We start from the raw sequence: 72,089 nt of genomic DNA, 5'->3' as shown, positions 1-72,089 counted from the left end.
GCCTGTTGCTCACGTTTGAAACATTCTTCGACCTCGTTGACCTCGCACTGTGCGATTTTCACAATATTCAGGCCGTGCTTTTGGGTCTCTTTAATCAGTTCTGCACAATAGGGTAGGGTCGCAGTCGCACCTGTTACTTTTCTCAATTGTGCTCCTATACATGTACGTCGTCAAGAAATAGAGATTGCTTCGGCGAAAAGAAAAAAAAGATAAAAGAAAATTGTGAAAGTAGCTGAAGACACGTTCGAGTAATTGCCTGCTGGAAGGTCCATGCCCGCAGATCAAAAAAATAAATAAAAAGTGAACACACTATCGCAGCTCACCGTTCAAGTAGTTTTTGCGGAAAGGTCGAAAGTGCAAGGGTCCATGGAGAAGAAGGAAGAGGAGGAAGTTCCCCGCACTTTTTATTAGAGCCCTTTCAGAAGGCCTTACATGTCGCTATACGTGAGTTCCCGAAGGAAGATTACTGTCCTTTGATAAGAGTTTTGATTTAAAAAGGAAAAGAATTGGAAGATTGGACAAAATGCAGTATACAAAATGGACGTCGCGCTCTATTCCTCGAAGCTGGGAACTTGGAGATTTATCTATGTCACCAACAAACAAGAACGTTTGCAGAAGTTTCTCATCACTCGAATTTTTATTATCGTCGACGTAAAAAGAGATCAGCGCCCTCTTTTCTTCATTCGAATAGAACCACGTGTCTCGCATGCGGATGTCCACGAGGACTTTACGTCCCATTACGACACCCCTCGAGATAATTTTCTTTACTTTAGTTCAGTTAGCATACCAAGGATACTTCACATACTTTCCAGTGTCCAATTATGTCCGGAGGTGAGTCTGTCTTCTGTAGCCCGGCCGTGTCTGCAAATGGCATGTTCACGCTGCTGAGAGCATACGCAGCCCGCGCACCGTGGTAATCTCCCACGGACGCAAAGGCTGCTTGAACCGAAATGGCTGGTTCGTGGCTTCATGCGCACAGTCTTTCCATGCGCTTAGTGCCGGAGGTCGCCTAATCTGAAGACGCGTTGTAGCCTGAACAACATGCCAGTCATAGACATCGTGGGTTTGCGGTCGCCGATCAGGGGCATAGCCAAACATTTCTTGTCCGGGGTGGAGGAGAAAGGGGGGGAGGGGCTCCGATTTTCCTTTATGCACGCGTATGTTCGTGCGTGTGCGTGTGTTTGTCTGTGTGCGTGTGTATATGTACATTAGATCACTGCACGGGCCCGGGCCGACCCGAAAGCCCGGGCCCGGCCCGGCCCGCGGACTGGGCCGGTTCGTCCGAAGCGTTTTCCGGCAGGCCTGGGCTGGGCTCGGGCTTGAAAGTGCGGGCCTGGGCCGGGCCCGGGCCGGGCCGGGCCGTACTCGGGCCCGCTCATTAAAAGGCCTAAGTCGGGCCTTCGAGCACACGCGAACGTTATGCATTGCATGGTCTAAGACATTTTGTGCCAAGCTGAAGTGACTCGAGCAAAGAAAGTAGAAAAACAGTTGAAGTTCTATTAATTTCCGCCAGTGTAGATATATCTGTACTCGTGCGTTTCATTGTTTATTTTATGCTGTATGCATAGAATTCACCTATATATATATATATATATATATATATATATCCGTATGCAAGATGACCTGATAGGACAAAATCGTACGATCAAGGCAGCTACATGTGCACCAGCGTAAAAATAACAGCACGAACAATGGGCAACATCACGGTTGTTCCCATGGGAGGAATACAGATTTCGGTCTTTTATTTGAGGTTGACACATACGGTACAATCTGTAAAGTAAACAAAGATATTTGATGCTCGCGTCCTTCGTTGCGCCTATAGAGGTGTAGACCGAATTATATGTGGCTATCCTTCTGGTCGAATTGCTAATGTTAAGGCGTGTGTAAGCTTTAAATCATCTTCAAAGCGCTATATTAATTTTTGTTTGGGCAGTGAGGGAAATAAAGGGACATAACTTGTCCCTTTAGCAAAACCCAAGGCATCATTAATAATCGTCATCAACAACTAATATCATCTAGCGGGCCCGGGCCGGGCCTGGTAATGAACACGTGCGCTCTGGATAAGTTTAGTAATAAACGCCCGGTCCCGCCCCGGGCTCGGCCTGGGTTTAGTCATGTACGCCGGGGCCCGGGCCCGGGCTGGGCCCAGGCCGAAATATCAGGCCCGTGCAGTGCTCTAATGTACATACTAGAGCACTGCACGGGCCCTGGCCGGCCCGCGGGCCGGGCCGGGCCGTCCGAAGCGTTTTCCGGCGGGCCCGGGCTGGGCTCGGGCTTGAAAGTGCGGGCCCGGGCCGGGCCCGGGCTTGAAGCCGCGGGCCTGGGCCGGGCACGGGCTTGAGGCTGCGGGCCGGGCCGGACTCGGACCAGCTCATTAAAAGGCGTAAGTCGGGCCTTCGAGCACACGCGAACGTTATGCATTGCATGGTCTAAGGTATACTGTGCCAAGCTGAAGTGACACGTACAAAGAGCTGGCTCTTAGTAAAGCTTAGCAATAAAAATAGAAAAACAGTTGAAGTGCTATTTTTTTTCTCACCAGTATAGATATAGATTGGCACTGTATATTTTCACCAACGTTTCGTCTGCTGGACCAGACTATGTCAAAGTAACAAGTACATCATTGTGGGTTTCCTTATAAACGCGCCGGATCACGTATATATATATATATATATATATATATATATATATATATATATATATATATATATATATATATATATATATATATATATATATATATATATATATATACAGCACTAACAATGCGCCAGATCACGGTTGTTCCCGTGGGAGGAATAAAGATTTCGGTCTTTTATTCTAGGTTGACACATACGGTACATTTAATTTATATTCCTTGGTATTACGTGCCAAAACCACGATATGATTACGAGGCACGCCGTAGTGCCACCGGATCAATTTCGACCACCTCGAGTTCTCTAACGTGCACTTAAAGAATCTACACGGGTGTTCTTGCATTTCGCCCCCATCAAATTGCGGCCGCCGTGGCGGCGGGAATCGCACCCGTGTCCTAGGACTTAACAGCGAAACAGCTTAACCGCTGGGCAACCACCGCGGGCAAAGCAACATTTCGATGCATGTACACACCGGATTTTCCATCCGATCGCCCGCTACAAAGCGCACGGCATCATTAATAATCATCAACAACTAATATCCTCTAGCGGGCCCGGGTCGGGCCTGGTCATGAACAAGCGCGCCCTGGATAAGTTTAGTAATGAACGCACGGGCCCGGGCCGGGCCCGGGCTTGGAACGACGGGCCCGGGCTGGGCTCGGGCTGGGTACGGTCAAGTACGCCCGGGCCCGGGCCGGGCCCGGGCTTGGAACCACGGGCCGGGGCCGGGCTCGGGCTGCATAAAGCGGGCCCGGGCCGGGCCCGGGCCGTAAAATCCGGCCCGTGCAGTGCTCTAGTACATACAGCCGATGACACTCAACATAATGCCGCATAAATCAGAGAGTTAAAGCTTCTCCCAGTGACATTGTCGCCAATTATATATACACAGGCTACGGCGAATCAGATGTTGAACAATGTAGAGGAGCGCGATAGATCAGTCTCTGCAGGAAGGACTGATCCCTTCCTGTATCTATCGTGTACGTCATTTAAACTTCCTCTGACGCGTGGGCCGAACAAGAGCGCAATGTTGCCACAGCGGCTGCGGCGCTTATTATAAAATGTTGAAAATCAAAGCACGCTTCCCGACTAGAAACTGGGTCAGAACAAGCGTGGACGGAACCGGATCGTGTCGAAAGAGAAGAAACGTGGGATAAGCATCGAGCTTAGCATTAATAACAAATACACTGTAGTGATGCGCGATAAATGTAACCCTAGCGTTCTGACAATTCCAGGCGAGTCTCGGTCATCCGAGAAGCATTGGGGGTTACTAGGTCACAGGGTATCTATCTGTTTGCTGTCATGGGATACTGCGTTGGTTACAAAGAAGACCGGCCATCGTAATTGACGGGAATCCCGGCTGTCACGGTACTGAGCACGCGCGTTCCGCGTAGTGCTGCGAGCGTATTCGCTAATAGTTTGTGGACAGCGTGCCGAGGTGCAAAGCGTATATACGTGCTAATGCCCTAACACGTCGGATTAACCGCACCCAGGAATTTAGGGCATGGAGTTATTATGTTCATCTTTTTCCGCCACCACGTATCCCTGGAGTGTTTTCCCCGTCTTCTTAGCAGTCCGCCCGCATCTCTTCAACGTCTTCCTGTGTGGAGATCACTTTATACATCTCATTCTTTCCCTAAAAACCCATTCGTTAACTTCCGGTTGACCCCTTTGCGTTGTTTTCATAGCATGACGACACTTTATTGCCTTTCAGTGGCGGTCTTGTGTTTGGTAGGAGCACAAGCTCAGTATTCCTAAATGATAGCTTCAAAAAGTCGCCTGTATTTGCATTTTCGTGTTTAGAGCGAAAACCCTCTGAGAGGAGTACACTGAATGCTTTATTGTATAAATCTCATTTTACATGTCTATCGGTGCATCGCAAAAGCGAGGCACACTTTGTCCGAAAAGCAGTTTTTCCGGTAGAGCTTTTAATAGCGACATGGCAGATACAACATATCAACTTTCACGATTTGCCTGCTGACACGAATTTTTATACGATATATACCAGATATACCTTGAGCGAGCGAGCGAGGAACTTTATTGAAAAAGACCAAAGGGATCGGGATCAGGGGTGGAAGCGAAGAGGCTCCATCTCTTCACCCGGTCGGTGGCTCCACCAAGGTCTTAATTTTTAATGCCTTTCGCAATCGTCTTATTCCCGAATTATGTACGCAGCGCACGCGAATCTTAAACATGCTGTATGCAGATGCAACACGCGATGAAACTTCCTCGATGATGAAAATGAACTGAAGTTGGCAGTTTTTCCAGCAGTAACTCTGCGCGCTAATGATTACGTTTCAGGAACTTTGCGCGTAAGTCTGGAGTGGACGAGAAAAGCGTGCTGGGAGTAGTGCGGTTTTTAATTTATGTGACTGAACTGACGGATAGCAAACCGACAATGAAGTCAAACACAAATGGGAGAAGGCAACTCTCATTTCATAAAAACAGTGAAAGAAAAGACAAGTCGACAATGGCACTCAAACCTCCGCAAGACGGTTGCGTTGGTCAGCATCCACTTTTTTTTTCTTTGCTCCCATAAATTCTTCTATGACTCACATTATAATTATATGACTCAGTTAAGGCGGCGGTCATCTCCCGTGCGATTTCTTGGATATTTTTGTATGCGAAGCAAACCTACCGTTGCAGTGACATAGGAAGTGCTTCCCATGAGCACGTATGTGGATGCAAATGTATACATTCGTCGAATCATAGGCATAACATAATATCCGATTTTTGGGGCAGACAACTGGCCTGCACATCTCACTTGTCAACCCATAGGCATCAATGTTGTCAGAGCCAGGACCTTTGAGACAAACGGGGAACTGAGGGGCATAACTTTTGTGCGTAATAATTAAAAACATTGAACAAATAATGAAATGAAAGAAAGCGTTAAGGAAATTACCTGCGTTTCTTTCTTTCTTTTTTTCTGGCAACGAACTAACGAAAAAAAGGAAAACTAATGTAGAAGGAAAGCCAAGTCGTATACGTGGCCCCGCCACGGTAATCTAGTGGTTATGGCGCTCGACTGCTGATCCGAAGGTCGCGGGATCGAATCCCAGCCGCGGCGGCTGCATTTTCAATGGAGGTGAAAATGTTTGAGGCCCGTGTACTTAGATTTAGGTGCACGTTAAAGAACCCCAGGTGGTCGAAATTTCCGGAGCCCTCCACTACGGCGTCTCTCATAATCATATCGTGGTTTTGGGACGTTAAACCCCAGATATTTTTAGGTCGTATACGTGCGGGTCCCACCGGCGGCAAATTGTGTGCAAGGCAACATAAATCATCTTGGCAAGTCAACAAGAAAAGATGATTGCGAATACTGTAAACGCTGCAATAAAAAGTTCTTCCTTTTAAGAACACCAGAGCACACATTGCATAATGCGTCCCAGAACCACCATTCTGGTAAGATACAAGCAGCCCTGCAGAAGCGCACACAACCAATCTGCCTTCCAAAGACGCGATAGCAGCGATAACACTTACGATTATAGGCACGTGTATTAACCACGTGACTTCAAGCGCAAACCCATGAATAATAAGCATAAACTTGATGTCTATTAGAGTGCCAAGGTGGCTGCTAATGGGAGAATCAATTGATGTGACGAAACTAAGAATTACACAAGCATTGTATGGAATCAGCTCGGGTAAAACAAAAATAATTCGAGATGGATGGCCGACGTCCTAATGCAGTAGTGGACCTAAATAGGCTAATAATGATAATACTGCTGCTGATTTCCAAACCATAGTCTCAGTTTCAAAACTCTTATTGAATCAGCGTTCTAAACACTGCATCGCTTGAACTGCATAATGTCGACACGCCATTGGCGCAACTTCATTAATCACAGCACGCTGTCAATGCCATTTGTCATGCAAGTAATGTATCTTGTTTTCTCTAACGAATACAGATGAACTCGTGAAATCGAACTCATGGAGCGCGGGAACAGTGCTCTCAGAAGTTCCGCCGAACAAAGTAGTCTGCTTGTTCGAAAAAAAAAAACTTGCTTTGAGCATGCATTCTCAGATGGTCTGGTCGCCGGTTTACAGGGTTCGCAGCTTGTCCCAAGGTGTAATAACATTTTTTTTTTATTTCGCTTCCGATGCTCTACTATTAGAACTACAACGGAGGCTGCTCAGTGTCCCATGGTGCAAAAGTACAAACTAAGGACTAGGAGGAAGTGACGAAATGCATGTCGCTTGCTATTATACACGGAACAATTTACAGCGTTTTTAATATTCTGCTTAAGGGCATAATCACTCAAGCTTCAGTAGTCAACGAAGCATAAGGACAGCAAGTATCAGCAAGCACCACCGCGGGGGGTGGGGAAAGTGACCGCAGACCCCAACCACGAGACCGAAGTAACTGGAAGATTGGGGTGGAGCACAATTCACAGGTCATGAATGGTACTCTACCAGTATCCCCCAATACAAAGGTATATGAAAGATGCATCTTACCGGTACGTACCCACGGGACATAAAGCTGGAGGGCTTACGAAAAGGGGTCAACTTAAACTGAGGATGACGCAGCAAGCCACGGAAAGAAAGATGGTAGGTATAGCGACAAGAAGAGAGCAGAGTGGGTCGGGGAACAAACGCGTCTTAAGGACATCTTCAGTCGAAATCAAGAAGAAATGGGCGTGGGCAGGGCATGTAGCGAGAAGGCAAGATAACCGCTGGTCATTAAGAGCAACAGACTGGATTGCCAAGAGGAGGCAAGCGTGCGATGGGGAGGCAGTAAGTTACGTGGGCAGATGGTATTGGGCGCGAGGACATACCGTGCCGCCGCCATGCGGAGGCATCCCTGTGACGTGCACGGTTGGATTGCTTCGCCGGCCCTCTCCCGCTCAGCCCGCAGCCGCTTTCGCGTCTGCATTTTTATTATTATTGTTGTACTTCACTTCAACGAAATCAGTGAAATACTGCTGTAGCTTCATCACTGACTGTACGAAATGCTAAATAACTGCTCATAAAAAAATGTTACGTCCCCATAATGCCTTAGACAGCGTCCTGACTGCCGGCGTCGTCTGCTATGGCCACCGATATGGAAACCGCGGGGGCCGCGCACGCTGCTTTTGTAAAAAGTAACGAATCATTTTGCGTCGAATGGGCTTTAGCGCGTGCGTGTGGCAAATAAACATATTTTTTGTTGCAAGAAATTTGGGCAACTGTGCAACGTCATTCATTGTAAGTTTGCATATAATAACGAGCCGCGGTTGACACGACAAGCATGGGTAAATTTACGTTCCTGTTTAGTACACATAGCCCTATGACGCACGATAACAGCGGCTTCTCCGCTTTGTGGGAAGCAATCCAGTATGCCTAGAGATTCATGCAGCCACAACCTGTCTCATATGATTGGAGACACATGCACGAGAGCCATATGTACGCGCGCGCCTCATTCAGTGTTGTAGCTAGATAACGTGCCACATGAGTTTGTCTGTGGCACGATTTTAATGTCTATCTGTTGCTTCTCATTACGCGAATTTTCGAAGGTTGTCACACGTACGGTGCATCTTCGATCGCTACCAAGCCACATCGGGATGAAAATTTTCGACGATTGACTCCGTTATCCAGCTTGCACAAAAGGGCCAATCGCGATCGAAAAATACGGTCCCGATCGGGCTCGATTGCTATAGCAAATGCACCGTGAGCCGGCCAGCTGTATTACTTTCGCACTTAAATGGCCATGCTGCAAGGTGTAGCTTACCGTGGTCTAAATGGCAATTTTATGTTGCAGTGAAAATACCAGCGTCCAGCATTTATAAAGCTTCATTGAAAAGCAGTATGACACTTCGCGGCTACTGTTAGAAGGTGAATCAGTGTTTGAAGCTGGCCATGTTTCCGCCTGTAGCGTAAAACAACATAGAGACACTGGCTGGTTTCGCCTGTAGCGTAAAACAACAAGTGACACTGGCTATGGGCTCATTTTACAGAAATAATCTATAAGCAAAGAAACCCATGGGCTGAAGTCGAGAGTCTGAAGGAAACCCATGTGGTCGGGAAAAGACACGAGGACAATTAAAATGGACAAGAGGACGAGGGGAAGGGGGGGGGGGGCGAAAACTGTGGTGGAAGTTACATCGGCGAGACAGGTAACTATCAGCAAAAACTCAGGCAGCACATGTATGACGTAAGAAATGTTTCATCTAACTCGCTGGCCGAACACGTAGAAACAACTGGCCACGAAATAGACCGGGAGAAGGCAAAGCTAACGGAAAGAGAAATGAACTGGACTTCTCGGCTTTATCTTGAATCTCTGACAATCCAGACAACGGCGCACACGCTTAATCGTCATGACGGCAACTTTCCACACATGTCCGCACGTTGCCTACGTCATATTTTAAACATACACAACCGAACTGTTTGCGCATTCATTTTTAACTGTGAACAAGGCTCCCGTGCGGGAGCCGGAACGTCTTGTTTTTATAAACCTTCTTGGTCGGTGTCCATTTTAACACCATAAACTTGAAATAAGGAAAAAGAAAGACAGGTGACTGCGGCATCATGCTCGTGAAAAACAGGGTAGCGGTAAAAGTGAAAGCTCACGCCTGGCCACTCGCGTACGTAGTGTACTGTGGCACGGAGCAGAAAAGTACCAGGCCGCCGATATATTCACTGCACTTTACCGGATTGTGTAGTCTCTGGGGGTTCACACACAAGTAGTGAAAGCAGAACAACGCTGTTCAAAAGGAAAAACGCCGCGAAATTGCGGTTAAAAACAATGAATTCAACCGTCCGCTTCCCTTCGCCAGAGCGAGGCGAGGTCACGTGATCCAACCCTGCACGTCACAGCGATTGCAGCGCCCGCGTCTCCAGTGGTGGGCCTCGCGCCCAATTAAGAAGTATGCAGGCATACTTCTTAATTAGCAAGCGCAGGACCGGGTTTATTGAAGAAACATGGGAGAGGGCTTTGCCCTGCAGTGGGCGTAGTCAGGCTGATGGTGATGACAATGACCGGAGTACGCCCGAATAGAACGTTCGCCGGAAGAAAATGCTGTAGCTTCCAGTAAGAACTATCGGTTCTGCGTCGAGCGAGTTCTTGGTCAGAATCCAATTCATGAAATTTGGCGATGATGCACAGTCGCTGCCTATGCCGATGTTGCGCAGCCGCTGCAAAAAAAGGCTAATCACCTCTGAATTTTCGGTTATACGTCTTCAAAGTCCATGTTGGCTTCCGAATTAACAAGGGCCATTGCACCACGCCTCGCAAGTATTTGCTTAAGTCCCACAAACATATAGGCCTCGATCCCACAAACAAAGAGACAAAAGACACAACACGACGTGAATGGATTGTCCTGGCTCTTCTACTGGCCGCGCGTCCACCAGCGTTGAAAGATTCAGAGTAAAAACCGCCGAGTTCCTCAATGTTAACACGTTATCGAAGCTAAGGCATGAAAACAGTTAACATATACTCCATAAAACGTCTGTATTTGAAAAATTATTTTATCAATATTGACCTCAAAATTTCTGCGCGAAATAATGCTCACATGATCACCACGTGACTTCATTGGCTTGCTCAGCTGAGATGACTGAGCCTGTGTAGCACTGCGAAACGCGTTCGCGTTAACTGCGGTTAACCCTGCAAACAATGGTTAAGCGTACCCGCACTTAAATCTACCCGTGTGACAGGGGTATTACCCTCCCACCTCATTTCTGGTGGCAGTGCCGTCGCCCTCCTCCCCCTCCCCCCGTGATGGTTGAGTACAAAGGACAACATGCTTCACAATGGATGACAAAAAAATTAAAATGAAATGATGACGTGCTTCTCACAATGGCTTGCCATTGCTCACTGGCTTTCCTGAAGTAAAGATGGGAAGTAATCAGTTCTCGGAATGTAACACCAGGGCCCTTCGGCCGCTATTACCTTCAGAAACCTACGTGGCCATAACTGAGTAAACGTATGGGGAAGACATTGCCCCGCCCTTGCCTTAGGTGATTAGGGGCGCGGGGGAGGCGCCCGCTTGGCCCCTCTCGTGCGCCTATGCTGGTACTCTGCATTGCTTCATACGTCTTGAAAGCGTTTCGAAATCGGCAGCGGCTTGGAAGCTTAACCTGAAACTGCCGCACCGCGTTGGGCCAAGCCCAAAGCGGCGTGGCAGGAGGGGTTGTGGGTGGGGCATTGTACAGCCTACCTGCCGAACACACTAATGAGAGAAAAAGTGCGTAGCTCTCTTTCGCTCTTCTCGTGCTATCCTTGCTTTCTGGCATACACTTACAAGAAACTACTGTATGCGAATTCGGGATGTCTCAAATAATTTTTTCGCCTGCGCACATTAATTCCTTGTTCTCGAGGAAGCATGGCCATTGAAGCTCACCAGCGATATATTACTGCTAATATTTATCAGCCCGCAGAGCTGATACGATGAGCATTTTGATAGGTCACCCACAGGTGTGAGTTGGGGAAGACGGGAGCGCTCCCTTCCACGCTAACCACACGAGCGGAGGGGCGGTGGCGGCACGGTCGCGGGCGGGCGCGGGAACTCCCGCGCGCGTCCTCCCTCCTTTTTCTCCACGTGGGTTCAAACTCCGAAGGAGCGCGGAGCGGTGGACGCGCGAATCACGTGGTAGAGGGCTCTCCCGATTTCTCTCTCCCGCGGCCAGACTCTCTACGGACGCGGGCGCGCTTATGGAACAGTCGTCGCAGATTCCCCCCGATGCGCCGGCGGCAGGGACACGGCGCGCGAGCCAACGGCCCGGACGGGAAAAGAGCCCACGGAGCGATGCGTAGCGCGCACGTTTTGCACTGCGCATCGCCTAGGCGAGCGGTGGTACTAGGTTGACAGCAAAGTGAAAACGACCTGGTGGACGTTTCCGCAATGGAAGTCCTTCAGTTCTACGAGCTGTCGAATCTCAATGACAGCGTGACAGACGGCGCCGACAACACGAGCGTGCTACAGGTGAGCATCGCCGTCGCGACCAACATGAGCGTCGACGTGGACCCTGTTGCTGCCAACGGCTCAGGCGCTCTCAGCAGCGTCAGCAGCAGCGGCAGCACTAGCAGCAGCCTGTACGAGGTTCCGGTGGACATCGTCGTGCTGCTGTCATTCTGCTACGGACTGGTCTCTTTCGTCTCCATACTGGGAAACGTGCTCGTCCTGTGGATCGTGGCGTCGTCGCGGCGCATGCAGACCATCACTAACCTGTTCATTGCAAACCTGGCCGTTGCCGACGTCATCATCGGCGTCTTCTCGATCCCGTTCCAGTTTCAGGCCGCATTGCTGCAGCGCTGGGCGCTTCCTTACTTCATGTGCGCCTTCTGCCCCTACGTCCAGGTGGTCTCGGTGAACGTGTCCGTGTTCACCCTCACGGCCATCGCGGTCGAGCGCTACCGGGCCATCACGTCGCCGCTGAAGGCGCGCTTCTGCTCCAAGGCGACGGCCAAGCTGCTCGTGCTCATCATCTGGCTCTCGTCGCTGGTCGTGGCGAGCCCCAACGCACTCGCCCTGCGCGTCGTGCTCGTCGTCGACAAGCTGAGCGGCCTGCGCGAGCGGCCCTTTTGCGTCAACGCAGGCATGCGGCCACTCACCTGGAAGGCCTACAACCACGCCCTGGTCTGCGTTCAGTACTTCCTGCCCCTGGGCGTCATCTGCTACACGTACGGAAAGATCTGGAAGAAGCTCCGCCAGTCCAAGGCGCCCGGTAACATGGAGACCGTGCGCGACGCCAACATCGTGCGCAATAAAAACAAGGTAGGCTCTCCCGCTTTGCCAGCTTAAAAAGAAAGCATATGAAAAATCATTTAGTAATCGCAAAATCTTTTGCCATTATGAAATAATAATGTACAGTTCAGCCGCGCGGGGCGTCGGAAGCCTGGCGTATGTGTCGTGGGGCGGGGAGAGCCATCTGGGTCAGAGGGGCGGCTTCACCCTTGACTTTTGAATAACATTCTCCGTGGATGCCTTGTCAGGCACCGAAGTGCTAGACTTCTCTCACTCTCACAACCTAGCCGGCAAGCACTTCCGGCACCCCCTAATTTTTGTGACGGCTGCTCTCACGAAATTCGCTTATATATGTGTGTACACACACACACACACACACACACACACACACACACACACACACACACACACACACACACACACACACACACACACACACACACACACACACACACACACACACACACGCAGTGAGTTTGCTCTGCAGGCGCATCGTTTGTTTGCCAAACGGTTCGCACGCACAGCGACTCAATTGCTTTAAAGAGCATCGTTCTTAGTAAAGTGTCATAATTATGCATTATGTGCGATCTGTTGCGATGAGAAAAAGGCACAAACGAGAGTACTGACCGAAACAGATGCGTGAGATCTTATTGTATGTCACTTCCCTTGTTCGGCGGCCAAAAACAAATAACTATTTCATGCGTGCGGCTACGTTTCGAAGAGTCCTTTCAGTATACGTGAAACAGTTTGCGCGGTCGCTTTGACTCGCGCAGGCCTTTAGAAGATTTTCCTTTAAAACATATCTCTGTATTCCCCTGCTTGCTTTCCCGCCCGCTCATTAGGCCTTCAGAAGGATTAAACTAGAACGTATAATTTTATGCGGTAATTAATGCGAGGGCATGTAATATCTAACTATATTCGTACTGGTTGCCTACATGATGAACCGGCTAATAATTCGCTTCGCAGGCGCTCATATCAGTAATAGAAACATCGAGCGTTTAGGTCGCAAAGGTGCTTAAAATATTACGGCCGATTTTATTTAGTATTTTTCTTAGCACTTGACATTCTGTCTATGTCTTTTCTTTCCTTTTGTATATTTCTATGTTCGCCCGTACTAAATGTTTTAATTCTCATTTTTATTTACTTACGGGGAAAGAAATATTGTTGCATGCATGGTTTTCATAGTGCTGAAACTAGATTTGGCGGATTCTTACTTCTCTTAACCTTTCCAGTTAAACAACATTTAATGGTGGCGTAGTTCATCCTTTTAAAGCGTGTAATAGATTTCGGGGCAAATACGATGGAGCATAAGATTGACTGCGGAAAAAAGTAAAAGAGACGTGTTCCAATTTATAGTTATCAGTACGCTTGTCGCAAATGTGGGGCGTTTTGTTAGCTATCTTCTATTTCGCAAAAAAAAAAAAAAGATAGAGACACGATTGCTTTCTTTACCACGAAGATTTTGCTTTCAAGGTAACAGTGCTAATAAAAATTTTCGCCTCGTTTTCGCCTCGTTTTCGCCAAATTGAATTGAACTTGATTTTAACTTTCTGAAGGCCGATTTTATGTAGAGCTCGCGAGTGAAACTCAGTTTTAAAGAAACATTTTCTGGAAACACATTTCCCGTGTTTACATTTCCAAGTAGTTTCCCTATGAGGCGGAAGCATCGCTTTTTGGTCTTTCGTGCAGTTGAGTAAAACTTCGCAGTAACAGTTCCTCGCAGGCACATCAGCTACCACGGTAGTATTTCTTTCTTTATCTTTTTTTTATGTGCAGCAACTCAACCGTTTGTGAATTCTGCGCAAAATATGCGGCGTTACACCAACCGTAAGGGGTGCTTAGGTGTGTCACCATGAGGCCTTTGTACTTAAGTGGCCTTTCGAGAGTGAATATAGGATTCAAGATTTCGGCACATCGCTTGATTTCGGCTCTTCCGACGACTTTTTATTGTGTGGTGAACAATGATACGTGTAAGTACGCATAACTTTGTTACTCCATTTCTTTTCCCTTTTAAATGCGAAGCATTTCTTAGCGAACCAAAGGCGATTTGATCATTTCTATCTATCTATCTATCTATCTATCTATCTATCTATCTATCTATCTATCAAGCCGCCTTCGTCTACGCGCATCTTTACCTTCGTATATACCAAAATTGGCATAGGAGGACAAGAGTGCATGGCGAACACGGCATGACACAAATAACGTAGCTTGCCTGTCGCGCACGCCATTAAGCCCATTCTGCCAGTCACGTGTGGCACATACCCGCAACACAGCCCGTGGTATACAGGTATGCGCCACAGGTGATTTACAGTCTATATCAAGCCTGGGACAGCAAGAACAGATTTTGCACGTCTTTACGCGAAATGGTTAAGCAGATCGTGTCGCAGAAAATACGGTGCCGCCGTTGTTGGTGAACAAAAAGTCCCGATGGAAGCAAGGAATAAAAATCACGGCTCAAGCCGGAATCGAACTCGGGCATTCTGCATGGCAGTCAAGTATTCTACCACGCAGCCCCGCTCGTGCTTCACACTTCTTACGTTAAAGATCCTCTACAAGCGTCATGTCGGGGCAACACCAGTTGCATTTGCAGTGCTGGCTGTCCACTTTTATAGCAATGTAACAAACATTGACCGCACAGGCCGTAGTCGAATAGGCCGGCGACAGTCACGTATGATACGGTATTCACATTATCGCACCGTAGCGTGCACTTCGATGCGATAAAACTGACATCTGTGCTCGAATGTGAGTGCCGACGTTACGTCGAACGTTTTACATGCCAGTGCCGTCGACATGCTTCGCGAGCCCACGACATGCGCACGATTAATAAATTTACGAAAAGACGTCGATCCACCTCGTAACGCTTGGTTCAAAGCGAAAAATTCCGCATACGCAACTACTCGCTGTGTGCGTCGCATGAAATCGACTCCCACAATGCGTGGGATCTGCCGGAATTTTAGGGGCAAAGCACCTTAGGGTCTCGGCTTGTCGACGGCGCATCGTCGTCTGCTGTCGCCGCGTGCACCGTCGTGACCATTTGCTTGCCTGCATCGTCGTGTCCTATCCATTTGCTTGAGCGCAAGAAAGGACGCCACCGCCTAAGCGCTTGCCGTGGGGCGAACGGCGCGCGTTGACTATGGAAACGCTCTTTCTGCGATGAACGCTGAACTACCAGCTCACGAGGAACGAGAACGCGCCCTCACCCGCGAGAGGCAACGCCAACGCAGGCAGCGTCTGCTAGCGATGTTTCTTGAAAAACCGACTGCTCGCGCTGCACAACCGTTCACCGGCCACCCCTTATATATAGGCACTGGATCTTTATATAAGGGGTGGCCGGTGAACGGTTGTGCAGCGCGCGCAGTCGGTTTTTTCAAGAAAGCACTGGATCTTGACCGCCCCGCCACGGTGGTCTAGTGGTTATGGCGCTCGACTGCTGACCCGAAGGTCGCGGGATCGAATCCCGGCCGCGGCGGCTGCATTTTCGGTGGAGGCGAAAATGTTTGAGGCCCGTGTACCTATATTTAGGTGCACGTTAAAGAACCCCGGGTGGTCGAAATTTCCGGAGCCCTCCACTACGGCGTCTCTCATAATCATATCGTGGTTTTGGGACGTTAAACCCTAGATATTATTATTATTGGATCTTGACCTGCAATGTAGTGCCGCTGGGAGATTTCTCTTGTGCGTAGTTGAACACTAAAGATTCGCAGCGTGCACGTTAACTAAAAGCGGACTGCGGGTCTCTGTGTCTAATCTTTCTTCTGCCTCTCATTGCCAATTAGCAGTGATTTTGCTGTGGGAAACACTGCCGCACACTGCATGCTTCGCCCTTACACAGGTTTCACGTTAGTGGAGCTGAAACACCCTTCCCTACATGCTTCGCGCCTCCCCAAATTTTTCTCTCTCTTTTTCCCCCCTTTTTTTCTCCACCAGCGTGATGAAGCAAACCAGGTACACCGTTCTGAACTTACCTGCATTTATTTGTCTTTTACCTCTCTCAATATAAGACAGTTCTAGCAAGCTTTACCTGTTATCAGGTTAGGTAATCCGTCTTTCTAAACATTGTACACACTACAACTAAAACACAGCACTCATTACTGTGTTGTCGTTTCGCCCTACGAAATTACGTCCAAAGTCGTATCTCGTTAATTCTGCAAAATATTTCTTTTCACCATGCTGCGTAATTACGGCGATGAATGACGTCGAACACTGTAGTTGTGATGAACTGCCGCGCTAATTGTGGGTCTTTTTCTTTTCGTATTTAAACTGTAGTAGAGTTTTGCAACTAATTATCGACGCACCTTACTTCAGAAACACCAGTTATCTGTTATAAAACTAACCTCTCGTATAAGCTTGGGCGAGTTCGTGATTCACTCTTGGGCAGAGCACAAAAAAAAAAAAAAAAAGACGGAGGACGCACTGTCTCGTTTACTGCTCAACTCAATTTAATTGTCTTTATTTACCAAAAATAGTAAAGAGAAATATTCTCGATGGGGTCCTAGGCTAAAAGTCGCAAAAACAAACAGCGTGACGGGGCCAAGGAGACCATTTACATGGCAACATGTGACAGCATAGAAAGGTTTACAATATAGTCATACATAATCACGCTTTTGAATAATACATAATCACGCAAAATCATACAGAAGCATGCACAATCATACTTACTAAGGCTTTCGCCTTACAAAGGCCAAAGCTGGTTATGTTGGAGGTCCTCTGGGACTGCCGGTGACCTTGATGCTAAACGCTCCGTGACAAAAAAAAAAAAAAAAATCCTCCGCGGATTCGTGCGGAAACCACTGGGAGCGTGCCAAAAAAAAAAAAAAAAAAGAATGCTCGCGCAGTGGATGCCTCACCACGGCGTTACACAGTAACAGGTGTTACTGCGCATGGCCTCCGAGATAGCGCGCCGGCGGGTTTCTCTCCGGCCGTCCCAATCGACGCGCTCCCCAGCAAAAAAGTCTACGGCGCCTCGCGCGCCAGGCTACAGCGAGAGGGCGCGTTTAGTGGGTATTCCGGCGGCAGAGGAGACCGCGGCAGAAAGCAGAGCGCACGGCATACCAGCGTGCACGTTGGCACGTTTTCGCGTGCAAGGAAGGATCAGCGGCCGGATATTCTGAATGCACCGAAGGCAAGTATTTTTTTTCTGTTAGTGCATTTATTTTGGCCCGATTTACGGAGGAAAGCATTGCAGCTGCTCGATTTTCCTGATATCGAATACTATAAGGACGCATCAATTCGTATCTGGTAGTATTAAGGCGAAAGCCTTTAATGTCTCATACTCGGGGTGACCGTCCGTCCGTGCTCTGGCACGGTGCCAGCTCCGGCCTCTCCCCCTCACACTCTCTCAGCAATCACGTGATGGCACAGCGGCGCGTAGCAACAGTTGCGCGTTGCTCCTTCCGACGCCCGTTGCGCAACTGTTGCGCGTTTCTTCTTCCAACGCGCGTTGCGCAACGCGGCGGCGTCCAGCGGCGGCGTCCGTCGGCACCGTAAGAATGCGGATTCCCCCGATACCTAGGCATATTCAGTCGAATGGCCACAGGGAAATTTGAGCGCAACTGTACATGCGTTTGCATTTCGCTATATCTTGAGACAAAGAATGTTACACCGAAGGGGAAATCCGCAAACGAAGCAAACGCCGATGCCCGCTTTTTGCGATACTGCTTCGAAAGGGGCTGCTTTTGTCGCCGGCCTTAAATTTAGCTTGCAAAATGATTAACATATCTACTGTGGGCTCAGGGCCAGTAGTTGGCCAGAGCCCTCAGAGAGAACCCGGGGGCGACAAGAAAACAGCTTTCCTTTACGAAGGGCCCGCTGCGACTGATCTGTCTTCAGCGGCAGGGCAAGCGCGAGCCCCGAGCGTCATCCCGCGCAGCCCAATAATCGTTCAATTTTTTTTATCTCCTTCGCCAGCACCCCCATACAACGCAGCGCGCAAACTTCGTAGTGCGTTTCTAGCTCATGCGGATCTCTTGCAGAGCAATCGCACTTCTAATATAGGAGGCACATACCTACAACAAAAAAAGCGCATTTGAGAAAAAATAGGCCCCAGCATGCACTTTGCCTCTCGTACGCATTGACCTGACATTTACAAATCAGTGGGAGGTTATATAAAAGCGCAAAACCATTTTTTTTTTTTCGTCACCTCACGCAAGCCGCGCCAAAAGCGCGGCATCCTTTCTGACCCACAGTGGAGAGCGCCGCCATGCGGAGTAGCGGGCCACGCCCACCTTTGAATTTACACCCTCTCCGTGCGATTGGGACGGCCGGTAAGAAACCCGCCGGCGCGCAATCTCGGAGGCCATGTATACAGCGCATGCAGGTGGCCGAGCACGCGCTGCGCATTTACGTCAAACTAGGTTTAGTTGCTGCGGCGCCGGTGGTGTCGGCGGCGCTGGTCGGCGGCGAGGAGGCAAGCGATGGAGTGTGCACGCCTTTGCGGCTCACGGGCACGTCCGCCAGGTATGCCGGCGGAAGAAGCGCGTGTCGCTGCTAGCGCTTCTGCGTTTGTACGAGCAGGATATCGAAGGCAAGGGGATCCCGGACCGCCGAAGCTAGAAGAGGAACAACGACGGCCACGACAGGCGGGAGACGTAAATACATGCACAGCACGAAGAGAGGCTCGCATAAAGCGTCCACTTCAATGCTGCACATATGTAGTGCTCATTGCGGCTCATCTCGTCTTACATGAGTGCACCAAGGCTATCGCCTTCTTGGGTTGCAAGAATGTAGCGCCTGCCCAAGTTTTGGGTACATCGTAAAAATACACTGGACGCGCTGTCCCGTTTATCGATCGGGTACAAATGGCGCGAAAACACGCAGGACGTACTGTCTCGTTTATTGGGTACAGCACGAAAAAACACAGGACGCACTGTCCCGTTTATTGGTATACTGCGAGACAAAAACACAGGACGCACTGCCCTGTTCACTCCTCTCCGTCCTGTGTTTTTTCGCTCTGTAGCCGAGAATAACCAAATATATGATAGTTAATGTATGCGCCACTCAATCGATGAAAGTGCAATACGTTTTCACTTACACAAACTTTTTTTCTTCTCATATGCTCATGGTGTTAGTGTAAAAACACGTCGCGGCTGACTTCATCTCTTGACCCTCTGGCGACACCATCGAGGATTGAGGGTTCCCACCTTTCAGCTATCCTCGATATACGCAATAAAAATTTGTGAACTCGACATTGTTTGTTTGTTTGATTTATAGGTGATCACGTGAAGTTCATCGCCCCTTTCCACTAGCCATGTCACCCCCTAAAACACTGTGCTATGAGAATTGCGATAGCGAAGGCGTTCGGGATAACTTTGGCTATACTTGTATGCGCATCAACGCGCCCACAAAGCAAGGCGGAAGAACATTCACGCATTTTGACCCCACGGAAATGCGTGCCCCGCCAACAGGAACCGAACCTAAATACTCAGACGCAGAACGCTGCTTCCACTGTGGTTCCGTGGTTTTTAGAAAAGGAAATACAGTAAAAGCTCGTTAATTCGACATTCGTTAATTCGTAAAATCGGATTATTCGAACGCGTTATCTGGTCCCGGCAAGACTATACGTATTGTTATTCGAACATATCTGGCTGCAAACCGGTTAATTCGAACGATTCCCGGAGCGCGCTGAGCGCGAATCGCAGCATGTGTGCGACGCAAAGGCGCGGAAACGGCGTTCGCCGACAACCGAACCATAGCTGGCGCGGTCTGCATCGCCATCGTCATCAGCGCAAAACGTATGACAACGACGGCAACGACATTTCGGGTTAGCACGTTTCGGGTTAGTTAAAGGGACTCTCTACCGTCCTTCATCGCTTTTCTGTTTTGTACCGCAAACGAAAGCATACAGTCTGAAGTGTCCAACCTTGCAGCGGTTTCTCTGGAAAGTGGAGTTTTTAAAACATAAGTTTTCGATCGGCGTTCAGTCATCTTCCATTGGTGTGAAAAATGCCCATAACACTGGTTGGTGGACGCGATGACGATTGTAGTGCCGGTAGAAATTAAAAAACCGAAAGCACATGTGATTTCTGTAGGAGTACTTCATTTTCGCTGAACACTAATGTAATGAATGTAACAGTCGTTTTCAGCGCGTTAGCGGCTGAATGAAGCCTTATTATACGATTACAGAACACTTGTTTTGATGTTATCGCAGTCTATGCGTTAACTTTAGCACTGCTGCCGCAGTCCAAGCCGATTAAACAAAAAGAGACGGTAAATGTACGCCTTCACAGCGCAGCACATGTGAGACATCCTAACAACCATATATCGGCACAGTAAGGCAAGCGTGGAGAGCCGCATGGCATATCGCATTAGTTCAAGCAGGCGCAATCGAAGGCGACGCCGCAAGCAGCGTCACCGGGCACCTTTTTGGATGCGTGAGAAAAAAAGAGCAAAAAATTACTCTCTGACGCAACCGCAAGCTGCCTCAAGTGCGTAAAATACAATTTCAAGCTGTACATGTTGGTTTTTAAGAAAAATGAGTCTACCTGCTAGGATTTCTTGTCCTACCAGTAGATTGACCACATCGCTGTTGGGGGGCGCTAGCGGTCATCTTTTTACGATTTTCAACGTCAAATTAAAAATATAATTCCTTTTTTAATGCGACAAAAGCATGCTCGTTGCCGCCGATGGGATGAACGATCTTTTCATTTTCACCACAATCAGAAAGAAATTTCCGAGCGGTAGACAGTCCCTTTAAGACAGTGATGTCTTGCGCCGAGGTCACATTGTGAACAAAGTCACGAGTGGCGAAAATTGCGACTTGTACATCGCTCTTATGCAAAGTAAGTCGGATTGACGTATTCACAAGAAAATGAAAGTGTATTGACCTAATAGACATCTGTTTACTGTTTTCTTCATACTTTCGATAATTCGGAATTCGGTTAATTCGGACATTTTTTCCGGTCCCGTGGAACCCGAATTAACGAGATTTTGCTGTTACTACATTTTCATGACGGCATGCTCGAAGGTTACTTCAGACGACAACGAAGAACAAGACGCAGAAGATCGAAGTGATGAACTGAAAGATGGATGAGAACTCGCTATATTGCTCTAGTCGTTACGTTTACGGACAGTTCTCACGTGGAGTGACATAGTCCCACGGTTTCGATCGTCCTACATGCTGCGAAACGGGGAAAATCGTTACCAGGAGGTAATGGATCGCTTCGCCATTGTAGTGCGCAACTATCAGGCCCCCGTGAGACGGCATAGAGAAAGCTCAGCGACAGGAATTTTGCCTTCATAGTTATATGGCATTTGACGTTTCGTGCGATGGCCCGAGGTGGTATATCAGGGGCGTTGCGCTAAATATAGGGGGTCGCGGGTGTCACTCCGGCAGTGGCGGCCACATTCCGATGAGGGCTCAGTGGTGAAGCGCTCGAGTACTATGATTTGGGCGCGCGTTAAAGAACTAAAGGTGGTCGAAATTAATACGCACCCTCCACTCATAATCATATCGTGGTTTTGGAACGTAAAAGCCCAACATTTATTATTATTACTTGTTGGCTATTACAGCGCAGCTGTTACGAAGAGTACCGAAATAGTTTTCGGGCGGCGGCGTGGGAGCCAACAGATAACGAAGCCAAGGAAAGCGTAGGTAGCATTATTTGTAGCTTCTAATTGAAGTGTAGTAATTACGAGCCAATGGGAAATTAAATAAAATGAACGAAAAAACAACTTGCTGCCAGTGGGAACAGAACACTAAAAGGAAATGACCGTCTGTAGATGATCATGATTGGTCGCGTTCGTGGCTTTTAGCTCATGATTCAGAGCGTGTTAATATGAATTCTGCCGCTAGCGTAGCTGCGACTAGACATGTGCGCCGGACCCAAAATCACCGGCGGCGGCGCGCCGGTGTTTCCACCTCCGGCGGCGGCGCGTGAACGGGGCGGGGTTCATCGGACCGGCGGCGGCGCGGCGCGGGGGTGGGAGGGGAGGGGGGGAGGGGGGAGAAGGGGGAGGCCGAACCAGTGAATGCGATAAGTACACGCCGTAATGGTACATGAACGAGGGCTAGAAGTTTACTCTTTTTGCTCCGATCTCACTTAACTCTAGAAAACGCTGGTGTATGGCAATACGGCCGCTCCCGCGAGAGAAGCGGTTTTCTGTCAGTTCGTCGTATCAGTGGTCCGAGCGCGAAGCAGTGAGATCACAGCTCTCACAGCGGCCACAGCGCATAGAAGGTATACGAGCCGTTCGCTGGGGGACGTCTGCCGAAATAGCGCGCGTGCCAGCGCTCTCGACCGCGCCCTTATAGTCAAAGTTCACAATTGCTGCTCGAGTTACGCAGTCCCTCTCCCCAGACATCCCTACCTGCTCCTTCGCCCAGCAAATGACGGGCGGGGCGTTTCCTTCTGCTTGAGGAGCGATCGACGGCAGGCATCGCACGCGAGTTGATGTTATTCCGTGTGACGGAGATGTCCAGCTTGTTTCACCTCTGCTTTAGCCATATTCCTTGCCAACGCTCGCGAGCTTTTACTCGCGGGTAGAACATACAATCCGCGGAGCGATGTTATCCATTTAGAGTTTATACGGAACATGACGGCGACGGTAAAAACCTGCCCCGAGTGTCCATACAATTGCTAACGCAATAAAGAATATAAAGAAACCGGCGAAGCGGGCTCGCCTTTTTCCTGGAAAGCTGCATCGTCTCCGCTGTAAAGAGTGCGTCCGTTGCAAGAATCATATAATCCGGCGCCTTTTCGATTGGTTTCGTTCTCGCCTTCAGTATCCTTCTTACAGGGGTCATCTCCTCGCCACTTATTTCTGCGGCGGCAGCGGCGGCGGCGGCGGCGGCGGCGGCGTGATCTCTCTTGGGACTTCAGCGGCGGCGCGAGCAGCGTGACCAAAAACAGGCGGCGCACACCTCTAGCTGCAGCACGCCTGTTGAGAGTCGGACTTCAGTCTAGCTTGGGAGAGAGCCATACGACTTCTTCCTCTGCTTGGAGGAGTTTGTTTCGGGGGATTGAAATGCCACTTCGATGCTCTTCGTTCACGATTACGGTATAGCTGTCGCGGCTGATGGTCCGGTGAAAGGCGGACAAGCAGAATCTGGAGGGCAAATCTCTGGAGCAAATCTCTGGAGGCTTGACTTCCGTATGCTAACCGCACGGGCCTAGGCCTCTGTTCGATGCGAGTGGTCCATAGGGTGCTTGTTGCGAGGTAGCGGAAGTACGATGTTGCCCCAGATGACACGGGGTACGCTTGCAGTCTTAGGTGGCGGGGGTGGAGCGGGACAGAGGGTTCCAGGCGTGAGAGGATGAGTCTCCCAGTTACCGACACCGCCAATCGTGTTCTCCGGCTGAATAGAACGATGTGCCTCGGTTAGCTTCTTTGCCGTATTGTGCACTACAAGCCGGAGTAGGCATTCTGCGGACGTACTTATCACAAAACCCACCGTCTGTTTATGCGCCTTTCTGATCGCTGTGTTGTTTTTATATACCACCGCGTTGATTAGTGCGGATGGGATGACGTAAGTTATTCGAGACACGACGGAGACTTGGATAAGCCGAAGCGCCTCCGCCTCCTCCATACTTCTTGTCTTGGTTATTCGCCGGATCATGCGGTGAACTTGGGATACTCTAATCGTAAGCCTGTTCACTAGCATGGCATTGGTGCGATACGACTGGAAAATCATTCTCAGCATCTCAACTTTCTGAGGCGGCAAGGTGCCATGTCCCTCCAGCGGTATTTCGGGGCGAGCAGGGTGTGGACTGCTTTCCCAAAGGGACTGGCAGTAACTCCGACACCTCGGGAGCACATCTGAGGTCGCATGACTCAGCGTAGTCGCTCACCACGTCTCTCGCTATTTACAAACGGTTTTCCATTCCGTTGCCCTGAGTGATCCTCTGTGACGACCAGATGATAATGTCCTCCGCGTAAAGACGATGCAGGACATCTGAAGTGTTATCGAGCTGCAGCGGAAGGCATATTAGGGCAATATTAAATTGAAGGGATTACACTGCCCTCTCTAATGCGCCGCGCCCACCTAATAGGAATTAATGTCTGTATGTCTCACAGATCTGTGACTGTATACAACTCCCAGCGTCGGGCACCATAATGTAACAAGAATGGCTTCGCCATATCTTCTTCGAGCAGACATAAGAAGGCATTCGTTTAAGTATATTGTGTATATCCAGCCATAACCGCGAGATCGTATCTTTCCTGCGCATACAAATAGCTACTCGGTTGCTTATAACACATAGCTGTCAAATACACTGTCTGTGTGGTGCATGTAGAGGGCATGGCAAATAAGGGGCGCGAACTAATGGGACACAAGCGAAGACACAGACAGACAACGATGCGTTTCGCCTTGTCTGCCTGTGTTTTCAATTGTGTCCCATTAGTTCGCGTCCCTTATTTGCCATGCTTCGATACCAGCTCGCCCACATTTCTCTTCCGAGCACGTAGAGGGCACTTGCGCGATGTAAAGAATACCGTTAGGAACCGGCGTCATCGATCATCAATAACAGGCCGTATATCCAAAAAGTCCTGACTGTGACGTTCGTGATAACAACAATTAAGTGTTTACAACGCCTATAGTAATAGTTTGCAGGCATATGGAACCTATATATGGATATAGAATACGAAATCGCAACCGCGCTTGAAATGGAAATGAATGATATTTTAAGCGAACTACAGGGGAGAGAAACATTGTGTAATGTCTCGCTGGTAGCGTGATATTAGCATTACTTGCTAGTATGTTCCTTCAATTATGGGTAATAAGCTGAGACCTACTTCAGACGTCTTATTGTGCATAGCAACATCTCATTAATTACCAAATGCCTTTAACTACCAATTGCCCCGCAGAACTCTATGTTACTATGAATTATGCAATCAACATCAACCATCTCTATGTAAGAAATTTCCTGAAATTTTTAACACTCCATAAAGCTATCCACATTTCAAGTACTCACAGTGGGGTTGCCGTTGATGGCTGCATTGCTCCAAATTGGCTACTTTGTGACCCCGTCTGGAGACAGAAAATTCAGTTTTGCTCTGTGCCTACTTTCTGACGACTTTAGACTTCTATTTTGGCGCATTTACCAGATCATTATTAACAGATACAATAGCCAGCAAGCTTAACAACAGCCCATCGTTTGTAAGCTTTTTTTCGTGTTGCCCGATGCGCGGGCACGTTCGCACTGCGGTGGGAGGCTGGTGCGCGTCGAGGCGCCCAAACGTGTGGCGCGGAAGTATTTTATAGGGAATTTAGCGCGGTTGCAAAGACGGATAGTCTAAGTTGCACTCATGCATGCGAACGCGTAGCTAATAATGTATAATTGTTCGGGTTTAACGTCCCAAAACCACGATATGATTATGAGGGACGCCGTAGTGGAGGGCTCCGAAAAGTTCGACTACCTGGGATCCTTTAACGTGCCCCTAAATCTAAGTAGAGCTGTGCACGGGCCGTACTTCCGAGCCCGAGCCCGGCCCGGGCCCGCTGACTTTGTCGAAGGCCCGCCCGAGCCCGACGGCAAAGGGCTGCGAGCCCGCCCGGCCCGACCCGACGTACGAAAACACAATCCCGGGCCCGACCCGGCCCGGCCCGGCTTTTTGAAGGTTCGCTGCGAAAACAAAACATCGTTTTCCGGTAATTTGGCATTTTATTGAGCATATCGAATATGATCAAACGACACACGACGAACAGTCTCTAATAGAGACTGTTCGCGGCACTTTTGCTATACAAGTAGACGGCCTCATGCCAGCAACAATGGAGTTCGCTCGCCAAAGCCGTCACGTGTATGGGGTATGCAATGCAAGCGTCAGCTTGCACGAAGGCGATCTACGTCGGGTCGCTCGTCACTGTCGCGTGCATTTTCACTCATATGGGATTTGGCCTTAAATCTAACGCGAACAGTCGCGTGGCGCCATCACTAGCTCATGTGATGTTACTTCTCTGTTTGTCGGAGTGCAACAGAGGCAGTGCTTTACCTGCTCCCCTTTTGTTTAAAGTGGCGAATGGAAAGGAAAAGCGGTAAAGGGTGGTCGCGGAAAAGGCGCTGTATGCGTGCTGGAAGACAATTCCCGCTCATTCTCTATATTTCGGGCTTGAGTCGGGCTTTGCGCCGGGCCCGAGCCCGGCCCGATAAAGATCCAAGTAGCCCGAGTCCGGCCCGGGCCCGAGGTGAAAGTACGTCGGCCCGCCCGAGCCCGGCCCGCGGGCCGGGTCGGGCTCGGGCTTTCGGGCTACCCGGAGCCCGTGCACACCTCTAAATCTAAGTACGCGGGCTTCAAGCATTTTCGCCTCCACCGAAAATTCGGCAGCCACGGCCGGGATTCGATCCCGCGACCTTCGGGTCAGCAGTCGAGCACCGTAACCACTAGAGCACCGCGGTGGGTAATGTTAATGCTGAGCGAATGTTCCCTTGTGTGAGCTTTACAAAAACAGAGGTACGCAGCAAAATGAAGCGGGACTGTTCGTTCATCTTTCATCATATTTCACTATTTGAAGCTGGTCTAGTCTTGAAGTGACGCTACCAATCACTTTCGGTCCATGGCTTTAAGGAAAAACTCCTTCAACGTTTAATGTTCCTACTGCGTTCTTTGCTTGAATGTGCCAACGCTACTCTGGTAAGAGCTCTATACTTGAGATTGTCTATGTGCAAGCGCACTGAACTTTAATGATTTAGCCATTTATTCACAACTCACTGCTCGAAGACTAAGCAAGAGTAAACAAAAAAAAAAAGATTGTGCTCTTTACTCTACATTAGTTATTATTCAAAATGATATTGCTCATTGCTCAAATAATGAAAAATGTATTCATGAGATCGCTTCTGTCGTATTTGGCTACAAGTTTGACAATAAGATTACGTGACATGGTTACTTTTGGCTACTTTTCGCTCCAGGTCTGGTTATATTTAAAATGTCCCCTACGGTAACCCTGGCGAGACAGCTGTGTTCAACGCATGCCTACCATTTTATTCTTTTTTTCTTTCTTTCTTGAATAGTGCGACAAGATATAAGGCAGAAACGCAAGACGCAGTCAACTTAAATAATAATAATAATAATAATAATAATAATAATAATAATAATAATAATAATAATAATAATAATAATAATAATAATAATAAAATTGGGGGACACTTAAGCTTCGCCTTTAAGAGTTGAACGCGATAGCGACATCCTGCCCCTAGTGCAATGCCCTTCGACCAGTACGAGTGTTTAAGAGAATGCGCGCACTAAGATGTGTGCCTTATGCAATGGGTAGCATGCTTTAAACCAGGAGCAATTATGCGCGAGAAACATTTCCGAATGTGCGATGCACCCACTACGTGGTCTTAAGGGAATACGCGCAGTAATGTGTGGTGCCTTTTGTAATGGGTGGCTGTCTTTAAACCACCAAGTTGTTATGATATTGACACGGTGTGACGGCCTATGGCAATGTACGCTTGTACCACGCAATATTACTGCGATATTACATCTCGTACTGTGACACCTGTATACAGGACGCGTATTTTTGGCAAGTATGAAAGTTACTTTCAGTGCAGCTCCAAGCAGAGGCGTGGCTGTGTGGTAGAACACCTCCTTGCCACGCAGACGGCCTGGGTTCGATTCTCACTCGGACCCAACATTTTTATTATGTATTTTGCAGCTTTTTCGATTTTTCGGTCACGGACAAGATGATGATTTTTCGCTCACAACCAACGGCGCCGACACCGACGCCGACGGCGGAATTTCTGCGATACGAGCTCTTTAACGCTATTGCGTTAATAATAATAATGGCTGCACATACAGTAAAGAAAGCTCGTTAATTCGGAAAATCGGATAATTCGAACGATCCTCGGAGCACGCCGATCGGGAAGCACATCAAATGTGCGACGCAAAGGAACGAAAACGGCATTCACGGCCAGCCGAAACGGCCGCCGACTTTCAGAAAAGCCTGGTCACCATCCACAATCGCGTTGTTGGTACATAATAAGGTATGAGTTCATAGCACGTTTGGGATTAAGACCCGGGGTCTTGAGCCATGTGCACATTGTGAACGAAGTCGCAAATAACGAAAATTGCGGTTTTTGCACTGCTCATATACAAAATAATTACTGGATTTACGTATTTCTCAAGAAAATGAAAGCGCATTGACGTAATAGACATTTTATTATTTTTTTCTTGATACTTTCGATAACTCAGCATTCGGTTAATTCGGACAGTATTTTCCGGTCCCGTTAAATCTGAATTAACGAGTTTTTACTGTTTTCCAATATGCGATGGCCAAAAGGGGATATTCTGGGAACTGTCTCAGAGTTCCCGTTAGTACAGCGTCAATAGACCCTTAGAAATACTGGCCGCTATCGATTTCTCTCATCGCGTTGTGTAAACGGGGTTTATTTGAACGCGTGCGCTGCGGGTTGTAGTGCACATACTGTCAAAGTCTGGCCGTCTTCCACCCCAGGTCTCTAAGTAAATGCTCTCTGGTCGTGTTCAACGATACGGGTAGCAACAGCGACTGCGTGCGCTAATGGCTTATATTTGTTTGCACAAATCAAGCGCCAGTGACGCCCGGAAGATAGTGCTGAGACAGCTGTATTTGAAATGCAGAAATAGAAATTACGAAGGCTGTAGCATGCCGAAAAGTTTTAGCATGATGTTCTCGGATGCAATGCAGGATTGGAAGTCCTAATTTTTGCAAGTATACAAGTAATGAAAGATTTAGGCAATGAAATTTCAGTAAATAAGTAAGCATTTACAACAAAAAAAATTGCCATTATGCGGGAGGCTACCACTAACAAAGCGCTGTTGATGATTGCCCCTTCGTATGTCGTTGCACTTGCTCTTTCATTAGCTTGGCCTGAGTTAGCTGAGACACACATATATGCCAGAACCCATCAGAATTGGCGCGGAGGTGTTATGTTTACACAGCTATCCCCTGTGTACAGCTGCCCATCTCATGCTAGCTATAGCGTGCGAAGACGGGAGGCCCACCTTTCCCTCTAGCACTAATAATACTGAATGATGAAACTCTGTTGTCCCCGCAGTTTCGTATGCGCACTGCGGCTTTGAGCGATGGCGCGTACCAAAGCGCGGCAGGCTCCAGCTCAATAGTGTGACTCGCGACCGGCCTCAATAGCGCGAAATAGTGTTCCCCTAGATGCACGATAGAAGGAGGAAAAGAAGAAAAAGTAAAGGAGAAAAGGTCAGCACGCGTGGTCGGAGAGGATGGCGACTAAAGGCTTTGCTTGGCTTACACTGCGAGAGGTGTGCTTTCTGTTTACCCCTGAGCAGTGACGAATGAGGCAGAAAAACACACTGACGCAGCCCTAGTTAGAAATATAGTTTTCTCGAGATGACGATCATGACAACCTCTCTTAAAGTTTCACCCCTCACTCAAGCGCTTCGTAAGTGGAATGGGAAAGGAGGAATATTTTTTTTAGAGCAGCCCAATGCATATAGCCCATAGAGCCGTCCCAGGCGGACTGCGTTGAAGTCCACCGGTCCGGTCACTAGTCAACGGCCTGATGGCGCTATATTTGCAGCTCCTAGACACGGTGTTTCGATCGCACCCTAGTCCGATAGTCTGAGGGTGTACATCGTACTCCTGGAAAACCTTTTATACTCCCTGGTGTACCTCCAAGACGATTGCCCAGAGCACGACGCTTTATAAAAGACGGGCTGTGGATAAAATGAAATGGTTAGGCTTTAAGGCGAAAGCCTCGTGCGTAAGGCGAAAGCCTTAGATGCCTCATCAAACGCGAAAATGGACCGTCGTCGGCGGCGTCAACTCGAGTGATGCAAAAAATGATCATCACGTGTTGACCACACCGTATGGCGTCATCATGACGTCACAAATCGCCAATATTTGTGAGGTCATCGTGACGTCACTTCACGTGATGACGTCATCATATGACATCGGTGGGCAAGGTGCATAGAGTTTTCTAAAGTTAACTAGAGGGGACTCTGGCGCTGCGATCATTCAGCCCCCATGGGAATGATGGGTAGTACACGGATTTGCCTAGTCTTCGTATTTGCGGGCTTCGAACGCACTTGTGGCTTTGTTTATTGCTGCGTTTTGGTTTTCTTTCAGATAAAAGAATGGATCGTTGAGAACTTCCTGACCAGATTTGAATTGGTGAGCCTAACAAAGCTAAAGTGGTGAAGTGGAACTGCTGACTTTTTGATGGACTTCGTTTTGCGACAAAGCGGATGCAGGCAATGCGGAGCCAAACGGAGCCGAAAGAACGAAGTTTAGACAAATCCGTGTACTACCCATCATTCCCATGCTGGCTGAAGCGCCATGTGTTGCAGCTCCCTTAGACACTAGCGCCAGAGTTCCCTCTAGTAAGTATTGTAGGAAACTCTATGGGCCGGTGGGTCAAAGGAGGGCCGATCACGGAGGCAGTGCAAAACCAGGTGAGGTGCACAAAGCTTTCGGAGGGGGGCGGGGGAGGATCAATGCATCGACAGAGAAGAAAAAGAAGGTGGCCTTCGCCTTCGAGTCGTCTTAGACGAATGCATAAGGGGACCTGTGAGTTTTTTATACGGAGACTCAATATTCGTTTCAGCATACGCCATAAATAGCGCAGTTATTTGTATTACCTCTCTAATAAACTGTAATTTACTTATTTTTCTAATTATTTAATTTAGGGTACGTGTTGTAGCTGTGCAATCGAAGACGAGGCGTCTGTCCCCCTACCCTTTAGTGGAATCCTGAACAACATACAAACTGGGTGTCTTTTCTTATTCAACTCAGAATGCATAAAAAAAAAATCACCTGTGAAATAAGAGAGCGGAGGTGAAATAAGAGGCATATTACGCGGATACTAAGGTGGCGCACTCTTTTACCGCCCTCATTTCTGTGACGATGACAATGAGATCGGTAAAGTGCCTGTGGGGCCCGGCATAAAACACTTTTGTGTTTAAAAAAATATTATCTTTCGCCTTCTGAGCGTTTTCTGAAATTCTGCTCCGGATCGCTGCGCTGAGCTGCTGAGCATGATGCAAGTAGTGGTAGGTTCTCATTTCGAAACGAATTTTCTATGCATACAGAATGAGCTAGGTATAAGTTTCTTTTTTTTTTTTTGTTCATCCTGTTTTCCGACGCCGAGTAAACGCCTTTACCTGCGCCATGTTTTTTTTTTCTTTTTTTTGTGGCTTGGCTTGAGCAGGTCGCGGCTCAAAACGTGGGCGTCGTCGAAGATGAAGAGTTACCTTCAAAACCGCCTCTGTATATAGATATTACAACGGTATATTTCACAAGCTGCATCGAGAAGAAAAAACGATGAAAAAACAAAACCAAACCAGGCTCGGCATCTTTGAACCTTTTCTGCTTCCTATGTACTATTCTGCTTAGTGCCAGGGGCACCCACAAAAGCAACCCATCGAAGAATGGAATAGTGATTGCTTCGCATATTAAAGGTTTTTCTTTTTGCAGCATTCCTAATGACCTCCCTGCGTGGCTCAGAAGAGTGCAAAAATATTGCACGTTTCAGGTCCTGGAACGAAGAGGCAATTAAGAAAATGAACGTGCGAAAAATTTTTTTGACAGAGTAAGAATTGACTGTGGCCTCAGGACAACTGATACTCCCGTTGTTTAGCTGCATTGGTACAGGCGTAAGCATCATGCAAACTAAAGCAGAAACAAAGAAATGGAACAATATAAAAGCACAATATAGTATACCTGTCACTATTTCTTGTAAACAAGTCCTTGGAAGAAGGCGCCAACGACAACAACTGCCAAATGAGAAGCGGGAAGACGAAATAAAGGCGCGTCACGTTTTGCATTTCGTTTTCATGTTTTTCATCTACGCCGATTCCAGGTTTAGTATTTTTGCTCGTGAGATATCCTTTGTGCAATACTTGAAAGTCTGATGTCTCCCTCGGGATAACTTGAGCGTTGTTTTCGGGAAAAATTCTCAGGTGACATGCGTGTACCGCATTGCAATGGCACACTCTGTCCCAATATTCCAAGCAGCGGCCGTCTGATGTCAAGAGCCAGACAAGGGCGTGGAGCAAGATGTCTTATGGTTGGCGAATAAACTTCAAAATACGTTTGACAGAAAAAAGTTTAGGGTGTCGCGGGAGCGCTGCTTGCGTTTCGCCTAGCGTTGATTGATTCCTTTCCGAAACACATCCTTTGGGATTTTGCCGCGCGGAGGAAATCGCGATCTGCCACGGCTACCAGGTGCTTCTTATACAGAGTCCGGATATATCTCTTTTTTTTGTGTGTGTGTGTGTGTGTGTGTGTGTGTGTGTGTGTGTGTGTGTGTGTGTGTGTGTGTGTGTGTGTGCGTGCGTGCGTGCGTGCGTGCGTGCGTGCGTGCGTGCGTGCGTGCGTGCGTGTACCCAACGTCCACATAGCGCTTATTAATACGTAGACCCCAAGAGCAGCACACACAGAAGTTCGTAAAAAGAGAAATAGAAGGTGTCATTAGTCTTTTATACATCGACTTGAGATGTTATTTCTAGAGGGGCGTTGCAACGAGCGCGTCGCCGACATTGTCTCACTGACACGCACGCTTCTGGCCCCAGTCGAAAGTGCACTTGCACTTTGCCAACTGTTAAACGCCCTATGGGCGAAGGTGATGCAATGCGCCAGTTCAGTTTCGACATGGCGACGTAGCTGGCCAAGCGGCGCGGGTAGACGGCCACTGGCGACGGACATTCGATTCGCTTGTTCCGCGTCGCTCATTCACTCGAACTGGTATTTCTGTTGCGGAACGACCAGACGCTGCGCCATCCAAAGCACGTCGCGCCAAACGATAAAAGGACACAACACCAAAGAGATCTAAGTGTACATACTGCGACTAAACACAAGGACAAAGGATTTCAGAGAGAGAGAGATGTACAGCTTGCACCATGGCGCCTACGCAGCCGTCGCTGCGTGTCGCTGCATGGCTACGTTGCTTTGTATCAACAGTATCGCTCGCCCACCGTGGGTGCGAATCCCGGAGGCAATGAAGGTGCAAAGAAAGGACTCGGGCTCGATACGACTGAGTAACAGACGAAGGAGCGAGTTACGCAATAGTGTCGCGACATTCCCTCCACCTTCCATGTCAACGCTGTTCTGATGGCCCCGTCTTAAAACAGTCGTAAAACGGCGGCAGTTCCCTTCAGACAACAAGCTGCACTAAGCTCGCCGTACAAGTAGAATATTTATTCGCCGAAAAGAATGCGAAAAACAACCAAGTGCACTTTACATGAGAAGGCCCATAATAGGATCTCTGGAGTGAATAGCTCTCTCGTAGCTCGTTCTTCGACGACTATAATAGTGTAGTGTGTGGACCAGCGTCGCGGTTCCTAATCCCCTAACAAGGAGACAGTGGGAGCGGGGAGATAAATCTCGCGCTAATTTTCTGCCGGCGCGCCCGTCCGCTGACCGGCGACGTCCTCCGGCTTCGGCACGGTCTAATCTGGGACAATGGCGCGTTCAATTTGCCATCTCGTAAAGTGGCCAGAAACGAGAAACCAAAGAGAGAGAGAGAAAAAAAAAGAAATAAACGTAGAAAAGAACTGCTCGCCGAGAAGAAGAGGTACGTAAACCCTTAGCAACGACCAGTCTGCGGTACAGCCCGCGGCTGTCCACGGGCACGCATCCTCTGCGAGGGTCCGTGCGTTTCTCCATTCGTTCTGTAGCGATCGCGAGATTGCACCGATGCGCGTAACTGGAAATTGCGGCTGCCGGCCTGCGCGCGTTCTAGCGCCGGTTGCTCGGCAATATAATGACTGCAGCTCATTCGTCGCCGCGACGCACGACAAACAGGGCAGCCGACGATGGAGAGTGTTTCCTGGACATGCGATGTATTCCTGCCTCGCTTTGGTGGCCTCATGCCGGACCGTACCGAAGCCTCGTTTCGTTGTGTTGATGGGGGCCCTTATGTGGTATAGTAGACGTCGCAGTGTAGAACGTATAACATGCTATTGAATGACTGGCTGGTTACTTGCCGCATTCGCGACGCCCCCGCCCGACTTAAATATATATACAGACCACATGAAGTACACTGCCACGTAGAGTTTAGAAGAACAAAAAAAAAAGGAAGAGAGAAAGAGGTGGAGGATTTCAAGTTTGTCGAAATTACTACTAAATACAACACAGTGCACATAGACGATTACACTTTTTGCAGGCGGCCCTCATATAGAAGGCTTCATTTCAAGATGTTTACTGGTTTGTAAGCTGTGGCAGCCCCGTCTCGTAGCTTACCGCGTGCTTTCGTTACAATGACGCCCCTGCCACAATGTATGTCTCAGTAACAATGTTAACAAAACTCTATACCTGAAGTACTCTCATAAAAAAATCACAGTATCGCCGCAAGGGCGAATCAATGAATGCGATAGCAACATATTGTAATGTTATACGAAGTAAAGCTAGCAGCTAACTCTTTTGGATCCGACCTCGCTTAACTCTATCAAACGCTGGTGTAAGGAAATACGGCCGCTCCAGGGAGAGAAGCCGTTTTCGGGCAGCATGTTGTCGCAGCGCGAAGCAGTGAGAGCACAGCACGATGAAGGGTATACGAGCTGTTTGCTGATGCCTGCTGAAATACCGCGCCCTTATGATCAAAGTTCACAGCTGCTGCTCGAGCGACACAGCCCCCCCCCCTCCTACCCCGGCGTCCCTTCACGATCCTTCAAGACGGACGGGACGTTTCCTCTCTGCTTGAGGAGCAATCGCTGGCAGGCCTCGCACGCGGGATGATGTTATCGCATGCGCCCTCCGTGCGACGGAGATGGCCGGCTCGCTTCATCTCTGCTTCAGCCGCGTTCGTCGCCAGCGATCGCGCGCGTTTAGAACATACGATGCCGGGGCGATGCTAGATTTCGGCTTTATACGGAACAAGACGGCTACGGTGACGGTGACGACAAAAACCCGTTGAGTGTGTCCATATAATTGCTATCGCAATAAAAAAGAAATTGGTGACAACAGTATGTAGAGCCTGCCTCTGAATACTCCTTCGTCACATCCTGAAATCAAGATTGATTTTGATAATCGTGACGACTTGCAGTTTTTATGACACGTGTGCCATCTGTGGTAAACGAACGGGCAAATTAGTTTCAAGACATCTTATTGCCAGATATCAGAGTTTTCGGGTTTTTTAGAAAATGTTCTGAACAATTGGTGTGCTTTGTTGTTTTTCTTTCCATTCGGTAAATTAATTTTTTTTTCGGCAACTATAATTTTTAGGGAAACCTTCACTTGTGTTCTTTTTGGACATTTTTAGTGTTGAGCTCACCGTTTTTGTTTTGTTAGCTTGTTTTGCGTTGCTGATTTTCCTGCTATCTCACCCGCGTTTTATTTTTTTAGGCTGAAACATGCTGTTTATACACGCATCCTCCTCTTGGAAGACAACGGTTTAATGCATAGGATAACAAAGTTATTAAAAGTTAATCAGTCTATTGCAAGCGCACAATTCGCTGTACGGCGATGTGACTGTTTTATAACTAAAAAAGTCCAATTGATATTCGAGAACATATAAAAATTGCAGTATAAACACCATACCGAAGAAATGTCAGATCCGTTATTTAACCGTTATTCCGTTATTTAACCAACCTATGGAAATATGTAGTAAACGTTAGAGAGAGATAAAAAGAGAAGAGGAAAGGCAGGCAGGTTAACCAGACGAACGTCCGGTTTAGAGAAACTACCCGACATTAGGGATGATTTAGCCAACGCTAGTCATTATTACCTGATATTATAGTCATCATTTAGTCAGCTCTAGGCGATATATCAGCCATCGTTTCGTCAACTGCCCTGTACGTTATGGTTACAACTATAGTGGACTGCTTTCTTTCGGAGCCGACTGTGTGGTATGACTACTTGCTGTGGCAACTGTATTGTTTTGCGTTTTCAGTAATTCAGAACTGTCACGTATACGTATACGTAAGACTCCCTGCAATCCCGTGGACCGTAAAGCGTTACCTGACGGATGCACGGTTTTCCTAGGGAAGTACATATAACCCTATAGAATGCTGACAAATTAACGATGAATTCCATTGGCAGATTCGGAGCACGTCCGGTAGCAGTTTTTCTGCTCCATTCGGAGCAAATCTGTTCCATTGGCAGATTGAGAGTGCTCCCTGTGCGTTTCATTGGCAGATCCGGTGCAGCTACGCCGCCAGATTCACTCCACGGAGCAGCTCTCTATACTCTGCGAAAAGCGGTGGATTCGACCGGAAGTCGCAAGCTCCCTGCGCGTGCGCAGAGCGTGGCGTACCACGAACGCGGTGCAATGCGCTGTTTGACCGCACCCGTTCTCTCCGCTCGCGCCCGTGAAGGCGAAAACGGCGTGAAACGCGAGGAATGCTGGCCGCTTGCGAAGCAGATGTGTGCTAGCGCCCCCTACCATTTACTCTGACGAAGGCACTTGTGTTCCATTGGCAGATTTCCTTCGGTTGCTCTCCGCCGGATAGTTCGTCGGCAACTCCGAATCCGCCAATGGAATTTACCACAAGATTTGTTTTTAACATACACGCGTAAGTGGCCACAATGCGAGCACTGCAATGACAGAAGGTTCTCCCGATCTCCGTGTGGACAGACCCCTCCTTCCCCCATTACCTTCCCGTTTCTTCTTTGCGATGTTGCAATATAAAATTGGCACGACAATCAATCAATCAATCAATCAATCAATCAATCAATCAATCAATCAATCAATCAATCAATCAATCAATCAATCAATCAATCAATCACGTAATGTGCCCAGGAACAACCGCCAGGGCTTTGTGCTGGCGCAACAAAATAACTACTACTACTACTAATACCACTACTACTACTACTACTACCAATAATAATAATAATAATAATAATAATAATAATAATAATAATAATAATAATAATAATAATAATAATAATAATAGTAATAATAATAATAATAATAATAATAATAATAATAATAATAATAATAATAATAATTCAGTCATACAGTTGTCATAGCGACCAGAAAACAAGCTTAGAAGCCTTCGTACTGGCGCACTTCTAAATCATACATAAAACATACAAAAAACAATGTGAGGTGCAGAAACAAATGGGCAAAAAGAAATCTATGACGTGGTTGTAAAACTGAGCAAATTATACGAAGTAATTATTGACGCTTGAACAAAACAGCGGATATACTTTTGGCATATGTCAGTGCAGACGTGGAATTCATTACAGGTTTTTTGATGTCACGCCATAGAACAGCGATTACTGCAACAAGGTTTCTGCGGCGCACAAAACCGTCCCTGTTCAAGTAGCTTAGGGCATTGCAAAGCGCCCTAAACAACTTTTAAAGGAGCACTGACATCAAATTTCAAAGTCGAGATGTGCCCTTCATTCGATTGCTCGGTATACATAGGTCTCCTTGGCCAAATTTGAATGGCGTCCGTCGCGTGGAAGTAATTTTATTTCGAGGGCAAACAGCGCACGAAAGCTCAACGGAAGATTGATCACGCTGCGACATCGACACTAGTGCTACCTAACAGGTGTGATACATTCCGACCATACCATCCTGAGTGACGATACGCTAGTAACAATGACGTCGACGATCTGAGTGTATTTATTGTGCCGCCGACGCTCTCACCGGCTCTCACTCCCAGCCAGTGGCTCTCCTTGCTGTCCCGATTCGTGGCTGCGATTCATCGTGTCGTATCGATTGATTTGTCCTGTGATCCTCAGTGCGAGGGCGATCAATCGGAGCGACTACGTGCCAGCATGTCGGGGAACCGCTGCGTAGTACGGACCTGCTCGTCGAGGCGCGGAAAAAGCAGAAAGTGCGTGGCGTTTCATTACACGTACGGTACACGCCAACACGACCACAAGCTATCGAAGTGGAGCAGCCTATAGATAAATATCATCACTAACAAGTAACACGTATGTAGCGTTATTAGTGAATGTTAGTTCGTCCGTGGTCTTCCTTGCGCTAGCGTAATACCGGGTTACTGCAGCCGTAACCGTGAGAGGCCGGATAGGTGGGGCCATCTGGCGGTACAAAGAACCTGGCAAGCACAGAATTGTTATTGTAGAAACCTATCGTATTCTATTTCTCCGCTAGTGTACATTCGCTATGCCGATATTCCATATACCCCTTTGCGCATACCGGAATGCTGTGCACGCTAAAATTCTCTGATATAGCTAATTGAGACACACGCAGCGAGTATGGCCCAAGCGTGCGTCCCCGGGCACCTCCTCGTTGCTGCTTGGAACAGCGTCCATTTTTGAATCGCTATTTTGCAAAGGGTCGAAGTGAAAATGATTCGCGACGTCGCGTATCGCGGTGATTCTAAGTTCCAGAATGCCGTCTTCAACACTAGTCGATACTTTTGACGGCGACGACGGCGATGCTGGTGACAAGGCATGACTGAACGTGCGCGCCTAGCAGACGAAATGTTAGCTGAGCAGCTGATCCTCACGTCACTCCTTTCTATGGACAAGTGGTAAACTGGGGCGCGGTCTGGAATTGACCGCGAGGGAGCGCTGCCAGCGCTAAGAAATGGCGGGATTGCCGGACGTTTTGAATCTTGCTAGATACCGATGATATAGATCAATAAAACAGAGAGTTATTCGTCTGCGAATCCCTGCTAGGGGGTAGATAACTACTCGTGGATGCAAAAATCTTGACATGCGTAATTTTGATGTCGGTGCTCCTTTAAGACCACCAACAGCCTTATATAGGAACAAAAGGTCTGATTTATTGCTTGTCCTGGTCAGAAGTGCAAGTTGGCGTATATCCGAATGGGCTTCATTATTGTCGCCAGAGCGGCAAAGAAGGTTCTTGAAAATAGATATAAATTTATTCTGAACTGGTTAAATGACGTCAGAACTTGATATGTGTATTGTGCCTCAAAAGGGTGTAAACTTGAGCTTGTTGACTTGGCTTCATAGCAGGGAACGGCGCAGATACACGAGGCAAGAGAGACTGACAGGACTTGGCGCTGGCTAACAACATGAGCGTTTATTTCGTGTGTGCACAAATATATATGCTTCTTGGGAAACGGAAATAAACGAAATAGAGAGGGGGGGGGGGGGAGGTCAACGCATGCGTCCCAACTAGTCCATGACGGTGCTATGATCACGTGTGGAGATACTTAATTTCCTTGTCGGTTAGTGCGATTGATGGTGTGCTTACACATGATGGCCCAATGGAATGAATTGCGAGTGCTTCGTAGATTTCCCGGGCGCGGCTATCACGATATCTGCGCAAGATGCGCGTCTGATGAAAATTATAGGACTGCAGCCACAGTCGGCACAATGAACAGCCAAGTTGCTTCCAGTATGGGCCTTGAGGTTGTTCTTGTGTTCTCGCAGACGGTCGTTGATACAGCGGCCCGTCTGCCCAACGTAATGTTCCCTGTTATGAAACTTGTGCCTTAAGCTTCAGAGTCACAGTCTATTAAACGAATGCACATAGCATAATATATTGCAAGGAAGGAGCACAGTAAATGGAGGCCATCATTCGATATTCCACTAACAATGCGAAGGGCGTGATTGTTAATCATTATATATTAATAGCAATAACGGTTACTTGGGGAGCAGGCTGCCGCGTCACCGTGACCCTGCCGGGCACATTGCATCCCAACGCATCCGATCCGCAACCGCTGTGGGTCAATAACCGTCTCGGCACATTTGCCTTCACTGGCCGTTTTGGGTCAAAACCGAACGTTGAAACGAGAAACGCAGAACCCTACTTTTATACTTATATTATAGTGTATATAATGGCAATACGCAGTTTCACCGATGTTTGCCACAATGGACGCGAGTAAAGGGCGGTGCAAGAGAGCACGTGCTATATAGGTAGTGTTACAAGACGGTCTTAAAAGCATGGAGGAGAAAGATGTGCCTGATATTTACGAATATACTTTCGTGCGGTCCCGATACACGATAATCCTGTTTGAAAAGCACGCGCGAGTGCTTCGGCATTTGCGAATGCCAGTCTATACACACTCCATACCATATATACGAAAGGAAGAGCTACCGGTGGTTTTTCTGCAGTGAGTGGTTTGTGCACACATACAGAGGTACAACAGTAGCGGGTCGCATTTACACAAAATGGGATGATGCGCTGCGAGAATACCCATAGCCTTAAAGGAAATATGTACTGAAAACCGATAACCCCGCCCAGGAGATGTACACTTCGAGCGGATGAAGTTGCCTTCGGCGAGGTCACCTTCGGCGCATTGTATCAAAGGGACGATAGCTGAGCGCCCGCTCACTGTATATATATACTCTCGCCCGCTCACGCTGGAAACGCATTTAATAAAGGGGAAAAAATTGATTCGAGCTCGTTTACGTACAGCAGTCGCACGATGGCTGGTGAGCGCTGCGCGGAAATGCACCAGCACAGCGTTATTATGCAATGTGAAAAGAAACGTAATTCGATAGCGTGGTATTCCAGTAAATGTGGATTCTACGATACGCCATATTGTAGACCAAGAGAGCGAGAGAGCGACGGAATGCATAGAAAGGGAGGTATGTTAACCAGAGAAAGTTCCCGTGCGCCTGCAACCAGAGAGAGAGAGAGAGAGAAAAGAGGAAGGTAGGGAGGTTAATCAGATGGTAGTGTCCGGTATGCTACCGTGCACTCTAAGAAAAAAAAAAGAGTATGTGTGACTCCTTTCGGGGAGTCTTGACTTGCACCGTATATGACTCTCTTTGGGTCACACGACTCTCCGAAGAGAGTATATAATGATCTCCAAAGAGAGTTGACGTGCCTCTTTGAAGAGAGTCATATACGTGGCAAGTCAAGACTCCCCGAAAGGAGTCAAAAGACTATTTTTTTCTTAGTGTGTGCGCTGGGGTCGGGAAATAAGGGATTCAATGAGCATAGTGAGCTTCCAACACTTTATCGCAAAAGCTGCTCATTTTATCTTGCCATTTCTAACCGCAATATGTTCGACGGGTTGGAAGCCACCTTAGTTAAAAACGTTGGTGAGGCTACATTAAAATAAATACTGCTACTACTACTACTACTACTACTACTACTACTACTACTAATAATAATAATAATAATAATAAAACTTTATTATACACATCCAGAAATAGTACACATAAGCAGGCCTGTCTAGGTCTACAAAGACTTGTGTGACTAGGCCCGTCAGAGCCAGTTACACCGATGTGGTTACAAGGTGACAAGATAACACTTCTTTTTTGCCAACGAACAGACGAATAATTGATACAAATGCTTGTTCATAGGCAACAAATAATAAATAAAGCTACGAAAAGAGGCAAAGAGCATACATTCTAGAAATAGCCCATAGCAAAGGTATTTTTTATAGATCAGAGAATAACTTCTTCAACTGCATTTTTGAAATCACGTGAAAAAACCCTTGAGATAATTTATTAAATATTTTAGGAATATATACACTTCTTCTCGCTTCGCCATATCTGGTAGAAGAACAAGGCACATTAAAATGTTTTTTTTTCTTCTCTCAGCAACCGATGAGTAACATACGGCACGTCGAAATCGTCACTCCAATTGTGTCGTAGATAACAGTTCTAGTAAACAAATCCTGCAGCATACAAAATCCTAATTCACGAAAAAATAATATTGGAATGTGGCCTAATACCATAAGCAACGCTTTTAGTATATTTCTAAGTAAATTGTCAATTGGTGTTTTCCAGCGCTCTGAACAAAAGGCGAGAATCGTGATACCACGTCTCAGCACACTGTATGCTCAGCGCGTTAACTATCATTGTCTTCACAGGGATGGGGCGCCAGGCCCTTTATGTCGAATAGCAGACACGCAACACTTCTCAGTTTGGCACATGGAAGTACCACGTGTTATGGCGAAGACGTGCCGCTGTGAAAACTCAAACCCAAGTATTCGAATGCCTCGTCTGCGGTACATTTGCACGGATTGCAGTGTTCGGTATGTAGAAATATTGGCGCATATATTCTTTGAATTTTTAAAGGGCTACGAAATCAGACGAGTTTTGTTTTCTTTTCATTAACAATGACACATTAAGTAGGATGGAAAACTGGGCGAGTTGGTGTAGATTCATTGCGGCTAACAGCGCGAAACACGTATGCACGAAGGAACTAGAAGTGGACACAACACAGCGCTGACTTTCAACTGAATTTTTATTGAAAAACACGAAAACATTTATACATGAAAAAGAGACCAACACGTGACAAACCAAGCCTTGGCAATCTAAAATCAATTGACTCAGAAATGCGCACTACGCATCTAATCAAAGCAAAGGGGACGTCTACAAGGTAAAAGGCATAACCAAAACATACACGGGGTATCAAATATAATTATCCACAATCTAACATGTTAGCTTCGTTATCTAGTAAGGCAATAGATGGCTGGCTGACACACTGACACCCGTTCTTGCGTATAAAAAACGCCTCCATAATTTCCCTTGACAGTTTTTCGGGGTGCTTGAAGAGCACGTTTGTTTTGTCAAAAAGGGGGCGGCACCCACAATCACGACAGTGCATGGACAAATGTGAATGCGCAAAGCCTTTCAAAGAACTGTGGTGTTCCCTCAGCCTAATATTTAAACAACGCCTGGTCTGTCCTATGTACTGACGATCGCATGTAAAGGGAATTGAGTACACCACGTTTTGAATGCACGGAACGAACTTCATACCGTGTTTCATAAAGCATTGCAGATTGCTTCTATTTTCTTTGTTGTCCAAGCGCCTACTTACTGCCTGGCAAACTCCTTTCAGCTTCGACTTGCTCGAAAACCCGACATTTATTCTGAATTTAGATGCAACTTTCTTTAACCTGTGTGAAAAAGAATGGACATATGGGATGCAGACAAACGGCTAAAATCTTGTGCGGTCCTTGTGCGGGTGGATGACCCCATCTGAGGGACACTCTAGGAGAATGTGTCGCATCTTACGCGCAGAATGGTGGCAGCAAGTAAGGTTCTACAGGGATCTTCTTCGTATAGCCTGTGGAACCGAGGTTTCCGAAGCTCAGCAACGGCGGCGCCTACGGGAGTGGACTAGAGTGTCGCACCAGGCTACGGAATTCCTGTGGAACCAAGTACGTCCCACTTTGCCGAAGAAGCAAGATATGAAAGGAACCGGAAAGGTGACCATCCTTGGCGACCAAGGCGTGCCAGAAAAGTTTCTACGGGTCCTTCAACTGGGGCCAAAATTCTGCCTTGAACCTCAGCTTAAGCAACTGGACAAAGTCGTCCTAGCCAGGACCGTGGCTCACCAAGCAGATGAAGTGGACAGACCAAGGTGCGTTTCAGAGTGCGTTGATGTGTTTGGAAAACCGCCGAGGGATTCAAAGTGCTCAAGAAGTTTAGGACCTTTGATTGAGTTCTGTGCCAGTAGTAGTCTGCGCGTTCTTGAGTCTGACAAAGAAGGGCATTTTGTAATTTTACCGGAACACATGTTTATAGAAAATGCAACCACAGCAATCGACAAGAATTTTCGCGAAGTTTCTGCTGATCCGGTAAAGATTAAATCTCGCGCTGTTGCTCTGTTGAATAAGGTTGGTCTAACAAAGGTCGGAAACGGTGTCAGGCGGGAAAAGGGGCTTCTTCTGCAAGCGTTCTTTACTGTAAAGACACATAAGCAAGAGTTTCTTTTCAGGACCATAGTGTCTGAAAGAGGGTCTTGGTTAAAGGTCATTTCGGAGTACCTGCAAGCACACCTGTCACAGCTTAAGCTGGAAGACCCTTTCGTTGTCTCCAGCTCTAAGAGCGTTGTGCAATTTTTAGAGCAAGACAATCCCGGGACTTGCCAAGCGTTTAGCATAGATATAGAAGATCTTTATTATTCCTTGCCGCACGCACAGCTAATAAAGTTTGTCAAAGACTGCATCGAGGGGCAAACGGATGAGTTAGGCTTCCTCGAAAAATGTAAAATTCCGGCTTCTAGCTTCCTAGAGCTTTTGGATTTTTACTTGAAATCCACGTTTGTTGCGTGGCAAGGAAAGACCGTTATCCAAAGAGCAGGAGTTTGCATAGGCTCCTGCGTAGCCCCCGTTTTGAGCAACATATTCCTGAGTTTCGTCGACCATAAAATTAAGAGTAACCTGGGTGGACTAGCTACGCACATTTTCCGCTACGTAGATGATTATTTGGTTTTCGTCAGCAGGCATAACATGCAGCGGTCTATTGTAGACGTTCTGAAGGTATTTAAGGAACAGGGGCAAGGTCTCAAATTTACTTTTGAAGTTCCAGAGAAGGAGGAGCTCCAGTTTCTAGACCTGAGGCTCTACTTTAAAGTAGATCATGTTTGTTGGTCCTATCAACCGAGGTCAATGAAGTCTCTTCTTGATTTCAGGTCAGGGCACTCAAAATTAATCAAACAAGGTATTGCAACTTCCGCTATAAGGTCTGCCCTCAACAAGTGTTGTCCCCATCGTATACCTGACAGCGTTCTTAATCAGGTACAAAGGCTGCGCGAGGCCGGCTATCCTAAGTCAGTCATTTCTATGACATGCGATAAACTGCTTCGTGAAATCAAGGGACAGCCCTCACGAAAGAGCGATAAAGCAGATTTTAGCCGTTTTGTCTGTATCCCATATGTCCATTCTTTTTCACACAGGTTAAAGAAAGTTGCATCTAAATTCAGAATAAATGTCGGGGTTTTCGAGCAAGTCGAAGCTGAAAGGAGTTTGCCAGGCAGTAAGTAGGCCCTTGGACAACAAAGAAAATAGAAGCAATCTGCAATGCTTTATGAAACACGGTATGAAGTTCGTTCCGTGCATTCAAAACGTGGTGTACAGTACTCACGGATTGAAATAGGACACTCGGAGTGCGTGCCCGCCGGTGCATGCAGTGCCGCTCGTGGGTGCTCATGGAACCAAGCTGTTGCATTCTGGTATAGAACGAGGGGGAGAATATCTGTGCAGCAGAATTGCGCCTTCCGGTCACCGACGAGCCGGCCTGTAGTTCACCGTCACCACACTGCCAGCGTGGAGCTGCAACGCAAGCGCGCTTTCGTATGCCGACTGAAATGACTCGCCAGTGCGCACCTCATATATTGCGACGAGAGCAACGGACGCTCTCGTTACATGAGCTTTGGCGATGCCGCACGCATGCTGTGCAAGTAAGACACAGGACTCTGCTAAGAGATTGCGCCTTACAGCGTGCATGTAAGCATTGCATTCTGCCAACATTCATGTGGAGGGCCCGCTATCGTCGCAGTTATCAATCGCAGGGAAGTAAAATAATGTATGTTCTTCCCACTTTCTTCGCCGATGTTCGATATCGTGTCGCAAGCAGCGACCGATGTAGCATCAACGAACGCAAGTAAGGCGCAGCCGCTTAACTGGATCCGGTGTATTACTTGCGCAGCATGTGTGCCGCATTGCCAACGCGCGTTTAACTATCGCGTCCTCAGCTCGCGGCGCAATATAGGAGGTGTGCACTGGCAAGCCATTTCGTTCGGCATGAGAAAGCGTGCAAGCCTTGCAGCGCCCCTCTGGCAGTGTGGTGAACTCCAGAGCGGCTCGCTGGCGACCGGAAGGAGCAAGTCTGCAGCGTAGATGTTCTCTCCCTCGCTCTATACCACAATGCAACACATTGGTTCCACTAGTACCCACGAGCGGCGCTGCATGTACCGGCGGCCACACGCTCCGAGTGTCCTGTTTCAATCCGTGAGTACTGTACTCAATTCCCTTTACATGCGATCGTCAGTACATAGGACAGACCGGGCGTTGTTTAAATATTAGGCTGAGGGAACACCACAGTTCTTTGAAAGGCTTTGCGCATTCACATTTGTCCATGCACTGTCGTGATTGTGGGTGCCGCTCCCTTTTTGACAAAACAAACGTGCTCTTCAAGCACCCCGAAAAACTGTCAAGGGAGATTATGGAGGCGTTTTTTATACGCAAGAACGGGCGTCAGTGTGTCAGCCAGCCATCTATTGCCTTACTAGATAACGAAGCTAACATGTTAGATTGTGGATAATTATATTTGATACCCCGTGTATGTTTTGGTTATGCCTTTTACCTTGTAGACGTCCCCTTTGCTTTGATTAGATGCGTAGCGCGCATTTCTGAGTCAATTGATTTTAGATTGCCAAGGCTTGGTTTGTCACGTGTTGGTCTCTTTTTCATGTATAAATGTTTTCGTGTTTTTCAATAAAAATTCAGTTGAAAGTCAGCGCTGTGTTGTGTCCACTTCTAGTTCCTTCGTGCATACGTGTTTCGCGCTGTTAGCCGCAAACAATGACACAATTTTCCGCAAAACATAGCATGGCATTATGAACTGCACTCTGAAGAGCGTTAATATCTCCTTCGTAACGTGTGAGACCTGTAAGTACCACCGTAATACCTGCGTACTGATACATATTAGCTTTACAAATTACAGATGGAAAATCATTCACAAAGAAATTGAATAACAAAGGGGACAAAAAAAGATCCCTGTGGGACACCGACTGTAACATACTTCCCATTGCTGATAACTTGTCTACTTCTCTTAACCACACTGTAAACCATTTTACACCCGTATGGGTGTAACTTGGTGTCTATAACTCACACCCCTACACCCCAAGAAATAGGTGTACCAAGCAGGATTACACCTATACAATGGGTGTAATTTCAAACTTTCACCCAATGGGTGTGGTTGGGTGTAAAAGCATATTACACCCAAATGAAAAAAAGGGTGTAGGGTGTAAAAGCACATTACACCCAAACGACAAAAAGGGCGTTAGGGTGTTTATGCACAATTACACCCAAACACCCCGGCAAAAATTTCCATAATTCGAGTGGTTCCCCCCTCCCAGTTTTCTCCCATTGAAACGCTAGAAAGCTTACCGTTTAGCTAGTCCTTTCAAGGGCGCATGACCTATTATAGTGGCTCCTGCCACAGAAGGAAAATGCTGGCAGCAGCACTGATTTTATGGTGCATATGAAGCACGGCATATATGGCCCTTACATATACAGTGCAATCTTGACTGAACACAAAGTCATTACCTAAAATGTGTTGACACATATTGCAAGACGTTCACACAGTTATCCAATAGTACAAAATAAAGTCAAGCTTTAATACACACAGAGCTCCTACATCCGAGACAAATTCTACGGTATTCAATGACCTTTCTCGAGTGTACGGAGCGGCATCGCGTATGCCGCCAAACAAGGAGCACAAATGACATGGAGCACAAATGACCAAGGCGTTTGTGTCAAAATATGAAGCAAGGGCGTTATTTCCACTTCATAATGAGGAATTCAATTTAACATGCTTCATTGTAACACAGCCGTATAGTGCAGTATGTGTCTTAGAACAAGCTACACCCGTGCGAGTGGGGTGTAATAGATGAAACCGCCCTCGAAAAGGTGGCAGTTACAGGGAGAAGCACAAATGAACCTTCTTCCCTGTCAGCCCCCTTGGGGCACTACAGACACCTGGTCCCTTTGGGCGCACCGCAGAATGAATTTTCCCGCTGTAGTTGCAGTTCCCAAGAAGGGAAATAATGGTGCCACTTCTTATACCTGCACTTATGCAGTTGATAAAATAGGGTGTCATCGTCTTAAATGGGCTGCATAACATCAGTGTATGTGTTTGGAATCAACTGGAACACACAAGGTACGGTCTGGTCGTTCTCCTCTTAAGGAGATAGTTCAGAAATGTGCAAACCCTTGATGAGAAAGTGGATTGAAAAAGTTTCAAAATTCCAGCAGTGCCCACACCATTGTGCCTGTTGTCGACTTTCTTAGTAGGGTAAACACTGTCATCACAGAGCTGTAGCTGATACACGAGCAGGGTATCAATGCTCCGTGACAACTCACGCAACATTATAAGGACTCAGAATGTCGTTTTCCACAGCAGGCCTCCATATTACCTCTTTTCTGGGAAAGTACATGAGTGAATTATGAAATATTTCCCACTTTCTCAAAAGCAATGGATTGTGGCTCCAACACAAAAAAGTGAGCAATCGGGCCATGACGCTCACGTTGCAGCGCATGCTGAATGCGGTAATATGTAGGAAATGCATGGGAATAGGGACGTTATGACCACGACAGCACTGCAGAAGCATTACCTACATAACAACAGTAGAATCAAATTTTACACGGGCATGTTCAGAGATATTTAAAGATTATCCCTTTCCAAGCAAAGACAACAGAATCATTGGTGATTGAATAAAACAAGTATTTATTTCTTTTAAAAAATATTGACAAAACTTAAAGCTTGTCATATAGCTCAAAAATAAATTTTAAAACAATATTCGATGCACTGATTTCACTGACAAGTACTAGCAGTTTTGTTAAGCTAAAGTTTCAATAGCAAAAGATCTCAATTATTAAAACTACTGCAAAAAAGTCACAAAGTCCTTTGAATACAAAAACTAAGCCAATAACCACAAAGTGGAATGACCTGCGAGAACATGATGAAATCGGCAGAGACAAAATTGCTAGTATTAAAATGTCACAAGAAAATGAGCAAGAAATTGAAATGAAATACTAGTACCGCCATAGTATTCGTTTCTGTATAATGTAAAACAAATAACTACTCGTTACCATATGAAAATATAACTTTATGGCTTAAGCTCGAGTTAATCACAGGTGGCGACATACTTTAAGCAGAAGCTAAGGCCTATTTTCTAGGCTTTCTTGAAAATGTTCAGGAGCTTTACTAGTGTCCTCGGAGTCATTACCCACTGGCCAAGAAGGAGCCATTCAACAGCGACGAGAACGTTGAACGCCTTGTGATGGCAGTCGATATTTAACAGCCAATGTGCTGCCATGAGTGCAGCTACTCATTCTTCGGCATTGGACACACTGAAGAGCAGTTCTTTGTCCACATGGAGGAAAAGCTTGCTTGCATAGGGAAGATCGGGGCTATCGTACACAATGCTAGGTGTTATTGGAACGCTCTCTCCCTGCATGACAAAAAATAAAAAAATCATTGTCTGGAAAGCGCTACGCAGACTTCAATCATTTGTTTCAGTAAATAACAGTTTCTGTACCGTGTACTATCGTGAGTAATATGAGCTCGAACATGCGAGCACGTGGAAAACAGCCTTAAAACTGAGATAGGGTGATACGTGGATGGCGCTGCCGAAACTGGAGGGGGGGGGGGGGGGCGCTGTTCCGCTGACTGTTGGTACTCCCGCCTCGCTAGCGTTGCTGCGAGATATCGGCTGATTGCGTGCCAATGACCGCAAGCAATGATAACAAAATAAATAAATAAGGCGCAGCAAAATCCTCAGCCGACACCACCGAGATACCGATGCACAAGCATGGCCTGCACATCGTGGCAGGCTACGTCCCAGCCGATATCTCAGCAGCTACCTAGTCTGATGTGGCTGTTGGCGTTGATGGGAATTCATATCACCGCTAGCGGCCACTGACACTCTCTAAGATGCTGTTTCGCATCAACAATATCGAAGCGGGAGGGTCAACAGCTAGTGGAAGCGCGGCGCCCTTTCCGTTTTGTTTCCGACAGCCGCCGCTGCGAATCAGCCGACGTAAGGTTCAAGGGTGTTCGCCACGCGCTCGGGTGTTCGAGCTCATATTGCTCACGATAGGACCATCCAAATATGAAGCTCATAACATGCCCCATATGGAACTGGAGAGAATTAATAGCTTTTCTACGTGCAATTAGCTTGTTTGGGAAAGAGAGAGTACTTTTTGACAAATATCATCCGCATTTTTAAAGAAAAAGGGGCATTCTTTAGTGGCATGAAGGATTCCTGCACATCGATAAAAAGCATATAAAACAAAACTATGCACAAGGACTTCTCTTCAAGGCTGCAACGTGCAGCCTTGAAGATGACTGGAGAATTTAAAATATCTTATAAGTCATTAGGCTTGTCTTTTACCAAATAATATCATTGGAGGTGGTCGTACAAACTGCGTTTTTTAATGTTTGTACACGTAAAAGTATTTAGCGAAGTTACAACGCCAAAGCGAGGCGAGGCGCATATACCTCTTAATAACCACAACAAAATAATGAAAGCTAGACATAATGGAAACAAACAGAATAAAATAAATTGTGCTCGAATGCGGGCACTCAGGCGTACGCACGAAGGGGGGGGGGGGGTTGCGCCCCCCTAGTCAATTCAGACAGAGGGGGGGGGGCGCAAAGTCTGCCCCCATACTTTGACATTTTAGTAAGGCGGGGGGAGGGGGGCAGCGATTAACCTTCCTACTCTCCTCCCCCCTGATGGGGAACCCTGCGCACGTCTAAGTGCACACTGATGCTCGAACTAGCGCTTGCACAGTTCAGGTAGTTAAGGCGATTCGGCCACACATAGACATGAAAAATTCATTCGAACACAAGTCAAGTTTAACGAACGGCTCCCCGTGCACGGGTGCCGGCATTATCAGGAAACATATGTTACGGATGAATTAAAACATCGGTACGAATTTAACGAAACGGAATGTATTAGCACTTAGGCGAGCTTCGCGCGGCGTACCTAAAACGAAGCAACATGCTGCGTTAAAATGACCCACACGCATCAACCCGAGCATCACGGTAGATTTAGCGCACAAAACAAACACAGACGGAAAAGAACGACACGGACACCACGTCGTTATTTTCTGTCCTGCTTTTTTTTTTCTTGTGCGAAAAAAAATGCACCTGAATTACCAACAGGCCGAAGCATACGCGCCTTAGACACGCTTGACGCTTAGAGGTAACAGGTGCCATCACAACCCAACTATTCTTAAATCAAAATAGTGGTTCATCGAGAGCGGGGCCCCCTTCCGCCGACAGAAGGGCACCGCCACAACTGCGTTCAAATCCCCCTCCGAATCACAGCCGCGCATGCGCACACTGATTTCAACACCAAACAAAGCAAAGCTTGCCCGCGCCTAATGTCACACAACTTTGCCTTCATCCCGATGAAACAATACACTCACATATGCTCGCTACGTTAACAAATGCTCACCGATCGTCAACCAGTTAAGAAAAGCTTAGTTAACGGCATTAGATCGCGCTCTCGGAGTTAACAAAGCGCTGGCCGTAGCAACCTGATAGTGGTACATACCGTTTCAGTTCGAGTGCTCCACGATATAAAGCTGCAGGTCTCCCTTTGAGTATCATCTTCGTAATAAGCAGCACTGGCAGAAGGTAAAGGACGAGCACACAGCGCAGTCACACTTCAAACAACCAAAACACCGACTGCAAAACTCGACCGATCGGGAGGCGATGCACAACACACGCAGAAAACGGTTGAGTCCGGCGGCGTGTCTGAGCGCGTTGCATAAGTCACGTGGTGATAGAGCTGTTCCGCGCACGCGCGGCGGCGGCGGCTGCGTCGGCCGAGGAGGTGGCGCCCCGGCCGTTGTCGGGTCGCGTGGGCGCAGCTTTCTTTCTGCGGCAGTGTTATGTTTTGTTATGCTTTACACAGTGTATTTGAATCGCAGTAAGCATTGCGACGACACAGTAAGAGCTGCATGACTACAAGCAGGGCTTAAAGTCTCTCTTCACTGGAGGGGGGGCCCTCACAAAGCGGCAATATATATGTATATATATAATCTCAAAGAAAAGATCGCCTAGCAGCGATCTTTTCGCCGCTAAACTGATGCTGCTGTGGTCTCAGCGGCTCTGCTATGCGCAGATCGTGGGTTGTTGGAACGCGGTGCGAGCTGTCATAGCGAAGAATAAACGCAGGATTTCTCGATATATCGGTCAAGATCCACTTTCGCGGTCGTATTATCCAGTTTTGGCAAAAATGTGATGGTATTAAACGCATGAAAATACATTATTTTCAAGGGATGTTGGCAGGAAATAAAAACGGAAACGTATTAGGCTGAAAAACGTATTATGCAAAATCGTGTCAACGAGATTTCACTGTATATGTATGCTATAGATTAATCGTTAGGAGAGGTGTTTGCGATGATCACAGTGAAGTGAAGCCAACTGTCTCTAAACTGAACAAATGCTTATGAATGCTAAACAAATACATATATTATTCCGAATGTATTTCGGGCATTCATTCAACGTGTGAATCCAATCAAGCAATAAATGAAATTAATTTTGGAATGATTTCTCAAAAATAAATCGGGATGTAAATGCTTAAATATATGTGAGTAACATCAGTTGACATCAGTAAATAAGTAACATCAGTTGACTCACTGCATTCAGAACCTCAGGCACAACAATGGTATATTTTATTTTCACTACCACTTGCTTAATTAAGTAGGCAAAATACATGCGTCTTTGCAAATACAGCAGACTTGTGATGCACAACTAAAAGAATGAAAATCGAGTGGAAAGATTAGCACACCAAGGTGAACCATTACTGATTCACGAGCAGGTAGCTTCACACTCAGGTGCCTCGTGAAACAATATGCTGTGCCAAGACGCTCTGTCGAACAGGGTGGTGACCCATGGTTCCAGGAGGCGTTGCCCGTGGTGTTCAGTGTCTCAGTTAATTGCATTCAGCAGTACAACGATACCTGTTTACACCTATGGGTCAATTCACTGCGTGAATTAACCCATAGGTGTAAAATTCAAATAACACCCATGGGTGTTTAACAGAACATACACCCATGGTACACCCAAAAATTAAAAAAGGGTGTGCGAAGGGTGTGCAAACAAGACATTACACCCTTTCGGATAATATTGACAGAAAAAAAGGGTGTACGATAGGTGTTTTATCGCAAATACACCTATACGGGTGTGAAACGGTTTGCAGTGCACCTGTGACTAGATAAATATGCAGCACATCGTAAAAAGGCCCCCGAAACCTAAACGAAATAGTTAAAAAAAAGTCATGATCCACAGTTTCAAACACTTTTGCCAAATCAAAAAACAAAGCACAGCAAGATAGGGTCTTATCAAGAGCAGAACATATTTCATCGGTAAACCCTTCTAACAATGTAGTGCATGATTTCTTCTTGCGCTTCATATTACGACACGGGGACGAGACAAGGTGCAGAGGGACTACAAGACAGGTGGTGTGCACCACATGTCCTGTAGCCCTTGTCTCGTCCCCGTCTCGTCATAAAGCACAAGAAGAAATCATGAACAACCACCAACTACCCCAATTCATCGCTGTGCTAAATGTTATAGTAGAGTATTTTAGTTTGACGTTTTTACGCTCCGCTCAGCAGCTAAGCGGAGCGGGGGCGCGCGTGCGCATGCGTCCTCCGCTTAGCCGTAAGCGGGCTAGCGGAGCGAGGCCCACGCTCCGCTTACAGGCAGCGCGGACCGTCGCTGCCTTTCCCGCTAGCGAAGGGTGTCGATGCGCGCGCCCTCCCTGACGCGTGCGTCGACTTCCCGCATATTCCAAGATGGCTGCCTCCAGTGCTCAACGTGCTTCCCACGTGCAAGGCGGCTTCACGTTCGTCTGCGCAGCGCAAGCCTTAGAATAGACGAAGATTTGTGCTTACTTCGAGTCGCCGAATTAAGGAAAGTGACGGGAAGTAGACAAGACGGCACAGCTGACGAAAACATCGCTGCCGTGTTGGCGTCCAAGCGGATTGGGATGGATCTGAAATTCAACATCGCTGATTATTGAGTGGCGCTCTTGAAGTCGACGCTTTTTTTTTTCCGATGAAATAGACTGGTAACGCATTGTAAGCGCACGTGTGAATGCTGCGTGAACAAGTGAGTAATACATACTTGTTTTACTTTGTAAAAGTGACAAAACTGTTTTTCATTTTATTTAATGAGCCTGAACTTGACCAGAGGGCGTTGCAACTGCGAAAGGTCCGCTTGGAAGCGCAGAGCGGATAACTAAAACGAAAAAATCGTCCGTCGCTCCGCTACAGCTTAGCGGGCCAACTCGGAACGGAGCGGACCGTAAAAATGTCAAACTAAAATACTCTATTACTATGATTGGTAATAAAACCAAATAGATTTGGTGCTAGTACCGAAAATTTCTGCAAGGACGTCACACAATCAAGCAGAAACTTTTCTAGTGCTTGGGAGAGCGTAGGGGAAATAGAAATTGTTCTCTAATTTTCTACATGATCTTTCTTTCCAGCTTTATATGGCGGCTTAACAATCGCCATCTTTAGTGTCTCCGGAATGCATGCTGTGGTTAGAAAACCATTCAACCTAAAGAGAAGTATGTCTGCTAATGCTTCGAAGTTTCTAGGTAGTGTGGCGACAGCTAAGCCGTCGATCCCTGGTTTCTTATTAGGTCTAAAACTCAAAAATATTCTGTTCAGCTGTTGCTTTGACAGTGTGGGCAAAAAACCAGATGCTGGAAACGATTGTTTAAGCGAGCGAGTGCGTTTATATATTCCGCTGTTCTGCACTCAGTTGTGGCGGCTCTTATCTCAGAATAAGCCTGTGTTTAAGATGAACGCCGCAGCAATCATTTCTCGCTTTCGAGAAGCGCGACGGGCACGCCCATGCACCGCGCACTCCGCGAACTATGGTCACTGTGCGGTGGAGTTTCACGCTGCGACTGCAGCACGAACGCGACACGCGTGTCCCTCCCCCCCCCCCCCCCTTCGCCCTCTCCCGCCATGTGTCGGCGTACCATGGCCGGAGGATGCTTGCTGCAGTGGGCCGTCCAATGAGAGCTCAGTTGCGCCCTCTGGACACTGGACATTATACCGTCGATTTCGCGACCAGGCACCGACGTACTGGCTGAACGAATGGAATCGCTTTGTGCCGACCGGGTCCTCAAGATGTAACGAGCGCCGCTAGTCTTAAGGCATGCGCTGCACTAGTACAAGAAGTGCGAACAGAAGAGACTGGTTACTTACAAAAACCTATGATCTGTACTGTTTAAGCCGTGCTGCTCTCTTGAGTACAGTTCGCGGGATAAGTTAGTGCCAAAAAAGCAATCTAAGGAAATATATAGTGTCGCGTCCAGTGTCTCGATGGAGGGCTGGCCGATCTTTACCTAGACGTAAAAGTGCCGCGTCATTCGACTTCGAGTATTGCAACCGTGTCGCAGCTGTAGAAACGGATATCCTCCCGAGTCGATTGCGGGAGACTTTCGTTTTCTATCTTGTCCGAAAGTCCAAGTAGAACTAACTCGAGCGCCCTTTTTTCTCAGTCATTTGTATATTTAGGCACAGACAGAAAAAGAAAAGTTGGACGTCGACTTGTTAATGAAAAGTGGAAGCAAAAGAGCCGAAGGGAGGCACCCGATGGCAACATGACGCATTCTACAGCCCTTAATAAGCTTTTTTTTTTTTTCCTTAAAAGAGGCTACTCTATGACGGATCCTTGCTAACAAGTTCGCTTAGTAACGCCGCTTAAGTAAAGCGCTTAACGGTCAACCATTTACAACGTTTCTTAATGGCGTGCATTCTAAAAACCATTTACCTCCTTTGGGGCGTATCATCGTCAAATGACAATAATTGTCATCTGTGTCGCTTGTGTTTCCAGGGCCCCTCGTATACTTCTACGTCAAGGAGGCACTCATGAGAGCAAAGTAGCGAGCACAGCGTTTACAGGAAAGAAAACGCAAGCAACACAGATGACACTTATTGTTTGGGTAAAAATATGCCACCAAAAAAGATACCACCCAAAAGGGTACACTGTGTTTAGAAAGTAGTGAAATTCGTGCAGGTTAGTGATCGCACCTTTGTAAGGCGTGTCATCTTTGTGAAATGCGGCTTAATGCCTCCGTGTTTTGTGCGAATAACATCTGTATTATGCGCTCTGTGCGCATGATATAACACGTCTGTAAATATTTTAAAAGTTGCGAAACTGTAGCGTATGCATACTTAGTTGTAACTCAACAAGTTCAGGGGTGTATAGAGAGAGAGAGACATAGTATAGCAGAATTGTTTCGAGGAGATTGAAAAAAAACTGCCTTCGGGCGGTGGCAAGATACTGCAGTTCTCGTAAGCATCACAGCCAGTCGAGACCGTCGCAGCAGACAAGGCGCTGAACGTTTTGCATGCGCTTCTTGAACACACGGTAATCTAAGTGACCAACCCTTGAAGTATTGGACTCTGCCCTTGGCTCTGCCCATTCTTTGTACGACAGACATCGCTTATGCACATTGCGCTTCTGATTATTTTTTCTTTTCTTATTCTTTAATTCTTTCTAGATTTTCTTGTTTTTGTGTTTCTTCAATAATAATATCACATCGATGGGACAGCCGGCTCTAAATTAGAGCACACCTTCCCATCTATTTCCTAATAAGTAAATAAAAAAAATTGAATAGGTGGGGACAAGCGATAACTGACAAAAAAATGTGCTAACTCATTACTTCGGCATCTGCATTGCATACTGGTGCATTCGTTTATTTTTATTTTGTGCCCCTTTGGTTCATTGCGCACTTGTAATAGGCTTTATGCTGGCAAACTCACAAATAAGAAAAATGTCCCAGAATTTCAGACTTATCGTGGGCTCGACATTGCACTTAGTAGGTGCAGCTTCTTCTCTTGGCTGACTTCTTGTAGCTCGTCTCTGCTCCTACCATCTTTAATTTAAAGCCGGTCAATTCAACGGTTAATCTCCCTGTCCTTCTTATCCCTCTCTCCTTCCTCCCCTTTTTATATGTGCATGTCAAACTCTTACTTTACATACATACATACATACATACATACATACATACATACATACATACATACATACATACATACATACATACATACATACATACATACATACATACATACATACATACATACATACATACATACATACATACATACACATACATACATACATACATACAAAAGTAACTACTATCGCTCTTAGTGGGCTTACAGCGAGCTACTTTGAGCTGTAGTTTGTTATAGTTCAGACTTACAAATGTACACTGGGAAAAAGGGACGTACTTGGGCGCTTAACTTCACTCAAACAGTGCCGTAATTGTTTCGTAAGGAGATCTATGCCATTTTTACAAACTGCGCTGCTTTGGAGGCGCCTCAACATCACGAGCTTGCATAAGCCCACTCTCTTCTTGTCGTCATCATAAAGACGTCGAGAAAGACAAAGTTATGCGGAAGGCAGGAAGGTTTACTGGAAGATAAATACGTAGCTTGCTATCCTGTACTAGAGAAGGGGTAACGGGAGACAGGTAAGAAAGAAAACAATGAGTAATAAAGCGTAGATGGTAGGTTAATGCACCACTTCCTTTTTTTTTTTTTCGCTATCTGCGTTGTACACAATGCGCAACACGTCGAGTTCAATTTTCCATAGTGGTAGTTCCGTTCGCGTGCTTCGAGGCAGGACAGGAAATGGAGTCTGGTTAAAGTGCGGTCATGCATTTTTAATGCGAATCATTCTTTGCGTTGCTTCTCTAACTCACTCTAGCGCATCTCCGAAGCTTCACTGTTTACTTCGATCGATGCGTCACGAAACAGCGCGATACTTACTCACTTACCGAGCACGATATGAGCGAAATTGCAACTTTAGTTTTGTTTGTTTCGCTCTTTCTCGCGTGTCACTTTTTTAATGCTATTTAAGAGACAGCTCTGACTAACAGCATTAGAACGCCAAGGGCGATTTCAAGACCCATAAAAATGGGCGCTCTTAAAGCATTGAGAAACTTTCTTGGAAAGAGTGGCGTTGGGCTTGCGTATCAAATAGCGTAAATAGATTACTTTTTTTTCCTCCATAAAAAGTCGTATTGGTTTTTATTCGTGCGTTTTATATGCTATGTGATGCGGGTGCTCACATTCTCATTCGGTGAGCGTCTACGTAATGTCACTGTGTTGTCATGACTCTGATGTAGTAACGTCGTTGTGCCTGTGTAAACTGTTGTTCTAATCGTTATTCTATGCAAATTATGTGAATAAGATCACTAAACCATATCTGTAACTTGACCACGAGTTCAACAGCAAAGTATTCACGGAGCCACTTCTTCGTCGACATCTATTCTTATGCCTATATTATTGCGACAGAAATTATATGGACACCTCAGGTGCATTTCGGCGTCGCCGTCGCCGTTACCGTGAGGTCCCGTGAGGTCCCGTGAGGTCCCGTGAGGTCCGTTAGGTCCGCATCGAAAAAATCTCCCGCGCGTCGTATGTTGCATGTGCGAGTGAAGCGTGCGAGGGCAGCTGACGAGTGCGGCTAAAGCGGAGAGGAAGCGCGTCGGCCGTCTTTCGTCGCGCTAAAGGCCCATGAAGGGGGAGGGGGGTGGAGGGGGAAGGGGTGTGTCGCTCCAGCCGTAACTCAGTATTTTAATCGGCCGGGCTCAGTCGCACAGGCCCCATGTTGACAGGGGTCAGCAGGCGGCTCATGCCTTTCTGCATGCTGTGTTCTCGCCGCTTAGTTTGCGTTGAAGCGATATAGACAGCATGAAGGTCGTTTCGCTCGCTGCAGCGGCCGCGTTCCCTTATGCCCGCGTTTCGTTGAGTTACGCCAGATCGCATGTTAACGGAGTCAACTCATAGCCTTGTTTCGTATAACATTCCAATTTGTTGAAGTCAAATTCATTGCTTCGCTCTTGTGGAGGACCTCTGAATCTTTAGTATTAAAATAAACTCCATAATTAATAATATAGAGAAAAGGCACTAAAGTTTTCCTTGTATTTTGATGAAAAAATTCGGGTAACTGGACTATGGCTTCTGCAGACATTCAAGCTAAACCTCATGCAGTCGACTGACAATGCTGCAGCTCCGTTGCGAAAACTGAGCTGAACTTTTCTTTCGAGCTTCAGGCTTGCCGCGAAAAGTGCCGCCCTTGAAGCAGGCAAACGATTTCTTTGCGAAAGAGAGAGAGAGAGAGAGAGAGAGATAGTAAAATGAGAGAAAGGCAGATAGGTCAATCAGGATTGTAGCATCCGGTTTGCTACCCTACACTAAGGGGAAGGGGAAAGAGAGATGGAAAGGAAAGCGGAGAGACGAGCAGGGGCGCGAGAAAAAAGAGAGAGATGAAGAGCGGTAGTACTATAGTCTATTCAACTGGCCACTGCCGCGCAAAAATTTCAGTAAGGCCTTAACTGATTTCCGGTTCGACGACAGTTCCCGTCGGCATTCTAATAGTACTGACTGTTCCGGCAGGGGTCTGTCATCAAGGCGGGCCAACACAGCAGCTAGCGGCAGTCTGTGCGCGCTGTAGCGACGATAGGGACAAAGAACGTGGTATGCATTATATGTTGTTCATCAGTACAATTTTTAAGGTTTGAAAATGATATTTCTTACAGAAGTTGGTTGGTTGAAAAACGTTATTTTTCTTACAGAGGTGCGCAAAAAAAAATTATTTTCAGCATGTCTGAGCTGCTGGTCAATACTACCATTTAGAAGGTTGGTCTCGAGGTATAACCATGAAACTCCATTTAAAATCGCTGTAGGCTTGAATGTACAACAAAGGGGGTCTGAAGTGTTTGCTCAGCACACGTGTCGGGAAAAGATTAAATCGTAGAAACGGAAGTCAGCGGCGACAGACAGAGAGCGGAAGGAAAGCGTTCAGAACGTGGTAGAAACTACATCAACGTTAAACTAGAATACATAATGACGTTCGTGGCAACAGCCTGCCTCGAAAAAGCTGCCATCAGGCTTCCCATGTGACATTACCTTAACCACTTTGCTTCTTACGCCATGTTCAAAAGCAGGCTGAAACTGCGCGCTCCACCCCTTATATCGACGTCAAGTTCAATTTCCGGTGCTGATAGCTTGGTTTGCGTTGTGGGGAGAGACTGGGTATATATATATATATATATATATATATATATATATATATATATATATATTGTGTGTGTGTGTGTGTGTGTGTGTGTGTTTGTGTATCTATGTATGTATATATATATTATTGCCCCGTGCAGTATCAATACAGCGCTTGAACTCGTGTGTTCAATAAATGAGACGGCACATGTGAAAGCTGCACAGTGGCAGCTCGTGCACTCCTCCACGTTTCGCATATCGTTCTTTCTCTTGAAGAAGCTTCAGTGCTCAACGTTTATACTGCTACATGCGCCGCAGTACATATACACGCGTATCTCAGCCTCTGTCGATCGGGGGCAGCGGCAGACCGCGTAATGTATTTCGTGAAGCTTTTTTTTTTGGTTTTGAGAGAGGCAGGACTTGATAAAGCTTCGCAGAAGGAAATTACTAGCACTTATAGTTAATCCGACATTACCGGATAATAGAAAAGAAAAGAAAAGACATCGCTATTTCGAAGCATTTCAGCTGGACAGAAGCATAAATATTTCCTGTCGTTCTTTCAGGCGGCGTGGAAACTCCTGACGGGCGGGTCCCAATTAAAATTCCGAGAACGTCACAATCCTTCGCAGAGTCTCGAGATTTGTGCGCACAGGTTTGAAGCACGGCTCGATCGGCAATGAAACATACGCTCTTCAGCTGCAGTTCGGTAAAACAAAGGAGACACCGAATGCACGGAGTTATACGGCATATGAGGCAGCTCTCCATGCAGCAATCGCGGCTTCTGGTATTGGACACAAAGCGTTCTCCAAATTACTGGGCCCAAGAATGCTGAATGATCGTTATAAAATGTATAACAAAGCCGGCAACGCAGTTTTTTTTTCTCCGAAGTTACATATCCCTTATCGACGTGTGCGCATGCGCTTCTTGTTTTTCTTCATTTTTTCACCCTCTGATGAAAGTACTGACAGCTTACAAGGAGCAAGCTATATGGATTCCTGCACTTACTGATAGCGAGCGACGGCTGCGCGAATTTAATTAACTTTGCCATCACGAGGACGACGCCGAGTGAGTAGACACAGCCGACGCAGAGCACGGAGTTTAGGCTTGCCACGGAGAGTTATAATTCCCTGTCTATTTTCACTGTGTAGGTGCCTAGGCGAGTGGGCGCAGGGGGCGGGGATATAACGGGAAAAAAAGGGGGGGGGGTGTTGTGCGTGTGTGTGGGTGCGCGTGCCAGTACGTGCGTGCGGCAGGGCAATGTCGTTCCAGCTGCTCAAATGGAATAATTCTTTTTTTCATTAATAACGACCTTATTTCACGTTCCCACTAAAGCAACACAGTTTCGCTCATAGGTTTGTTAGAGAAACCAATCTCCTGAGCGAAATAACAGTTAAACAAAAAGAAAAGGAAAAGCGAATAAAAGCACGCGTACGGCAGCTGCGAGGAGGCTTTTTCTCGGTTGATTATAGAGACCAAAAAATGTGTCGAAAACGGCCGAAAGTCGGAAAATACGGTGGTGCATCATGTTCACACACATAAATGAAAGCCATCGCTGAAAAAAATAAAAAAAGGCGGGATAAGACCTGACTGACGCCAATGGTCACTTCAAGTGGTATAATTTATCCATGGCTATTCGCATGCAAACGTAACAATGCGACTATGAATACGTCATATATAGTACACGACTCTCAATTGACATTTATCACATCTCCGTCGCAAACGCGCACCTGTGTGCAAATACTCGTACGTCATTGCATTCGGCGCCAATGAGCGTTTGCTCTTGGCCCCGCTCTGAATGGGAATCGGACCTGATACTCCGTGCTCAGCCTTAAGGTTACGCGGTAACTGTGCAAGGTTGCTCTGTCGTTGTTGCTACATTTTCTGGAAATTCGAGCGAGCTGGTAACAAAGTGATCGCGTCAGCTTTTATCGAATTGTCACCGCAAGCAGCAGCATCGAGAAGTCCGCCTAAAAAAAATTGAAACACATTAGGTTGCACTGGACATAGCTTGCCTAAATGTGTTTATTAAACACACTGCGACAAGGAAGAGGCTATACCCCTTTTAAGGTCTGATGGTGCTGCCATGCTTCAAAGGATCGCAAAGAATATTTCGCACTCAACACTGAATACCTCAAGAAGCCAAAACTATCGGCAACACCACCTGAACTAGTTGTGGCGACTTCAACTGCCATCTGGACTCCGCCGAAGAGAGGCCACTCTGCTATGCCGCTTATGGCTAAGAGTGGCTTTCACGAAGTCATATTCGTTTCGAATAGGGATGGCCGACAACGCTCTTTGCGACGCCTGCAGCACCGAGGAGACCTTGCAGCATATCTTCTGCGACTGTCCTCGCTACGCTGCGCAGAGACGATCCGTCATATTCGCTCTCGCTCGTCTTCACAACAGAAAGATGATGACACTAGAAACAATTCTCCAATGTCATACTGAAAAGTCATCGAGAATTCAAGCAACCAAGGCATTGCTCAAATTCCTTAGGACAACAGACTTACATGAGCGGCTGTAGACTTATTAATGATGCCGCATACCGCACAAGACTGCCGCTCTGCGCTGTGAAGTTATGTGTGTGCGTATGTGTTCCCCTCTCTTTCTCTCTTTCAATCTCCCCCATCCCTTCCCCCTGTGCAGGGTAGCATACCGGTTATGCCAAACTGGTTAACATCCCTGTCTTTCTTCTTACCCGTTTTCCTTCCTTCCTTCCTGCCAGGCAAAATTACGCCGAACGCTTAATTCATTTCACAGCGCATTTCTAGTCGTGGTTATTAAAGGGCCCCTCACCAGGCCACGTAGCAAATTTTAGTTAGACGCTGGAAGTTGTTGTGTGCCGAATGAAGAGCAGTATGCCGCAAGAATTTTTCAAATCGGTCCATTACGGGCTGAGAAAAACAATAATTTGTAGCGGCGCGAAACCATGATGCGAGGAGGCGAGTTTCAAACCCTTGCCACTCGCCCCGTGTAGCCTTAGCAAGCCAAATCCCTTCCCTGCACTCTTCACTTGACACATACGCATGAACACGTCATGCGCATGCATAGCCACGTGCGCATGACGTGCCCGAGCCAGCCCGAGCACGAGAGCGGCGTTGCACGGCCGCTACCTGTTTCTTTTTTTTTTTTTATGTAGCGGCCGTGGGCGTTTTGTCGGCGTCCTCTGTGGTGTACTGCCTGTTTCTGCGGTGCGGGCGTCAAAGCTGCGACATTTGTACGGGCACGAGTGTGGCTGTATCATCAGCTAGTGCCGCATTAAAGTTTACTTGGACGCGGTAGAATAAATGAGCATAATGAGTGCTCGAACGCGCCAGAACATTACTTTCGTTTCCAGGGCTGGCGTCTGCTCGATCTATTCAAGCAACAAATTACAGAAACTTCACATGTCGTGTCAAATAATTATCACAGTGTCACGTGCTACTGTTGGCGACGTCAGAGCACAGTCGTCTACGTAGAGGAGCGACGTCACAGCACTACCATATACGTAGGGTCATTTTCTCATGTACGCCATCCCCTCATTCTCTATAGCACGCGCCCGCGAGAGGAAGGGCAAGCAGCGTTCACCTTGAAATTTGACCCATTTCCGCGGCGCGTAGCGTTGCAAATTTTGGCAGACGTGATCGTGAGCGCATAGTGTATGCATTGCGCTCGTTAGCTAAAAATTGTCAAACCTGGTGAGGGGCCTTTAAGAAAATGTGTGCTAAATGCAAGGGTTCTCGTGGAGCACTGGCCAGCTTCAACTGCCTAGACAATAACATAATAATCGAAATATTATTTAGCGCCAGTTTTCTTCTACCAGTATTGACACTGTTGGTGAAGATAGCGGCTGCATTTACGCATGCTACCACGCTTCCGAGGCCTGGGGGCGCTGTGGTTGCGTGCGCGGAAGAAGTCACGGAATGCCGCAAAGGAGAAGAGGAAGAATGGAACCTGTACGTGAAGCGAAATGAGAAGTTATAAGAGAACTACGCTACGAAACAGACACACTTCCTCAATGAAACAGCTCATTTATTGTTTCGTACACTAATTACATTAGTGCTGCGTGCCGAAATTCATCGGCCTCCGTACAAGATTATAACACACGAGGAAATCCGAAGGAAACAGAGATCTGCACGACCTACATTATAAAATTCTCCTCACTGTCAGGCCATCGACAGCATGAAAGAACGCGTTTCAAAGTTGCTATACTTTCTCGCGTCCTATAGCTATGGAAGTTTGTTCGTTTCCTCATTGCATTTCGTATAAGAGCGCTTCCGGAGATGGAAGGTGTATAGTGGCAGAGGTTCCGTATCTTGCTGCGATAGGAAACGCACCGCTCGAGCACAAAATGAACATCCTCGCGTGACTACACCCGAAATTTTGATTGTGCTGATTAACAGCTGCAAAAATTGAACCCTTATTATAGCGCTAACTGGTTCCCCGAAAATATTAGTCGGTCGACTGTCCAGCCTGCAACAAAATCGTATACTCCCCACAACTTGGAATCTATGTTTTACGTTTCCTTAAGAAATGCTAAACTAAATAGGGAGAGGGAAAAAGCCCAATAAGGGCATTCTCATACTTAAGCCGAAAGCAAGCAAGCAGAGATAGATAGATAGATAGATAGATAGATAGATAGATAGATAGATAGATAGATAGATAGATAGATAGATAGATAGATAGATAGATAGATAGATAGATAGATAGATAGATAGATAGATAGATAGATAGATAGATAGATAGATAGATAGATCTGCTTTGGATAGTTGTTTTAATTATGACTGTTTCGAAGGAACAGATAACATCCCATCATTTCCTCTTTCTTCTGGCACGTATCTTTCGCGGTCAAAAAAACATTTTTACCGTTACGAATGCTTTGAGCTGTACGCTGAGCGAGCCAGTTCTTATACGTCGTCATCAATACCTATACGCCAACGGGTGCTGCTCGTGCGGGAAGGGAGATATGTATCGGATGTCGAACGCGAATGCTCAGGACACGTCAACGGCATTCCGCACTGAGACCTTTTGCAAGGCCGCTCCTATAACCATCCAACTATGACCCTTTCACGAGCGCTACTGCCACCTGCGCTGCAGTGCGGAACGCGCCTCCGCGAATGTTCAACCAAAATGAAAGTCAAACACCGCTATCAGCTCTCCCATGTGTTTGCTTAAAACAATGGTACGGAAGTCCGTTTGCGAAACGTTTTTCGTGTCGGCGATCGACCACCGATAAGGAGGCATCCTATCGTTCGCCGAACAGCTCGTTCGACTCTCGGCCGTTCTCTTTGTTTCTGTTTCTTCTTCCGACTTCCTCACTTCCGCCTGCCCCGTGTTCAATCGAGGGCGTGCTTCCGAGCGAGCGAGGAGGGAGGTCGCGCCGGCGGGCCGACAAAAGCGCCGGAAATAGGCGCCGCGTCCAGCGCCACACAAATGGCGTGAAAGGGGGCGAAAAACCGCGAATCGCACTCGCACACTGCGCGTTTTTACGCGGCCACCGACAAAAGGGGCAACTTTACGGTTAGGCAGAGAAAGAACGAATCGTTTGCGGGCCACCTCGCTTGATGGAATTGATTACGGTGCTTTCAATTTTTTTTTTATCGTACATCCCGCGGGCTGTATGAATGCGTTTTCCTTTCCTGCGATCTTCTAAAGTGCCTATAATTTCGTCGCGCCGAGTCAACCCGCGCGCAAGGGCTGTTCAACGGCGAGAGTACACTATTGCGCGTATAGGCCGCCAAAGCTGCGCTGGAAGCGTTTTGCCTTTCCGATGTTCCGTATTCTGCTTCCTTGCTGAGCCATCCCATTCCCCTTCCTCGCTCAGCCTTCTTTTCCATTTCACAACTCCGCATAACTCATCCCTTTGTTTGCAGGTGATAAAGATGATGGCGATCGTGGTCGTCACTTTCGCCCTGTGCTGGCTGCCCTACCAGACGTACAACCTTCTAGCCGAGATTTACCCCGCCATAAACTCGTGAGTTCAATTTCTTATCTATGGGATTTCCAAGCTGTGACACCTCCGCGTGGGCTTTGCTTTCGTTATCTTTCTGTCTTCCCTTATCGCTCTCCGTGGAGTGCTGCAGGGTGTCAAAATCTATATCTATTTTCCGGTTAAGCTCCGCGCCTTTCGCGTCTCTTTTATTTCGAGCGGTATATTGATTGGAGCTAGTTGGTCACAGATTGTGAAAGCACTTGACGACGCTGAAAATGGGGACGAAACAGATACAACAAGGCACGCGCGCACCAACTTCCAATCGACCTTTATTCGAAGAGACGCACGAATTTGTAAGTGTATCATGCGTGCATTGCAACCGTAATCGCCGCGCCATACGTGAAAGGGCAAATAAAAAAAATCTAAAAAAGTGAACATTGGCTTACGTAACTACACATAGTCGAACCGAAAGAGCCATGCACCTAAGGAAACCAATTCTTTTTTCACGAAGAGACAAAGATGCCATCCTGACACGTTTTCCACCTTTTCGTTGGATAAGATGAGCTCGTATAACTTCCCTGTAACTTCGTTTTTCGTTTTATCTAGCATTCTCCCGTTGAAACCAGTCTCCGCAAATAATAAAGTAAATAAAAGAGAAACATGAATGAAATGGGCAGACCGCTCAGTAAAGAGAGACAAATTGAGGGCGATAATACGTGTTCTGCTTTTACGTCCCAAAACCACGATATGATTATGAGAGACGCCGCGTAGCGGAGGGTTACGGAAATTTCGAGCCCCTGGGGTTCTTTAACGTGCACCTAAACCGCAGCACACGGGCCTCTAGAGGTTGGGGGAGAAAGAAGAGTCAAATTGATTAGTCCGCAGCGTAGCAACGCGAACACGCGCCCCACCTTTGCAGTGACCTATTACAGCAAATGAGAAGAGCACACGTGCGGCTGCTAAAGTGCTTGCGTTAAAGCGGGGTAGCTTTTCAGGAATTAATTGCTCGTGGCACGAGCAGAATGAAGGACCCAAAAAAAACGAACTTGGGAACATATACATAGAACTCGCCACACCCAAGAATGACGAAAGAAGTGATGTATCCTAATCTAAATTACGAATTGCATACTGGCCCGACTAGCAACGGGAATGGTTGGTTGGGCAAGTTGGCGATTCATGATCTTGGTATATGCTCAGAGGACTGCGCTTGTCTCCGTCTTTTTTTTCTTTGTTCCTGTTTCCTTCCGCGCAGTATACCAGGAGCAATTGGGAACGACAGGTTTACAAGAAGGTTGCGCAACTTGCACAACATTGCGCAAAGCTTCGCGCATGCATTCACTGGCGGCATAAGAGATACCGTAAGGCTATACCGAATATCTGCATCTCACCCCCGAAGAGATAGACTTGAGTACTGCGAACGCTGCTTGTACCTCCTCTCTTGATTTCGAACGTTTCTAACAATCCCCGAGCCATATCGTGTGGGGGCTTCTACCAAGAATCCTGATCTCTCGTATCAACGACTCGCACTTGCAGATGATGCAATGCATGCGCAAATGTTCAATCGCTTTTTCCATCAATAAACGTTAATTGAAGGACAAGGTCGTCGACGCAGCGGAGCTAGGTTGTTGAGGCAGCATCCAGTTTGACCCCACGTAACCTTTTGCCACGCGATAGCGGTACCGAACTGAGGAGCTTGAAATTGCGGCAAAGTAATTATGCCGTAAGTTAATTATTTTTTGATTAATTAGGCATTTTCTTAATTAGACGGTTGGCCATGAATTTCTCGCGCAGGTTATGTCCGCCGCTTGGAGTAATAAGCTATGTATCGCCTTTAAAAAGAAAAAATATGTATCGCCTTTAAAAAGAAAAACACCCGACGTACGTACGTAATTAAGCATTTCGCTCAGTGTATAACTAAGTTAGGAAGAGGCGAATAATTCAAGTTCACCCCTGCTATACATGCAAAATTTAATTATTCTGCTCTCCAGTTTCTGCATAGCTTTGTATTCATAGATGTACGGGAATATTGAAGATAAACTAGAAAAATTAAGGGATCTGCGGGGCTCTTCGCTAAAAGGGTTATTTAAGGCCATACGTATACTGAACAGCCTTTCCTCGGTAAAACGCAATCACAGCGACGGCGCGCACTTAATATCGGCGTTTGTAGACAATGTCTACGGAGTGAGGCAGAGCTTTCTGTGTGAAAAAAAAAAGTTTGTATAGCCTTCGTCAAACGAAGTAATTTGGCGAATATGCTCAACTATATAAGAGCTAAGCCCCCCCCACATATATATATATATATATATATATATATATATATATATATATATATATATATATATATATATATATATATATATATATATCTTTTGATCGCGGCAGAAAGAAAAAGTGGTGAAATATCGAAAGGGAAATCACCGAAACCAAACCTCTCGTATCTGTTCTGTAAACTTAAATAATGCGCTATAAAACATTCATAAATATAAAATGTTCAAAACGCATTATATACACTAACCATGCACAGCTAAATTTCCATTGCGTATATGGAAATCCTCTTTTTTTCTTCCTTTCAAATATACGATTCCCATTCGACAAATAAGTGAATCGTGATTAACTACAGCATTTGCTCAAAATACAACAATATTAATAGAACAAAAATAACTTAGCCACTAAGTTCTAAGGAAAACATTAATGTAATTTTATTGTTTGCTGCGGCTAAAAATCCAGCTGTTGATTATTTCTCTCACTTCCTGCTTTCTCGCATGTACATTCGCTCGCCGAATATCTGTTAAAGAGACACTAAAGAGCAAAACGATTTTTCTCACATAAGTAAACTACTCTTTCACGATACCAAAAACACCACGCTTGCCGCGAGAAGACGCTTATTAAGCGAGAAAACACGCAAAAACAAAATATGTGTGGCGACGCCACCTTGAAGTTTCCGCATCATTCGCCGTGACGTCACAGATTTTGATGGCGCCTACTATAGGACTACGTAGTTCCTAATCGGTAAAAATGAAGTACATTGTCCTCTGAGGGGGCCATAGACTTAACATACCAAGTTTGGGGTAATTTTGTTGAGTCAATAGCGCCAAAATACGATAAATACACTTTAAATCCGTGGCGTCAAGCAGGAAAATTAGGCAGGAAATTTAAAAATGCTACTTTGAACTTGATTTTCTCCTGTATTAATAATTCTATGATGGCAAAATTAACGACATTGAAGTTCTCGGGGCACAATCTATCGATCTAAACCAATTCATTGTTTCTCTTTAGTGTCCCTTTAAACGTCATGCCAGATTTCTCCGTCTTTTATTTATTTATTTATTTATTTATTTATTTATTTATTTATTTATTATTTATGTATTTATTTATTTACTTATTTATTTATTTATAACACAGGACCGGAAAGACTAATGGCATCTTCGACAAATCGCACCGGTGCGCACCGGGGCGCCCTGTTACGCCGTTTAGCCCAATCATCGTAGCGCCTGGGTGCCCCGGTGCACACCGGTGCGAATTGTCGAAGATGCCATAATTGAAAATCACTACGAGACCTCAATTTCTGCGAATTTTGAATGAAGCCAGCTCCGCCAGATCGTAGAAAAATATATGTGCCCATCGCTGAGCAGCCGACCGCTTACCTCTACTAAACATGGTGCGAAGTTCGGCTCAGTGGTTACGATGCTCGGCTACTGACGCGAAAGACGGCAGTTCGACACGGTCGCGGCGGTAGCATTTCTATGGAGGTGAAATGCTGGAGGCCTGGGTTACTGTGCGATTGTCCAAATTATCCGTAGCCCTACATCACTGCATCTCTCATAGTCTGAGCCGCCTTGGGACGTTAAACCGCACCAATCAATCAATCAATCAATCAATCAATCAATCAATCAATCAATCAATCAATCAATCAATCAATCAATCAATCAATCAATCAATCAATCAATCAATCAAATTCAGTCAGCTGCTAACGGTAACGTAACAGTTATTTTCGCGTCTTGTTACATACAGCGCGCCCCGCTGGGTCTAATAAAACATTTCAAACGCTGTCAGTGCAGGCGGATCCGCAAATATCACTGTAGACGTTGCAACAGAAGTTGGAAAGAAAGAAAGAAAGAAAGAAAGAAAGAAAGAAAGAAAGAAAGAAAGAAAGAAAGAAAGAAAGAAAGAAAGAACATGCAAGAAAGTAACTCTTAGCTATGAAATAAGATTGCCACAAACGTTCTGATCTTCCAAACTCTTGAAGAATATAATACGCCTGTGGCGCAGTGAGGCGGAGGGTCGAGTACAGCGCGTGTCAGTGACCAAGGTATAAGGCAGTTTTTTGAACTCGAACAACAACGAGATCTCGGCTCTTTTGTTTTATCTTTTAACGGGGTAATAAAAAAGAAGGACTTTCAAATAACAAAGAGTTTTAAGATAGATGTCCTTCAGTAGCGTCGTAAAATCGCAGCTTAAGAATTAAATCTGTTTTTAAGAGCTATTTATAGGGCTACGCACGAGAACACTGATGTACAGGGGTCGGGGTCGTACCATTTGTGGCGTGAAAAACGACGACGTTTAGTGAGCTGAAGAACGGACAGCACTTTTAAGTTATAAATCATACGAGCTTGCCTCGAAGGAAGAGCTTTCGCAGTGTATCTCTTGTTTATTCGTTTCCCGCCTTCATGCGTCGCTTTTTTTTTTCGTATACCGTTAAACCGAACGGAAAAATCCTACTTCCCAAACTTCCTCGCTCCCTCGTGTTCTTCGCGGATGATAAAGCCTGCCAAGAAAAACTCGGAGCCACCACCACTTGTCTTTGTTCTCCTCCCTCAAATTTCGAAAGCGATCAATGGCGTACATCTGATCATAATTTTAGGATTACTCGTGTGTAAGACGCTTTCGTCGTGCTGGGAATCAAAGTGTCCTTACCATGGGGTTTGAAGCTCAAGTTCAACCATATTATGGGCACCCCGAGGACGGTAGAGCACCTTTTTTTTTTTCTTTAACAAATCGTAATGCAATAACTGGGAAAACTCAGTGTTTGGCAAGTTGATGCATGCTCGACAGTGCAAGGAACGGGGCCAATTGGTCCACGTTTATAGTTGCCTTGCTAAAAAACAAAAAAAAACATGAACAAGCATAGGGAAGGCAAGAACGAAAGCACGATTGCACTTTCTGCCTTCAGTTATTTCGCTCTTTCCTTATTTGTGTTTACAAGCAAAACGAATTGTAAAGCAACTCTGCTGACAGATGACTTCGAATAAAGTTTACGCAAGAAAGGGGAGCTACTGTGAACGTTTGAGGACGGCTGCACGAGTGTTGAATTTCAAGTGAGAAGGTGTCGACAGTTATCTTCCTCGTAATATTAGTATATATAGCGTAAGCCGCATGGCGCCCAATGAGCACGAATTCCTGCGAGGGCTTGCGCATGTAGCCTCAGTCGTCAGCCGGTGTATTCTTGATAAAGACAATACCCGGAAACCATCAGTTCATGGAAGCTTGCTTATATTTTTCGATAGAAAAGAAGGGCTCATTTTTTTTTTTTTTTTTCAAGCCGTATAGCTATCCCAGAAATTTCTGCGCGAAAATCCTTATAAACCACCGCCCCTATCTTTGGGTTCGCTATTTTTTCAAGCAGTGGTATAATGCCATCGCATCTACACCGGAACGCGATGAATGGTGGCTTCAGGGAAGAGGAACTAGAAATGTTACGGACACAACGCTCTTTTTTCGGTCTTCTTTGCCTCGGACACGCACGTTTCTGTTTTATGAAGATGCCCAGCGTGTTTGTTTGTTTGTTTTTAAGTGGTTCGTATTTTCCTAGGTTATTTCGTCTATCGGAAGTGACTATCTCAGTTTCATTCATAGGGGAAAACGCTTTGGAGGCTTATGTTAGGAAGACTTCGTGCAGTTGATCCTTTCGCGTCAAGAAATATTTCGGTCTTTTTATAAGCCAGAAGGCGTATTTTTCTTTATTTTGGCTGAGTGTAATAGCGAATATGTTTTGTATCTTAGAAATTGACGGTCATTTACATGTCGTTAACAAGCCGTTATAGCCATTTTGGCTTTCGTTATCTTCCTTTTCTTGTTTTTTTATTCTCAGCCCGTCGCGGCTGAGATTTTGGGCGAGAACGGCGCTCATAACTTCCATAATCTGCACCTGGACTCCAAAGACCTCGTGGTCTCTCGTAATGGTTAATTTTGGTTCCAGCGTCTTCCGCGGCGTTTCGCTGCCCGTTTTGGCTCTGTCCTGTGAATAATTATACACGACAGAAAATTTTAAGACTTCTCGAGCTGCAAACTGATTGTAACAGGCAGCGCAGGTCGCGGGATCGAATTCCGGCCGCGGCGGCCGCATTTTCGATGAAAACGAAAATGCTAGAGGCCCGTGTACTTCGATTTAGGCGCCTGTTAAAGAACCCCAGGTGGTCAAAATTTCGGGAGCCCTCCACTACGGCGTCTGTCATAATCATATCGTTGTTTTGGAACGTTAAGCCCCAGTAATTATTACATTGTAACACGCATTGAATAGTCGGCTGAAGTTGTGATCTGCCTTCCTAACTGTGCAACAACAGCAACCAGCAGCTGATGGATTGTGGGTCTGTCGCAGAAAAAAAA

At 46.7% G+C, this 72,089-nt stretch overlaps 1 protein-coding gene across 1 annotated transcript; it reads left to right on the top strand.

The window, feature by feature from the left end:
* Positions 1-11,417: 11,417 nt before the first annotated feature.
* On the top strand, positions 11,418-65,532 carry LOC119398983 (tachykinin-like peptides receptor 99D). The gene is made up of 2 exons (XM_037665801.2): positions 11,418-12,310; positions 65,428-65,532. Exons 1-2 carry the CDS (start codon positions 11,438-11,440, stop codon positions 65,530-65,532), a joined length of 978 nt encoding a protein of 325 aa, XP_037521729.1. The 5' UTR covers positions 11,418-11,437.
* Positions 65,533-72,089: the final 6,557 nt, after the last annotated feature.

The sequence above is a fragment of the Rhipicephalus sanguineus genome, chromosome 1 (genome assembly GCF_013339695.2).
Source record: "Rhipicephalus sanguineus isolate Rsan-2018 chromosome 1, BIME_Rsan_1.4, whole genome shotgun sequence".
NCBI lineage: Eukaryota > Metazoa > Arthropoda > Arachnida > Ixodida > Ixodidae > Rhipicephalus > Rhipicephalus sanguineus.
The sequence above is the reverse complement of the archived record's forward strand: the minus strand, read 5'-3'. Positions and strand labels throughout refer to the sequence as shown.

Bases quoted from the DNA above. Each gene is read 5' to 3' on its own strand.
- LOC119398983 (XM_037665801.2), top strand. From the start codon at position 11,438: ATGGAAGTCCTTCAGTTCTACGAGCTGTCGAATCTCAATGACAGCGTG. The intron at 12,311-65,427 runs GTAGGCTCTCCC...CTTTGTTTGCAG, and splicing joins TCGTGCGCAATAAAAACAAG to GTGATAAAGATGATGGCGAT.